This window comes from Carassius auratus, chromosome 25, assembly GCF_003368295.1.
Source record: "Carassius auratus strain Wakin chromosome 25, ASM336829v1, whole genome shotgun sequence".
In the NCBI taxonomy this organism is placed as follows: domain Eukaryota; kingdom Metazoa; phylum Chordata; class Actinopteri; order Cypriniformes; family Cyprinidae; genus Carassius; species Carassius auratus.
Genome location: NC_039267.1, coordinates 22,618,292 through 22,679,239, shown reverse-complemented (window position 1 = coordinate 22,679,239; position 60,948 = coordinate 22,618,292). Strand labels below are relative to the sequence as shown.

Sequence of the window (60,948 nt, the reverse complement as noted above, 5' to 3'; positions counted from 1 at the left end):
GAAACACAGAGCAGCAGAGTGAGAGAAATCCTTATTTGTCCGAGAGAGCAGAAGCAGTTCGTCTGTTTTGTTAGGTAGAGAGCGGAAATTTGCCAGATGGATGCTAGGCAACGGCGTTCGAAATCCGCGCTTCCTGAGTCTGACGAGCGCTCCCGCTCGCTTCCCCCGTCTGCGCGTCCTGAAGCGCTTGATCAGCGCCACCGCTCCTCCGATAACAATGTTCAGTAAAACGTCTGAATAATTTAAATCCGGTAAAAGATCTTGTGGTGTGTTCTGCCGAATGTTCAGCAGTTCTTCCCTGGTGAAACTGATAGTGTTTCTTTAACAAAAAACAGGAAAAACGAACAAAAACAGTACAAACACTGGAGAGCCAAGCACTGAAGCAGCCATGCGCGGCGCCATCAAGTAATCAGGAATTATCAGGTAAGTTAAAGTTGCAATCAGTGTATGGAGTCACTAAATTACAGCCGAGAGTTTAAAAGTTGTTGAGAGGCAAGACAAGACACAAGAATGATTCAAGAATGTTTATATATATATATATGTCATTTTGTGACAACATCACAACAGCACCAAAGTGAACCCCTTCTCCATCAGTTGCTGCATGGACAGAATGGCTGTAGGCTTCAACTCTAGACAGAGAGAGATAAATAAGAAACATTTGTCTAACATATTCAACTGATATACTGTATATATATATATATATATATATATATATATATATATATATATATATATATATATATATATATATTAGGGGTGTAACGATACGCGTATTCGTATTGAACCGTTCGGTACGACGCTTTCGGTTCGGTACGCGGTACGCATTATGTATACCGAACGGTTCGTTGGAGTAATTAATTATATTTGAAAAAAAAAAAAAAAAGAGAGAGAGAGAAATATAATGATATGCGTTCAACAAGGTAGCCCAATAACCCAAACAACTTAACAGGCAACGCCCCTGACACTCCCGAAGAAGAAAAAAACACCATCTTATATGTTTATGTTAGGCTACTCAGCAGGCGCTCGCTCACTCAGTACGCGCTGAAGGCTCGTTGCAAAATAGCCAATGCGTTTAACAGACTAGAAATGAGAAGATCCTCCAATAACCAACAGGTCTGGTGTTTGGGTGCACTTTGGATTCCCTTTAAGCTATAATGGTGATGGCAAGAGAGTGGTGGATAAAAAAACAACGGTATGTCGCATCTGCAACATGACAGGGTACACCAGCGGGAATAAAAAAAATAAAAAAAAAACACCAGCGGGAATATCTGGGATATATGCGTCAGTACTATCTGGGAAAAGACGAAAAAAAGGAGAAACATGCACGCAGCAAACTATCCCTGCAGCATTTAGACACTATAGCTTACAGGGAATCCAACCCAAACACCAGACCTGTTGGTTATTTTAGGATCTTATATTTCTGGTCTGTTAAAGGCATTCGACATTTTGCAACGAGCCTTCAGCGCGTGCCGAGTGAGCGAGCGCCTTAGGGGCCGTTCACATATCGTGCCTAAAAACGCATGGAAAACGCTAAGCGCGTCTTTCTCCTCCTTTCCAAAGCGCTTGGGCAGAAGCGCTCATGAGGCGTCTGTCTTTGCTAAGCAACAATGACGTGCTCTCTCCATGAGACGCGGAAATTTCAGCGAAGGATAAATGGATTTGCAGCTCTAAAAATCGCTTGCAGTAGCTCTGCTACTAAATTTATTTCAAAATTGCAATCCATATACAACTATGATCAGCTGATCCTTCATCTTGGCTGAGCTCTCAACGTTGTTACGGGAAAGGATGAAGCTGATTGGTTAGTTCTTGTCACATGACCCGCGGTGCGCTTGCGGCATTCTGAAAAGTTGAGATGTTTTTACATTTTGCTGTATCTAAAACGTATCGAACCGAACCGAACCGAACCGTGACATCAGTGTATCGTATCGAACCGAACCGTGAATTTTGTGAACCGTTACACCCCTAATATATATATATATATATATATATATATATATATATATATATATATATGTATGTATCGTGTAGTTCCAGGGGAAGGTCGTGGTGTTTCAGTGGAAGCAGAAGCGGCAGGTGCGGGGCGGCGCATGAAGGCAAAAGGAACAGCAGTAGTGGGTACGGCTCTGCTTGCAGGAAGCTGACTATGATCTGGATCCCCGTGGACCTCATGATGGCCACGATGCACAAGATTGAGGATGCAAAAATGTCCAGATGGCTCTGGAAATGTGGTGTTTGCATCATCTGTAATGTACAGACTGCTGCCATCAACCTGTTGAAGTGCATAGAAGGAAAATACCATAACTTTAATGAACATTTAAAATAAATGGCAAACAGTAAAAAGACAAATGCTAATCCATCAGATTCATTGTTAGTTTATTAACGAATATAAACAAAATGCTTAATTAAAATGTCAGAAAACCTAATAGGGGTGGAACGGCCTGCACATTAATTAAACTTATCAGATGACAAGAGCATGGTTGATGTAAGGTTTGTAAGATTTACCTGCAGCTTAATGTATTAGTGTGAATACTGGCTTAATAGTCGTTGTTTTACCATATTTGTGTATAAAATATCTTTCATAACTAAACTGCACTGACTGACTAGTTGCAGTATGTGTTAGCCTGTTATTATTTTGCAATGATAAATGAGGGATTTGGCATTTTAATCGTTTGTTAGAATTTGGCCTAATCTGCAGGTCTACTCCACATACAGTTATACATTGCTATCATGTGTTAGTTTCTGTCATGTTCTGCATGGCCAATATGAAGTGATTTTATGGATTCGATTAGGCTCATTGTAGGACAGATGATTAAAAAAGGCACTAGGGATATTTTCATGATCTCAAAATATTCTTTACAAGTACACTCTCTCTTTTTCAAGATGCATATAACAATCAAAAAAGGAAAATCCCTGCCCGAATTAAAGCGATGCACCACATGCTGCAAGGACTTTCACTTTTCATATTCATATATATATATATATATATATATATATATATATATATATATATATATATTCCAGTTGAATATGTTAGACAAATGTTTCTTATTTATCTCTCTCTGTCTAGAGTTGAAGCCTACAGCCATTCTGTCCATGCAGCAACTGATGGAGAAGGGGTTCACTTTGGTGCTGTTGTGATGTTGTCACAAAATGACATATATATATATATATAAACATTCTTGAATCATTCTTGTGTCTTGTCTTGCCTCTCAACAACTTTTAAACTCTCGGCTGTAATTTAGTGACTCCATACACTGATTGCAACTTTAACTTACCTGATAATGAGCTAATTCACCTTAAGGAGGTTAATAAATATACTGTATAATTCAAGAGACTAAGACTTTTAAGGTTCTTCCTTTTTTACAATTGTTTTAAAATTGATATACATCAATTTCACAAAATGTATATTTCATTTATATTTTGTGTAAATTCATGTTTAAATTTAAAATTGTGACTCAAAGCTCACTTAGTAATTAACCTCTGCTGCATTTTGAATCAAAAATCACATTTAAAAACAAATGCTACTGAGATTAATATATTGATGCTATATACAAAGTAACGTGACTGCAAACTAAACCAACAGGGTAATAGATCTGCGGTCCTGAAACTGCAGCCTCCGGTTGTGCAGGAACATACTGCGTTATGTCTTTGCGTGCAAAACTGTAAATTATAACAAACGTTACTTATGTTGTTATTGTTGTGTATTATTTCAGTACCTGAAATATCCTGCATATTTTGTCAACAGACATGTCATCATCTCTTACTGTGACACGTTTGCCTTCTCAAAAGAGAAAATAACTTGTTGTTTCCATTGTCGCAGCAGCTCGGACATAAATTACGTGTTTTACATTACCTTGGGTGAAGGGCGGGTCTTCTTGGCGTGGCGGGAGCTCTGGGCGGGAGTAACTTCCGGTTCACGAAAAAGTACTGCAGAATGCAGGATTAGTTCATACATACATATTTTGATTTCCGATTTCCATCTATAAACACAATCGGATAACGAGATTGTTTTCCGTTTTCCGTCTTTAATATCAAAAGAAAAAAAGAAAAATGGATTGATTTCCGTTTTTTGTTTTCCTATTTACTAATGGAAATTGGGAAACGAGCCGTTTTTCGTTTTCGTTTTTTTCCTTTTAAAACGAAAATCCGTTGGCCAACAAGTACACGGTCCGGGATTGTTTGCGCCATCACGTTTACTGTTTTTTTTTTCTGCCATCACTTTTACGTCACTAACGTAACATCACGTTAATGCCCCTCGTGGCGAGCGCACGTTTAAATACACTGTATTTCATTTCATTTAAATCTATGTATTAAATATTTATTATTTAATATGATATAATATAATTACAATCTAATTGTCTATTAAAATATATTAAACATTAATATTTTAATCTATTTAACTTTAGTTAACTATATTTAGATCTAGATGAAAACTGCTTTTCTGCCAATGCTCCAGTGAAAAATACCACTCAAATAAATAAATAAATACATGTAAGATTGTATATGGTCACATTATGGTACTTTAATTAGGCCTTTGTTTTTAAACATTTATATATTACATTCATTTAACACCTAGATGTTTCAGAAGAGTATAGGCTACATGTGATATTTAATTCAGAAATCAAAGGATTGATTTGTGTTTATATATAAATAAATAAAAACTTACCCTGTTCTGCAAGTTCTTCAGACGTCCAAGAAAATCCTTCGCCCGACGTTCAAATTTTGAACCTCATATCGACGTCCAAGGGACGTCGTAGTTCGACGTCCAGATATGAACCGGATTTGCAAGTCGAGGAGACGTCCAGATATGGTCCAGACCGACCGACTCAATTTAGACTTGATCTGCACGTCCTATAGACGTCTCATGTTTGTTGGGAAAGGACGCTAAGGCATTCCTATTGCCCAGGATCACCACAAACCTTAAAAAAGGGACACCTCTTTTCTGCAGCTATAAATTCCAGAGACTTTGTCTCCAAAACCAACAGACTGAAATTAACCCACTTGTGGTTTAATACAAGCAACGGCCTCAAAATTGCTTCCAATAAGCTGAATTGATTACCAGTATTTACCTCACATATATCTTCAGTATCATGTATGTTTTACAGGGCTCCAAACTGCGACTAAAACGGTTGCATTTGCGACCATAAATATTAAAATGCGAGTGAAGTTTTTGCTGAGGTCGCCACTGGCGACTAGGCATATGTATTTACATGTTATCTCTTAAAAAATTGCATGTAATGCCTTTTTTCCTGGTTGTTTTGCATTCACATCTTTTGTTATGTTCACGCATTGAGAGAATGCGCATCGAAGTTTTAGTGGGAAAAGAGTTTTAAACAGTCCTCATCTGCTGCAGCAGCGCTGACACACACCTGATAAACGCAATAGTATGTTCCTGCACAACCGGAGGCTGCAGTTTCAGGACCGCAGATCTAGGACCTCCGTTCTAGAACCCTAGTTTTTTGTGACAGCGCCACCTACCGTACTGGACTAAAGTGATGGCTGCAGTTTCAGGACCGCACTTCTAGGACCCTGTTGGTTTAGTTTGTAGTCATGTTTGTATATAGCATCAATATGTTAATCTCAGTAGCATTTGTTTTTAAATGTGATTTTTGATTCAAAATGCAGCAGAGGTTAATTACTAAGTGTGCTTTGAGTCACAATTTTAAATTTAAACATGAATCTACACAAAATATAAATGAAAAATGTATATACATTTTAAAACAATTGTAAAAAATGGAGAACCTTAAAAGTCTTAGTCTCTTGAATTATACAGTATATTTATTAACCTCCTTAAGGTGAATTAGCTCATTATCAGGTAAGTTAAAGTTGGAATCAGCATATGGAGTCACTAAATTACAGCAGATATTTTAAAGGTTGTTGTGAGACAAGACAAGACACAACAATGATTCAAGAATGTTTATATATATATATATATATATATATATATATATATATATTTTTTTTTTTTTTTTTTTACAGCACTAAAACGAACCCCTTTCCCATCTGGCTGTAGGCTTCAACTCTAGAGAAAGAGAGACCGAGAGATGGAGAGAGTGAGAGAGATAAATAAGAAACATTTGTTTAACATATTCAACTGGAGAATGAATATATAGATATATATATATATATATATATATATATATATATATATATATATATATATATATATGATTAAACACTTATGCACTGTTGGGAGTTTTAGAGAGAGAGTCAAACAGAATATTCATGTTACTGACATCTAATTACAGACTTCAAATGTGCAAGTACATAAGAACAATACCCACCAACTGAATGATCTCCCTTCTTTCCTCAATTGTTTGTCAATCTTTCTATTAAATTCTTCCACTTCACTGAAATAGTTATCAGAGAACAATCATTTTTGTGATAATAGAAATATCAGTAGCAAAATGGTGCACTGGGTATTGTGCAACAATTATTCATATTGTACTCTGACCTGAAATGATAATCTGGACCAGAAATGAAGACCTGCTCAGCCTCCTGCAAGGACAAATTCTGGAGGGCAGCCAGGGCATATATGATGGCCTATGAAAAACATTAATATAAATGTACTGTTATAGCACTACTGAACAGCAAGCTATTAAACATGGGCCATACACGAGTAGCACCAGTATGTAGTTTATACAGTAGCTTTGTAAGTCTAAGGACACAAACAAAATCATTACATGGACTGGCATACCTCCGGAAAAAGAACACCACAGATGAACTGCACTTCATCTGTGAAGCTCAGTTGTGTTGGTGTCCTACCCAGCACTCCTCTCAGATATGAAAACAGGATGTCCTGCTGTTCCTCACTGTCGAGGTAGACAGGCACCCGGGAAGAGGTTACCTTATGTAACCACTTAGAGGGCTTCCCGTTGAGTACACCCTTATGGACAAACCATGGTACAAAAACAGTTATTTATAAGAAATGTATACTTTTAAGATAAAGATACAATAATTTGCAGAATAGTCAAAAGATACAATAGTACCACCAAATGCTCCTCAGATCCCTGTAACTCTCCTATAAAGTCCACCAGTCTCTTTTCTTCTGTGGTGCGGTGATCCACAGACTCAATGTGGACTGGGACCTTCTCAGAGACAGCACTCAGTCTTGGCACTCGGGAGACAGGCTGAAGAGCTCCTTGGACCAAGCTTCTGGCCTCATCAGTCCAGAAGGCAAACCGCTGACCATGCCTTTCAGACATTAAGAAGATTCATCTAAAGTATTGCACAGGCAAAAACTAAGGCATTTGGTGCACAAGTGACACACACAAATGTCTAATTTACTGAAAGGTGTGGTTTAAAACTGTTTAAAGCATAGGTAGTTCCAGTCTGTTTGTACAGAAATTAATATACATATATTGTTTAGTGGTGTCATACCCTTCTATTTTGAAGCGCTCCATCAGAAGAAGACACCACCACTTTCGAATTAAAGGCATGTCCATCTGAAAGATGCGTGACAGTGATGAGGAGAATCTTTAGTAAATGATGTATCTATTTTCTTCATGACGAAGAGTGTACACACAGACAACATGTAAAAGTGAGATTTTCTTGTACATTTTTTTTTTAAATCAACTAACCTCCTGGAAGTCAAACCCCACACCTGTCACAATGCAGAGGGTGTACTGCAATAGAAAAGATGGAAGACGTTTTATTCACAATGTTGACAGAAACTTGTATATACTTGACAAAAAATTTAGACCTTACCATGAGAATGAAAATCCCGCAGTCATTCCCAAAGTTTTGGAGTGGCAATCCCTAAAAGCAGCAAAACAGGTAACACACAAGTCAAATAGCTGAAAGCCACTGCCACTCTTTTAAATGATCACATCTACATGATATGAATATGGGATATAATTATATTTGTTTGGAGTAGCTAAATGTCCATTTATTAATCACCGCAATATCATGCCCAGTCTTTTCAGTCCAGCTCCCAGGATCTATTGTTTGTGCAAGATTCCTACAAAAAAAAAAAAAAATTATAATGATGATAATGTAGCCAAAATATTATCAGTACAGGCTATAAGAACGTAGCCTGAAATATATTAGTACAGGCTATAAGAACATAGCCGAAAATATAAATTGTTATATGAACATGTCAAACAGTATGCCTCATTTGTGAACCTAAAAATGGTTCTGTACTCATCATCACCAAATCCAGACTCATGCATTGTGTACAGTGAGTCTAAAAAGACAATCTCTCTCATGAGTGGCTTCATGATCTATAATATGATATTTGGTAAAAGTTACACAACATTTTAAAAGTCATTAGGACAAAAAGTAGAGCTGGAACTGACAGTGTGAACTTTCATGATTTAACAATTACCACTACATGTACTATCTAGAATGGTGGAACAGTACCAATCCCTTACACAGAGAATGAAGTGTTCTGGCCCATTTGAGTTGGTCCACGCTGGAAACACCAACAAGTCTTTCATGTCAACATCCTCCTAATATTAATTAAATGTCTTGTCATAATGCAGATCCACATTTCTGTAATCACATAGATATTTTATTTTATGCATATTCACTGGAAAGTTAACAGCCATATTTTTTGGTGTACACTTCCATGTAGGAATTACGTACATGTCCTCTATATATATGTCTTTTCCCTATCGTAAAAAAAAATAATAATACTGAAAGCGTGTAACTACTTTGAAAGTAGACAATTATATCAAAGAATACAGTAACATACAGTAAATGTTAATTTATGCTTTAATCTCACATACATGTTGCTGAGCTGCTTCATGAATCAATTTGAAGCAGGCATTCCCAATCTACAAGAAAACAGCCAAAGCAAATATCATTAAAAAAAAAAATCAATAAAAAAATACAAAAATAACTAATCCCCTCCTATTTTTTACAAACTTCCCACTATGCACCTGGGAATCCATGTTTCTTTGTAACCCTAGGCTCCGAATCTCTTCACGGGTGAGACATGTGGACCCTTCTTTTATAATAATTTCTGCTCCAGGCCGTCTTGTGTCCAGAACATAGCTGAGCTGGAAATAACAATTATTATTACAGGAGCTAATATTCTTGCATTCGGATGGTTTACAATGACTTTAATATTTAAACCAGAAAGACTTGTAGATAATAAACTTTCACTATATCATGGTTACAGTGTGCAATTAAACAGTGGGTGACATGCACACTGTGGGGTGTGGCCTGTACAGATCATAGATCAAATATATTTTACACTCATAACTATCAATCAGATAATAGTGTGAGGCACAGAAAACAAATCACATTAATTAGCTCACCAGTTTGTCCTGGATAGGATTCAATTCTTAGACAGGTTTGAGAGGCCAAAGTGTGCTGGCTTGTGATGGCTTGGGCGCAGTCTTGGGAGCTGCCTTGGGAGTGTCAAGGGATGCGTTCTTGGGCACTGTCTCTGCTGAAACTACAGCAGAAAATTACTATAAGTGTTCCTAATCATACAGGTCAGTCCATGTTCAAAACAGCTAACCCATCAAATGAAAGAAGTTCTTAGCACTGATATTCCATAAGCCTTTTGTCATGCAGAAAACATAATTAAGAATTTGACAAGGGAAGAGCAGAATGAGTCCCTCATTACTTACCAGTTGGTACATCAATGCCGATTGAAACAGTGGAGACCTTCTCTGGGGATACCGGATTAACTAAAAATTAAATAATTATTTCAAAATTGAACAATAAATGTGCTGCATTTAAAACAGAATAGCTTAAAAAGAAAAATAAAGAATTACCTAACACTGCCTGGCTGTGCCTGTTCATTGTGACATCATTTCCAAAAGCCTTTTTTATGTTGCCTAGACGTTGTTCATTTCTGTACGTGTTATGATGGTGTATAATATTCCTCATAAGGAACAGATGTGTTGAAGGTAAAGCCATGTTTAAAAAGTAATTATTTTTCTTCATTCTGGAAAATAGCTGTTCTGCAACTTGACTGTTTACTTTTCCAGCCAGTTGTGGGACTGTGCGAAGCTTCCGCAGAACATCACGGGGATCTTTCGTATTGTCCTCGTGGAACCGATCATACAGAGCATAATGCTCTGCTGAACCAGTAACTCGATGGCCTTCAGGGTCTGGAATATTTTTTTTACAATTCAGCCAAGGTAGTGAGACCTTCAGTTTCCCATCTTTGGCTTTGGCTATGTTGTCTGGAGTTGGGGGGTTTAACCGTCCTTCAAAAGGTTTGAGAGGCAAACTTCCTGGTTCTCTAAGGTTCATGTGGGTTGCTAACCCACGTGCAAAGTCATATATGATAACATTTGGCATGTGCTTCCAAGAAAGCAACATGTCTGCAAAGTCACGTGGGCTTTCTGCTCGAATGTTACACTTTATGCTGTACACAATGCCACATGGGCACATAATTACAGCCCAACCACCTGAGATGGGGGGAAAAAAAGTAGTTTAACCAACTAAAAAGGGCTTCATCCGTACAGAGTACACTGAAAATAAAAGTCAGATAATTAAAGAGAAGCACCTTTGGAAGTTATTACACCCAGGGACAAACCCTTCAAAATAATGGTAGCACACAAAGTAAACTATGTAAAATGTAGCCTACCTGAAGCAGCCCAGATCTTTTGAAAAACCTTGTCGTATGTCTGCCTGGACTTCATTTCATTTGACAATCTCAGAAGGAGGTCAGCTCGTGATCCAGACGAATCTAACCCACACTCCTTACATAATTTCCTAACCACCTGAACCTATAAAATATAACAAATTAAATATATGAGGAGACACATGTTTTTGAAAATAATGCCAACTAAAAATAGAAAATATAATGAATTGTGTTTTTACCTTCTGCTTGTATAGTTCCTCTCTTAGGCGGTCCTCTGTTACTGTCATTTCAGAGACCTCGGTCGGTTTTGGAGGACGGACTTTTTGATATTCCGTATTAAGGACATGGTTTGATCTACATGTTTTTGGACCTATCCATGGTGCCCAAAAGTTGTAACTTGGTGGGACTGTAAAAGTATTTTTTTGTTGACCTTTGAAAATATCACATCAAACAACAAATAATTGTTAAAATAGCTTAATATCTACATAGTGATAAATGTAAACATGTTATGCATCTATGTCCATGTTTGTTTGCCACACAATTTACCAGTCATTAAAAAAAAAAGGCTAACATATTTAGAAATTGTTTGCTTGCTTGAATTACTTGTTACAAATCCTTGACCAATCCTCTCCAATGAAAGTGCCTCCCAAAAAGAATGCATATCAACCTCTCCGTTGAAGTCTTCTGGGGGTGGTGAAAGGTCACTTACTAAAGAAATAATGTAAAAACATTACACAGAAGTCAAATGTGTATAGAAATTAAAAGCTGTTTGAAACTCTGGGTGTATTTGGGCGAAAATTAATACTAGAAGATAACACTTTTCAATGAAAGCATGTTTACCTGACAAATGGAAGGCCCCCTTCTTATGGAGGTCCATGATGACAACTGGTGGATGGTCCCCACAGTTCACACAGGAATACTCGTAGTCATGTTCTGTAAGAGCTTCAAAGTGAAGATATCCTTGCATAATCGTATCAGCTGAGGGAAAGTGCACACCGGTAGTCCTTTCCAAATACTCCACCACTCTGCAGACAGCAGTATGGACCTAAGAAAGAAACATAATAATGAAAAAACAAATTATACCATACATTTTAACTGTACATTTCCCCCCACAAAAGGACAAAATTACAGACTATACTTCAATTAAGATAAAAAAAATACCTGTAGCATATTCCTAATAGTTATGCATAAAGGGAGGTCAAGGAGTATCCGATCATTAAAATTGTGTATGCCATCTTTCCACTCTTGGTAGCGAAAGAAGGCTCCACACTGATGACAAGACTTACAGCAGGTAGAAACATCTGGAAATCCAAAGATTCAACAAAAATCACAGTTTCCAAAACATTCAATGATTTTTTAAAAATATCCCACAACTCCCACAGCAGATTTACATTTTAATAATAATAATGAATATACATAATGGAATTACCTTGAACAATACGTGAGCTGGTGAGGATTTTGGCCTTTTGTGTAATAAGGACTGGGTCACTCAGGGGTACATTGCCAGGGCAGTGCTGGCACATCATCTCCTCTGGAATTAGATGCCTTGGGTATTCCTTTTCCACTGATGGAAGCCGAAAATGTTCAGGAAGTATAACAGGTAACGTTTTGTTCTTCAGAATATACTGGACCATGACTTTCAATTGGTCATCTTTTGGTGGATACGTTATGTCACCCAGATCAGCCTCATCATCTCTGTTTTCATCACCTGCTGATGTTAGGACTTCCACTTCCTCAGTGCTCCGCACTTTTCTGAAAAGTTCACGGTGTGTCTGAAATAAGTGCCATTTTCCTATATATTTATGTATGCATGATCTCTTTGTCCGATGACAAGGACAGTGCCATGAATTTTTTTTTGTGTCATATGACACAATGACCCTTCCCAATCGACTGTAATATGACACTGTAGGCTCATAAATGGAGATGTATTTCACTGACTGAGGCATTCCAATTTTGCAGTAAACAGACAAAGGTACATGGTTGCTGTTGGCAAGGTTTTGCAGATCAAGGCAAACCTTCTTTTTATCCTCACCAAACCACTTGCTCTTCACCATTTCAGTAAGTGTATCTTCACTCAGTACAGGAAAAGAAGCATAGGATGAACAGTATGATATTGATTGAAGGTGTATGCACTGATATGCTTTCAATCCACTCCTCCATGCCAACTCCATGTTCACCTGGCACTCAGTGGATTCACAGAAAACATGTTGATTTTCCCCCCATATCTTATTTTGAACATGCAGAGGTATACTGGTACCATGAAATGATTTGTGGACGGTATAAATTCCATTCTCATTCATTCTGAAGGTGGGAGGTTGCTGTGATGTCCTTTCGTTTTCTTGTGTGCTTCCTTTCTATGTGCCTCTTTAATTTTGTCTTGTGCATGAGATGGTGGCATATGGGACACTTTTTCTTTAGTTTTGTCTTCACACAGACCCTTTGCATCTGTTCACTTGGAGTTGATGGCAGAGTGGTGGTGGTTGTAATTGCTGGATCTAGCATGGTGGTGGTTTTTGTAGTTGGATCTGGGATGGTGTTGGATGCTGTTGTTGGAACTGCCAACTTGATCTTTTTTGGAGATGGGATGTTTGTCAATGTCGGAGCTGGGATTGTGCTGGTTATGTCAGGGTGCTTCTCCTTGCACGAAGACAAGTGTTTAATGAAATCAGATTTACGTAACAGCATCGACTGGCAGTGGATACAGTGGTAATGCAACTGTGGTCGGCAATGTAACCCACATCTGTGAATGGTATAGCCTATAATGGTGTAACAAGAACATAGAATAGATCATATATTTCAATTTGTAAATTATGTATACCCAAAATTTGAATTAGGTGTTTGGTTTTCAAAAACAAATAAGAGAGCTTTGATTCACTGCCCAAATGGAACTGATCATAAAATACATTTTACTTTTAATGCACATTTTAACTCCAACTGCATTTCCTGAGGGAATGTTTGACAACTTTACCTTCATGGATAACTGCACGATTGAAATGGCTCTCTAAATGGGTTCTGATCTTGATCAACTTTGATGGCTGGAACAAAGCTGAACTACAGAACGGGCAATGAAAGTCCTTGCAGCATGTGGTGCATCGCTTTAATTCGGGCAGGGATTTTCCTTTTTGGATTGTTATATGCATCTTGGAAAAGTGAGAGTGTACTTGTTAGAATATTTTGAGATCATGAAAATATCCCTAGTGCCTTTTTTAATCATCTGTCCTACAATGAGCCTAATCGAATCCATAAAATCACTTCATATTGGCCATGCAGAACATGACAGAAACTAACACATGATAGCAATGTATAACTGTATGTGGAGTAGACCTGCAGATTAGGCCAAATTCTAACAAACTATTAAAATTGCCAAATGCCTCATTTATCATTGCAAAACAATACCAAAACAACAGGCTAACACATACTGCAACTAGTCAGTCAGTGCAGTTTAGTTATGAAAGATATTTTATACACAAATATGGTAAAACAACGACTATTAAGCCAGTATTCACACTAATACATTAAGCTGCAGGTAAATCTAACGAACCTTACATCAACCATGCTCTTGTCATCTGATAAGTTTAATTAATGTGCAGGCTAGATTCACTTATAATACTTCGTCATTAAAACTCAACAAGGATTTATGAAATCATGGCCACGAATTAACGTCGTAGTAATTAATAAAACTAGCTCACAAATTCTTAATTTGGTGGGAATTAATTCATAATTAGCAGTTCTCACTATGTAAACTTCGCACCGTTTAAACGTTATAAAATAAAAATTAATTAAATATCGGTACTCACCGTCTGATTGCTGTCCACGTCGTCCATCTTTAATTAGTATTGATCCAGCACGTTAGGTGGCGCTGTCACAAAAAACCTAGGGTCCTAAAACTGCGGTCCCAGAACTGCGGTCCTGTAACTGCAGCCTCCGGTTGTGCAGGAATACCCTTCTCGATAAACGCGCGAGAGAGAGAAATGATGGAGGCTTGAAGAGAAATTGCAGAAAAACAGCGTCTATTTCGTTCATAACTTGAACAAACTACAACAGGTAAAGCTGTCATCTGTGTGGATACTGGCAATATCGTTAACAGTTCTCGTTTATAATCATAAGGCTTCTTCTTAACAAGATCTTCGTCCATGCTGTGTTCTGTTAATGCATGAACTTCATTATTTGAAGTGCACTTGCCGTCCAGTAATCGCAAAAAGATTTGTGCTTTGTTACTTTTTAATTTACAAAGTATCAGCTTTAAAATTATTCAAAATTCATAACAAAATTCAAACAATAAATGCAGTTTTGGTGCTCTTTAAGGGGCCGTTCACATATCGCGTCTAAAAACGCGTGGAAAACGCTAGGCGCGCCGCTTTCTAATTTTTTTCCAAAAGCCTTCAGACTCTTGCGCTCCTGAGGCATCTGCCGTTGCTAAGCAACCATGACCCGCTCTCTCCATGAAGATGCGTAAATTTCAGCAAAGGATAAATGGATTTGCAGAACTAAAAATCGCTTGCAGTAGCTCGGTTACTAAATTTATTTAAAAATGGCTATCCATATACAGCTATGATCAGCTGTTCCCTCATCTTGGCTGAGCTTTCAACGTTGGTACTGGAAAGGATGAAGCTGATTGGTTGGTTCTTGGAAATTTTGTGCAGCAGAGCCAGATAATGAACTTACTGTCGGGGCGTTTCTCGTTCTTGAGTCAAGAACTGGTTGCATCGGTTTTCAGATCACCAGTACACTGAACCAAGAACCGTTTCTGTCAGACGCGTCCGATTCGTGAACCGAGGAGCTGATGATACTGCGCATGTGTGATTCAGCGTGAAGCAGACCGACACACAGAGCGTCTGAACCGAACTGATTCTTTTGGTGATTGATTCTGAACTGATTCTGTGTTAATGTTATGATCTCTGTCCACTAGAACGCTATCGCTTTTAATTTAAAATGGGTTATTTAAAACAATTACTTATCAAACAGATGGAATTAGAAATAAAGGCCTGCCTCTAATCAAGTCAATTTATCGGTGGACGAATAGTTGATAAAGTGTTAAATATTCATTCTGAATAATTTGCATACTAATTTGGTTCTTATTCACTGTAATTCAATTCCTTTTGAGTTATATTGATCTTAATTCCCTTATTAATCTCACAAATATTTTAATAACTTATACATTTTAAGTCAAATTGTGCTTTGTTGGTATAAATGTCTGCTAGAAAGTGTTAAGTAAATATTAGGGCTGTCAAATGATTAAAATTTTTAATCAAATTAATCAGAATTTTCAGTGGATTAATCAGGATTAATCACTATTTGCAACTACACCTGAATCCTAACCATTTTTTTTCTGAAATGCATACCAAAAGATAAATAACAGGACACAGATACATAATTTTCATGTATTGACTCATCAATATGTGGTTCTTTTTTTCTGAATTTCAAAAGTTTAACATTTACTTAATCAAGTTTACCTGAGCACTATATCAAACCATGCCATTTAACTACAGATAGTGTAAGAGTTTTAGGTGAACCAGTGGAAATGTGTGAATGCGTTAAAAAATGTGACGTAATTAATGACAAACAACTAATTAACGCCGTTAACGCGCTATTTTCTGACAGCCCTAGTAAATATTTGTTGTTTTGTAATTGATTTTTTTATTTGATTTGAAAAGCAGTTTGGTTATTTTGGCTATTTAATTTATGCAATGGTGAAAAAATATTAAACTGTGTTTGGTATTCAGCCTTCAGTCCAGTGTTTCATTTTGTGCATCCCTAACATTTTCAAGTTTCCCAACATTCGTCTGGTGTGATAAATAAAAGAAACATGCTGTCATATTATGGGGTGATGGAAGATTATTTATAATAAACATACTGAAACAATAAAATCCTAACATTTACTGTAAAATACTGCACTATTACAATGAAAGAGCACACACAGGCTACCATGAGAATAAATATACGTACACTTATTGATGATCATTGTTGTAAGAATTACAGAACCTTTGATCTCCTGAGATACACATAAGACACACAGTACAGACATCTGTTCCCACATCTCACTGAGAGAAAGTGAGGGAAACGCCCCTCTCACATGCAACAGTTCCTTGATCTTGAGAAACGGACAATACATACATACACGGGCATCTTCGAGAAACCCCATAGAGTGCATGGAACGCCTCTCTCACATAATGCACTGGTTTCTCCTCATCCCCTCATTCATCCTTCCCTTCACTCAGCTCACCCAGAAAGGTCAATAGTAGAATATAATGGTCTACATTAATGCAAGTGATATTTGCAGTCATGTTTGGTGTCATTTGAATCGTCTCAGGGTGACTGGTACAATGGTCTTAATCTTACAAAAAGTAGACAAAAAGATAATTTGCTTAGTGTAATGGTAGTGCCCTTTCCCAGGGTCTTCCATGTAAATTATCTTCTGTTCCCATTGAAACACCTAGGTCTGGGATCTGGTTTAATGCAGATTCCAATTGTTTGTTCCTGTCTCCATCTTGAGTGATGTTTGTCTTGGTCTGAGGTACTTAAAGTCCACATGAAATCAAAATTGACTATATTTACTTTGTTCGCCTAAATTGATCGTTTTGTGCTGAACAATTCATCCATGCGAGTCAATCCACATAAAAAATTTTTTGGCTTCATAATCTTTAATCAAAATCTGAAAATGCCCCTCCCCTCTGCATTGGAGGACCTTCACTGATGACGTAGGCTTGAGGAATTGGGCGTCTGCTTAATCCGTAACCACGCCCCTCCAACCGACAGTAGACAGGCTGCCTGTGTGTTTGCTAGCATTGACAGCGCGTGAAAGGAGAGATGGCGAGGAGGTGCCTTTCTGGTTGTGGGACTCACAGAACACTTTTCCCTTTCCCTAAAATTCCCTCGTTACGGTTCAGATGGCTCGATTTTTTTCCATTTCGAGGAAGGAGGGATAACAGAGTGGTCACGGATGTGCTCCAAGCACTTCACGTGCGAATGCTTCAAAAATTGGACAGAACACGAAATGGGGTTTGTGAGATATCTGTCATGAACAGATAACGCTGTCCCTTCAGTGTACACCGTTGGTACCTCACAAAGTTTGACGGTTAGTTGAACTAGCTACAACCAAGCTCTTGAGACGTTGAACATCATACAGGGCTGCCAACATAACTTTGTCATATTATGCTTAATAAACTAAATACATGTTTAGTGCGCGTGAATTGGCGCGTGCGCAAAGGGTAACTTATTTTGAAAGATATAGAACAACCATGCCATTGAAATGAACCATGTCTCATGCAATTTGTCAATTATTAAAAAAATCGACATATATACAAGTTGTCAATTTTGATACCAACTGACAGGTTTCCCTGTATAGTTTACATTATTTCAGATAATATTCTTTCCTTGCAAAAAAAAAAAAAAATTGTATATAATCCAATCGAATCAATATTGAATCAAGATCATAATCTCAAACTTATGAATTGAATCGTAATTCTCACTCCAATTTGAACTCAAAAGTTGGCAGTCCTGCACAATCTTTTTTGCCCTTGTACCCATATCATAACATGCATTTCCTGTTATACAGCCTGTATCAAGTGATGTGGCCTGTCAATGTCATGCACCATCTTTGAAAAATGTGTCAGTTCAAACGGAAACCCACAAGCAGAAAAGACGGAGTAAAGGTAAAGTTATAGGCTACTAGCTATGTTTATCTTCATTGTATTAACTGGTAATAGTCTTCTTGTGCTGTTTCATGTGTTTGATTGTCATATGTGTGTGTTGACATTTTCAGCTGTTCAGGTGAAGCCTTTAGGTCACTCTGTTGGTGTGAGTGTTGGTACAGGTATTGGAGCGCCGTGTCTCACTTCAACACCAATTAAAAGGCCACGCATGGAAGACACTGTGTTCGATGAGAGCTCAACATACACGTCAAACCAGTGTTCAGATGTCACCTATGAGCCTGATGTCACTCAAGAGAGCATTGAAAAGTAAGTCTAAATGTGGTTATCACTAAAACTTCAGACATGTTAAAAAATGTCATGGTATATAGGTTAGGTTTGAGATGATCAATCAAGATGCCTTGTTAGAAAGTATGATTTGATTTGCTGAGTTATGATTGTCCAGGGTTTGCCAACCACTATACAAAGCCAGGAAATACATGGTGTATGAAGAGAATTTGCTACAGCTGTTTCAGAAGTGTCAAGCATGCTGCCATACCTGCACAGTTGAGAAATGTGTAAATGGGACATTTGTATCCATCCCACAGGTGATCATAAATGTAGCACTGACAAATTGTTAATATAATTTTATAATTATAACAAAATTATAACAAATATAATTTTATTTATTGTATTATTGGCATTTTGTATATTGTTCATATACATTTTATGCTTCAAAATCGCATAGATCTGTTCACACTGCCTCCAAAAAACAAAGTGGAACAGCCAGCCACACATCCAGAGTACACCGGCTGGGAATTTGCATTTGTCGGCAGCAGTAGCCTTCAGTGGGGCTTCATACATACAGATCCACAAGGTTTGACATTTGTGTAAACAAAATAAATTGTAGAAATTGGTCATTGTTAAACATTTTTTATACTTATGTAATGTGATATCTTCCAGGTACTGACGGCACTCTGTCTGGAATGTATATGTCCCAGGACGTTTTTTAATCATCAGAAGACCTTTCTCCAGCCAACAATTTTATCGCACTGGAGGACTGAGCAAAACACAATGCTGGAGATGGCAAGGCATTCTGGAAAGGCCGTTGTCTTGGGTGGTGACATGAGAGCTGATTCCCCAGGTTTGTTAATTTTGAGAGAAAAATAACAAAATTCAGTTTCCTCTTGTCATTCCAACCACAGTATAAGCATTATGAAATGTCTGAAGCATTGAAGAATTTTGCATTTTGGAATACACTGTAGATAAATTGGATTAAAATGTTGTTCAATGTGACAATTTTGGTCAATAAACCAGTAATGTCCTAAACTATTTTCTGTTCTACTCTGATTCCCCCTGAAGGACATTGTGCCAAGTATGGAAGCTACACGATGATGAACCTGGAAGACAACAAGGAGGTGGACATTCAGTTAATCCAGGTAAAAATGCAATTTACTATCTGTAATGGGATTGTTGTGTATGGCTTTCTCGCAATGAGTGTGTATAAAAACACAACACTTTGATAATTATCAAAATGTAAAATTATTGTGCATGTAAACATACTCATTGTCTTGGATTATGGTATCTATTTACTTGTCAGCTAAATTGATATTTATTTCATCTCTCAGAGTAATGAAGTGGGTGCAAGTCCACGAATGGAACGCGAAGGTTTTTTGAGAAGCCTCCAGTTCCTGGAATCAGCAGGGTTAAAGGAACAGTCCACCGTTTTTTGAAATTGGGCTTATTCACATTATTTCCTACATTTAGATAGGTGGGCAAATGCATTTTTGTGTCAGTGCATGCATTGTTTTAGTTTGACTGGGTCGGCGTTAGCTTAGCTTAGCACAATGAATGGAATCCTTTGTTGCCAGCTAGCACGGCCTGAGTAAAAGTGATCAAAAAAATATAAAAAACCCCACCTAATTACTTCTTGTGGCCTGCGTATTCACAACGAGTACAAATAGCGATCCAGATTAACACTAGGCGATTTCCTAGTGTGACGAGTCAGCTGCCTCCTCCCTGTTTGTCACCGGCACCCTGTCCTAAATCGCCGCCCTTCACCAGGCTCCCGACTGGAGTAGGTGTGTGTGAGGAGGGGCGCTGGACGAGTCAGGGCTGGCGGCGTGTGATGGGGCACACCTGAAGGAAGTGGAGCCTCATCACCGCCGCTGTTTAAAAGCCCAACGCGCCTCTCCTCAGGGAGACCGGTCTCTTCCCCGTGCATGCACGCTGGTGTCCTCGTGGGTCCAGGAAGGGTGCGTTGAGGGACTCCCGCGCCACAAGAGACGTGAGCTGCCGGACCCGCGATCCGGATGGGAACCGCACCCGTATACACGGCCGCCGGGCCAGGATGCCGGGCCGCCAATCCCCTACCAGCGCCGCGGCCGACGACAGAGATGCTGCCGCTAGGAGAAGCCGCCGCCCCTCGCGCCCCGGACCAAGGAGGGGAGCTCGTGCGGCCGCCGGACTCCGCCCCTTGCCTGGACCCTTCCTCGATGAACACTGCCCGACCCACACGAAACCCCTAGCACAACGAGGACACCAGATTCCCTGTTATTTTGGACACTTTCCCCCTTTGGCCACTTTTATTCCCTGTGTTATTTTATGATTTCTGTTAATAAAAGCCTCTCCGAGGCCAGACTGTGTCTGTCTTGTGCTCCTCCCGTGACACTAGGCAGATATTGACTTGGGACTTGGTGTAACCCAATTTTTGACTTCTGTCATGTGTGCATTTGCTACGTGCTTAAAAGTACAGGACAGCCTGTGCTGAAGGCCTCAGCTGAACTTTAGACTTAGAAGACTTCTATACCAATATGGAAATAAGAAAAGTTAAAGATAAAAGATTTCCACGAAATGTTTATACTTCTAAAAACCGCATGATTCAGAGACGTTTATATTCCATCACACGTCTGTTATTTGGAGTCATTTCAACCCCCCCTGTGGGTTCTTAATAAGAGAGAACAAGACGATTAATCTTCTGAGGTAGGACAGTTGGACTTTGAACAAACAATCTGCTGACCTTAAGAAATAGGGAACTGAAATTAGGCTGCAAGGGCTAGTATGTATTTTCGGAGAAAGATGACAAATGTTTTGATATCTGTCTGAGACGTGGCTGCAGAGACGTGGCATGGGTTTGATACAGATTTGCAGGACTATAAGAGGAGGCAAATTCACCCCTCCTTACTCTCGCTCAGACTGAGTTCAGCCTAGACCCTTCTAGCTGGACTTAGTCTTTTCTCACCTTCTTTATCTTTGATTCCGGGCTCACTTGAATACTTTGAACTTCTCTCAGGTTTTATTCATCTCAGATATGATTATTATTATATTATTTGTTATTATATGAATACTATTATAACTTTTGACTTTTGATATACAGGGTATTGTTGTATACTTTGTATTATTATTTTTAACATCTTGATTACTTTTGAATATTATAATGCATTTTGTATTACTTTTAATTGGGCAACATCCATCATACATGGATTGCTTTTAAAACTATATTAATTTTGGGATTTGTATTTTCTATATTTGAAGCTGATTTTAATACTTACTAATCTGTTTGCAAGTTATGAGTTGTATTCTCATTTCCTATATTCTTTGAATAAATTTGCATACTAAAATACCACCCCACCGTCTGACCAGGATTGAAGTCTCATTTTTTGCATCAGGACTATATTATGGGGAAGCACTGCTACTTCGGCGCAGAGATATCACGCAACACATGAAATCCCACGACTTCCGTCAACATACCGGCGTGAATAGTAGCTGCCTGGCTATTTTCCTTACAGTACACGAATGGCGATGAACATGGCTGGTTTTGAGAGAGACGAAGAGGGTAACTTCTCAGACAGTCAAGAACCAGAACCATACCTATTTGAACCAGAGTTTACAGAAGACGAGCTGCGTGCTTTGGAAAGAAAACGACAGGAGGAGGAGGTTGAGATCGCTCAACAGCCTGAGGACGTGAGGATGAGAGCCAACATGAACTGGTGGTGTGAATGTGGGGGAATATGCCAATCTATGCCGACGGAAATAGAGTGTCTGTGCTGTAGAGAGTGGGACATGTTTTTGCCATTGATGACCAGGCTCAACACGTCAGATCAAGATGAGCGTGCCCGAAGTTGTGTCACATCTACAGAGGATTTCACGGCGCTGATCCATTCTGCAGTACTCGATTTATTTATATATATATATGTGTGTGTGTGTTCTGGTATTCATCACGTTGTGGGGACATGAGTCTGTTTACCAGGCACGTGCACAGGTAGGGCTCAACCTGTGCAGAGCACATGCCCTTTTTGCCCTTACACTCCGAAGTGCCCTTTTTTTGGTGGTTGTTTTTTTTTTTTTTTTTTTTTTTATCAATGCTTTTGGTCACCCTTTACGTCTGTCTGTCTGTTTTACAAATATTTAGCAAATGAAAGTTCTTAAAACGAGCTTGTGTAAATCTTATTCGATCCTCAAGCTGTCAGTAAGCTGATAACTCCGCCCCCTCTATATTCATTGAATCAACTGAAGTTCCACAGCAGCCGCACAGTAAACACCACCTGAGCTGAACAAAGTTTTGCGAAGGGTAAATAAACATCTTGTTGTTTGAATAAGTACTACTAAACACTATATCTATAAAGGCTCATATTTTATTTATTTGATGTCTGACTGACTCACTGACTGAGACATGTGGGACGTCGCCTGAGAGACAGGGCTAGCATTTGCCATAGTCATAGCCAACACTTAAATAGCCTGTGCATACAGTTGCATTTCATCTTTAATAAAATGCTATTTTGGCCAAATGCATTTTACCACAGGAAAAACTGAGCGCTCCGTCTATATAGCTACAAAAACTAATTTGTAACCTAGAAGAAAATGTAATGTGATCCCGGCAGCGTCAGGCGCCGTCGCCGTTTTAATGACGGACAGAAAAACAATAACATTTGCACACATTCGCTGGTCAAAAACGATAAATTGATAAGTAATACAACAACATATAATTTGTTTTTACCATCGGAAAATCATAACAGGTGCGCCCCCGTGCTGTTTCGTACTGGAACTTACACAAAGCGACGAGTGATCCTCGTCACCTGATAATAAATTTCTTTTTTGATTTATGATTGCTGATACACTTAATTTATTAACATTTAGGCTAATCATGTTATGGTATACTCTCCGCTCGTCCTCACATGTATAAAATGTTGTAAAACATTGTTTTACTACAGTAATGTAGTAGTAACTAAAAAAAAAAAAATTACAGAAGATCACTGAAATCTTTATATTTTATCATGCAGAATGTAATTCATGATTCATTCCAAGGCTTCATTTATTTGATCCAAAATACAGCAAAATCAGTAATATTGTGTAATATTTTTACAATTTTAAATAACTGTTTTCTATTTGAATATTTTAAAATGTAATTTTTTTTTGTGATCAAAGCTGAATTTTCAGCATCATTACTCCAGTTCAGTACTCTTCAGTGTCACATGATCCTTCAGAAATGCTTTTCACTGCAACTGTACTTTTCACTATTTTTATTTATTTTTTCATTGCTGGCTTATTTTAGGGAAAGTGTAGTGAATAAGAGACCTTCAAGAGACCAACATCCCTGGTCCACCACAGTATAAGATTTTTGCCAGATACATGGCTCACAGAAGGTTGCTGTTGTATTAGGTTTAAAGAAGCCCTTAAAACCCTGTTTATCTATATTATCTAATTATCTAATATTATTATTATGGTCGTTATTAATCGTGAATAAATCTAAAGCTTTTGAGACTATTATTTTGTGTTACTGAATTTGTCATGAAGATGTGACCATTTCTTCCTTTTATGCAGGCTTACTAAATAATCTTGATATAAAAGGAGGGGGGGGGGGTGCCCTTTTTCAGTTTCAGCACATGCCCCTCAAAAGGTCTGTGCACGGCCCTGCTGTTTACACAGTCACGTCATGGGGACCTCTTGCGTTGTGGGGACCAAAAGTCAGGTCCCCATAAGGGAAAGCCATATAAATGATTAGAGGAGCTGTTTTGAAGGTGATGGGCGGAGTTTCAGCGATGGCCCATAACATACGTTTATCCGTGAATGTGAAGGGAGTGCTCAGCTGCGCCCCCAAACATTTCTCAGCGGTACTGCGCGCGCTTCTTCACACACACGTTATCTATATATGGTAGGCCCCGCCCACTTCCTCGTCCTCATTAGGAACGATATCGGCAGCAATATGAAAATATGCGTATTAAGTGGACACTTCACACGGACAGACGATAAGAAGACTTTACAGGAGATACCGACTCGAGGAGATTGTTTGCAGGAGATTCTGAAGTTGTGCAGAGCAAAAAGTTAAATAAAAGGTAAGCACATTTAAAACCAATTAGGTTAATTAGATCTAAAGTCGCTAGCTTGCTAGTTAACAGTGGTGCTAATTAACTGTTGAGGCCTATGTATGGCCTGTGATATTTCTCTGTTTTTCAATTAGCATAATCATACAATTTAAGAATCATTTTTGAGTGAAAATCTTTATCAAATCTTCAGCCTGCCTGATTGCTAATGTAGCGATTCTTTGCATATTAAGTTGCTTTCTGTCTATTTTGCTTTAGTTCTGGAAGGGGAATTATTACTTTTTTTATATTAAAGAAATGTTACATTTCTTGTTTGGTCACGGGCTAAAATCGCGTTCTGGAGGGGTTATTGCATTACAAAAATTAACTATGGTTTTTTACAAAAAAAATAAATAAAATTAAACTGTTTAGATGTTACTCCAAAAAAAAAAAAAAGTTTTTAGTATAACAAAAACCTATTTTTTTATGTCATATTATTAATATATAATTATAATTATATATTAATCATATAATTAACTGGGCTCGTGAGAGAAATGAAGCAAAATAAAAAAGGTATGTAAAGTTAGCTTTAAATGAACAAATGATTAAGGTTAATCTTCGATGTAGTAATGACAGTAGTTAAACTAAACCAGGGTTTGTATGGAGAGGTCGTCCATAAGTATAGTCCAAATCAGCAGTTCTCAAGGCCTGGGATTATATAGGAACAGATTGTCATTTTGTGAGAGATTAGGGCCTAAATTAATGTAGTGAGTTGAGGCCCTAAACGCTAACATTGTCCTAGATTTATGTAACCTTCAGTTTTGATTTGTCACATTGATAAATGTAACATTGTAATGAACTGTTGCATTACGTAAGTACAATAGTGTCGCATGACAATAAAGATCAAATCTGCTTAATAAACACCTTAGTTTAATTCTGCATATCTCTCCATAATCAGTGTAATTTTTTTAAATACTTTTTTATACTTATTTTATATATATATATATATATATATATATATATATATATATTTCCAGATTGAAATGCCACCACGAATCAGCCCTCTTAAGGATGCCATGCATCATGTTGTCATGAAGTCTGAGAAAACTAAATTAGAGGTGAACTACATTAATGCGGTGAAAGGTAAGGTGGTGTCTGGTATGACTGATTTATCACTTGATAATTACGAAATATGGAACCATAACCTTGTGAGTATGGAATAGAAAAACTCTATGTTAATTGGGAACCAGGTTGCAGAATATTTTAAATAAGCTACTATTAATGTGTTCTGTGTGCACAATTATCACCCTTTATCTCTGCAAGATTTATTAATTAATTTTTTTGGTGAAAATGTTTTTGCTGTATCTGCAGGACGTGGATTATTTGCAAAAGGTTCCTTTTGCAAAGGAGATTTTATTGTGGAGTACAGGGGTGAGTTGATCAATTATGGAGAGGAGAAGAAAACTCTACCACCCATCCTGTGCTGTTTTTATGTTCGAGTTTAAGTGGAGAGGGAAAACGTGGTAAGAAGTCACATTGCACCAAAGCTATATTCCTTTTGCTATAGCATAGTAAATAAGGCCACATTTACACTACAGGTCTTCATGACCAATTCTGATTTTGGGAATGTATCCTTTTTTTGACAACGTGCTTAAATTTTTTTTTAAGAGTGACACTTATCCAGTGTGTGCATTTTAAACGGCATTGGTGAATCAATTTCAATAGTACATTCATTGTCTTATGAAAATAGTTTGACCAGTTAACAGTTAGCTAAGGGGTAATTAGTCCTGAATTAGGCCTGAAACTGATCTGATTATATCGGAATCCATGCTCTTCATTTTCCTTCTTAAACGCTGGTGACTCTTATCTGATCTGTGCCACATGGGATGAAGAAAACTGGAATTGGGTCAATTGAACCATGCAGTGTAAATGCAGCCTAAGACACTGATTTGTGTTGATGCATTATAACACTTGTATTTATCCTTTTCCTTTTTTTTCTCTCAAATTTAAGCATTGATGCATCTAGGGAAGATGGATCGTTTGGGCGGTTAGTTAACGATGACCACCAACATCCAAATTGTAAGATGAAGAAAATCGATGTGAATGGAAAGGCACACCTGTGTTTATTTGCGCTGAAAGACATTAAAGAAGGAGAAGAAATCACATATGATTATGGGGGAGACGACTGCCCATGGAGAACCCAAGTAAGTTGCAGAAATAACTAATTTTTGGTTGTTGAAGAAATTAGAATTTGAATCTATTAGAAATATGAAAATAATCTGTAACCATTATGACTTGAGGGTCGGTGTTTTTTTATTTTATTTTTTTAAGTACATTGAATAATTAGGTCTTATGTTCTTAGACCAATTTAAGGGTTAAATGTGGGGGTTGTATGCCTGGCCTAATGGGTAAAATGTTACCCCCCCCCCCATGTTTCCATGTTGTGAAATCTTCTCATTATTGGTGTTGTCTCTTGCAGGAGAGCAGCATTGCTGCTAATAGCAGAGCAGCAGGTGACTCTGATGCTTCTCTCCAGTCACAGACTCCAGTGGATGATGCTTCTCTCAGTCACAGACTCCAGTGGATGATGCTTCTCTCCAGTCACAGACTCCAGTGGATGATGCTTCTCTCCAGTCACAGACTCCAGTGGATGATGCTTCTCTCAGTCACAGACTCCAGTGGATGATGCTTCTCTCCAGTCACAGACTCCAGTGGATGATGCTTCTCTCAGTCACAGACTCCAGTGGATGATGCTTCTCTCCAGTCACAGACTCCAGTGGATGATGCTTCTCTCCAGTCACAGACTCCAGTGGATGATGCTTCTCTCCAGTCACAGACTCCAGTGGATGATGCTTCTCTCAGTCACAGACTCCAGTGGATGATGCTTCTCTCCAGTCACAGACTCCAGTGGATGATGCTTCTCTCAGTCACAGACTCCAGTGGATGATGCTTCTCTCCAGTCACAGACTCCAGTGGATGATGCTTCTCTCCAGTCACAGACTCCAATGGATGATGCTTCTCTCCAGTCACAGACTCCAGTGGATGATGCTTCTCTCCAGTCACAGACTCCAGTGGATGATGCTTCTCTCCAGTCACAGACTCCAGTGGATGATGCTTCTCTCCAGTCACAGACTCCAATGGATGATGCTTCTCTCCAGTCACAGACTCCACTCCAGTGGATGATGCTTCTCTCCAGTCACAGACTCCAGTGGATGATGCTTCTCTCCAGTCACAGACTCCAATGGATGATGCTTCTCTCCAGTCACAGACTCCACTCCAGTGGATGATGCTTCTCTCCAGTCACAGACTCCACTCCAGTGGATGATGCTTCTCTCCAGTCACAGACTCCAGTGGATGATGCTTCTCTCCAGTCACAGACTCCAGTGGATGATGCTTCTCTCCAGTCACAGACTCCAGTGGATGATGCTTCTCTCCAGTCACAGACTCCAGTGGATGATGCTTCTCTCCAGTCACAGACTCCAGTGGATGATGCTTCTCTCCAGTCACAGACTCCAGTGGATGATGCTTCTCTCCAGTCACAGACTCCAATGGATGATGCTTCTCTCCAGTCACAGACTCCAATGGATGATGCTTCTCTCCAGTCACAGACTCCAATGGATGATGCTTCTCTCCAGTCACAGACTCCAGTGGATGATGCTTCTCTCCAGTCACAGACTCCAGTGGATGATGCTTCTCTCCAGTCACAGACTCCAGTGGATGATGCTTCTCTCCAGTCACAGACTCCAATGGATGATGCTTCTCTCCAGTCACAGACTCCAATGGATGATGCTTCTCTCCAGTCACAGACTCCAGTGGATGATGCTTCTCTCAGTCACAGACTCCAGTGGATGATGCTTCTCTCCAGTCACAGACTCCAGTGGATGATGCTTCTCTCCAGTCACAGACTCCAGTGGATGATGCTTCTCTCCAGTCACAGACTCCAGTGGATGATGCTTCTCTCCAGTCACAGACTCCAGTGGATGATGCTTCTCTCCAGTGACAGACTCCAGTGGATGATGCTTCTCTCAGTCACAGACTCCAGTGGATGATGCTTCTCTCCAGTCACAGACTCCAATGGATGATGCTTCTCTCCAGTCACAGACTCCAGTGGATGATGCTTCTCTCCAGTCACAGACTCCAGTGGATGATGCTTCTCTCCAGTCACAGACTCCAGTGGATGATGCTTCTCTCCAGTCACAGACTCCAATGGATGATGCTTCTCTCCAGTCACAGACTCCAGTGGATGATGCTTCTCTCAGTCACAGACTCCAGTGGATGATGCTTCTCTCCAGTCACAGACTCCAGTGGATGATGCTTCTCTCCAGTCACAGACTCCAGTGGATGATGCTTCTCTCCAGTCACAGACTCCAGTGGATGATGCTTCTCTCCAGTCACAGACTCCAGTGGATGATGCTTCTCTCCAGTGACAGACTCCAGTGGATGATGCTTCTCTCAGTCACAGACTCCAGTGGATGATGCTTCTCTCCAGTCACAGACTCCAATGGATGATGCTTCTCTCCAGTCACAGACTCCAATGGATGATGCTTCTCTCCAGTCACAGACTCCAATGGATGATGCTTCTCTCCAGTCACAGACTCCAGTGGATGATGCTTCTCTCCAGTCACAGACTCCAGTGGATGATGCTTCTCTCCAGTCACAGACTCCAATGGATGATGCTTCTCTCCAGTCACAGACTCCAGTGGATGATGCTTCTCTCAGTCACAGACTCCAGTGGATGATGCTTCTCTCCAGTCACAGACTCCAGTGGATGATGCTTCTCTCCAGTCACAGACTCCAGTGGATGATGCTTCTCTCCAGTCACAGACTCCAGTGGATGATGCTTCTCTCCAGTCACAGACTCCAGTGGATGATGCTTCTCTCCAGTCACAGACTCCAGTGGATGATGCTTCTCTCCAGTGACAGACTCCAGTGGATGATGCTTCTCTCAGTCACAGACTCCAGTGGATGATGCTTCTCTCCAGTCACAGACTCCAATGGATGATGCTTCTCTCCAGTCACAGACTCCAGTGGATGATGCTTCTCTCCAGTCACAGACTCCAGTGGATGATGCTTCTCTCCAGTCACAGACTCCAGTGGATGACGCTTCTCTCCAGTCACAGACTCCAATGGATGACGCTTCTCTCCAGTCACAGACTCCAGTGGATGACGCTTCTCTCAGTCACAGACTCCAGTGGATGACGCTTCTCTCCAGTCACAGACTCCAGTGGATGACGCTTCTCTCCAGTCACAGACTCCAGTGGATGATGCTTCTCTCCAGTCACAGACTCCAGTGGATGACGCTTCTCTCCAGTCACAGACTCCAGTGGATGATGCTTCTCTCCAGTGACAGACTCCAGTGGATGATGCTTCTCTCAGTCACAGACTCCAGTGGATGATGCTTCTCTCCAGTCACAGACTCCAATGGATGATGCTTCTCTCCAGTCACAGACTCCAATGGATGATGCTTCTCTCCAGTCACAGACTCCAATGGATGATGCTTCTCTCCAGTCACAGACTCCAGTGGATGATGCTTCTCTCCAGTCACAGACTCCAATGGATGATGCTTCTCTCCAGTCACAGACTCCAGTGGATGATGCTTCTCTCAGTCACAGACTCCAGTGGATGATGCTTCTCTCCAGTCACAGACTCCAGTGGATGATGCTTCTCTCCAGTCACAGACTCCAGTGGATGATGCTTCTCTCCAGTCACAGACTCCAGTGGATGATGCTTCTCTCCAGTCACAGACTCCAGTGGATGATGCTTCTCTCCAGTGACAGACTCCAGTGGATGATGCTTCTCTCAGTCACAGACTCCAGTGGATGATGCTTCTCTCCAGTCACAGACTCCAGTGGATGATGCTTCTCTCAGTCACAGACTCCAGTGGATGATGCTTCTCTCCAGTCACAGACTCCAGTGGATGATGCTTCTCTCCAGTCACAGACTCCAATGGATGATGCTTCTCTCCAGTCACAGACTCCAGTGGATGATGCTTCTCTCCAGTCACAGACTCCAGTGGATGATGCTTCTCTCCAGTCACAGACTCCAGTGGATGATGCTTCTCTCCAGTCACAGACTCCAGTGGATGATGCTTCTCTCCAGTCACAGACTCCAGTGGATGATGCTTCTCTCCAGTCACAGACTCCAGTGGATGATGCTTCTCTCCAGTCACAGACTCCAATGGATGATGCTTCTCTCCAGTCACAGACTCCAGTGGATGATGCTTCTCTCCAGTCACAGACTCCAGTGGATGATGCTTCTCTCCAGTCACAGACTCCAGTGGATGATGCTTCTCTCCAGTCACAGACTCCAATGGATGATGCTTTTGGTCAAACCAGGTCTCCTCAACAGGTACGGTCACATTTATCAATGGAAAGTTATGTCTACTGTCAGTTTTTTCCATGTTTTTGGTGCATATTTTGATGCGTATCTGCTGTAAACTAGTTCCCTCAACAGTTTATCAACATGTGTCCAGTAGGTTAGAGGTAGTGGAATATTTGGGGCCAGTTTTGTCCTTCACAAGTAAGTTTTTCTTGGTTAATTGGTGCTTTTAAAATTTTCACTCACGACGTCCCCACAACACACTTTTGGTCGCTCAGTGTTGGGAGTTGAGATGTTGTGTGAGATTAGATGAATCTGGTCCCCATGAGGAACAATAAACGTTGTGTGTCTTTGATTCTACACCAGAGAGTTCCGATGATTATGTTCCAGATACCACTTCTGAAAGTGACGGTGATGTTAGCCTTACACTAAACCAGGCAAAACGTTGGCTTCTTGATGAACTGGATATTGATCAGTCTGGCTCAGTGAGTTGCCCTGATTGTGACACCACAACGTCAGACAAAATGCACAATGTTGCGTCTGAAGCATCTGGAACAGGAGAAGAACCCAGTTCAAGTCAGAACACAACAGACGGAATAGTTGTTAGTGCATACCAAAAAAGAGATGGTGCTAGAGTGTACAACAAGAGACATTACTGCTTGTACTGCAGTAAACCCTATGCTAAGATGGCAAGGCATCTAGAAAGTTCACATGAAAATAAGTCTGATGTGGCTAGAGCTCTAAGCTTTCCAAAGGGTTCAAAGGAGAGGAAAAACCAGCTTGATTATATTCGCAACAGAGGAAACTATGCTCACAATGCAGCTGTTATGGAGTCAGGAAAGGGGGAACTAGTGCCATTTAAACGACCACGTAAAGAAGTGCAGGGAGAAGATTTCATGCATTGTGCATACTGTCAAGGACTTTTTACAAGAAAGGTCCTGTGGAGACACATGCGTACTTGTAGACTTCAACCACAATCAGACCCTCCCAAACCAGGAAAAAACCGTGTTCAGTCCATGTGTACCTACACAGGGCCTGTGCCTTCAAACATGACCAAACAACTGTGGGGAGTAATCAGTGCCATGAATCCTGACCCAATCACAGATATAATAAAAAATGACAGAGTAATTACTGATATTGGGCAGCACTTGTTGAACAAAGGTGGGCTATCAGATAAGAATAAACAATGTGTGTGGGAGAAGATGCGAGAACTGGGAAGATTGATTCACAATGCCAGGAAAGTCACCTCCTTAAAAACAAGCTTGGGAACTTGAGTACTTTAAAATAATTTAAAGAAAGAATAGTTCGAAGTGGAAAGGTTTAAATGTTTGACTTGTGGGTATGATATGAGTTGGAACATATACAGGCAATCATTCACTATGTTAAATCCTTTGTATTCACATGTGCAAAATGCAACTTAGAGTCATCCTAACTGAAGATAACTTGCACTGAAGGATTTGTAAAACATGTCAGTGCCATTGTTTTGTCTCAAAATGCAAACCAGTAATGTTTTTTTCTAAGGCATTTTAATAGAAGCTGTTTCTATACCCAGAGGTGGGTAGTAACGAGTTACATTTACTTCGTTACATTTACTTGAGTAATTTTTGGGGGTAACTAATACTTTTCGGAGTATATTTAAAGACTTTATACTCTTGCTTGAGTAAATTTTTTTGGGAAAAATCTGTGCTTTTACTTCGTTACTGTGGGTTACGCTCCTCTCGTTACTTTATCTTAATGCAATAAATGTTGTAAATGCTTCAGTTTATTCCAAACGCGCCGTCTACTTTTCTCTGGGAAATGAGCGATGGCCATTCGCGAATGATTCATTCTTTTGAGTCAATTCTGTTCAAAGGCTTGCTCAAACCAGTTGGCAAACGAGTGAATTGGTTCATGAATCAGTTTGAATGATTCGTTCAGTTCCCTGCCGCACGCGCTGAGCGTCTGAAGCGGTTCACTCAGAGTTGTAACGTTTCAGATTAGCAGCGTTGAAAACGTGGCGATGGAACTGCACTGAATTGAAAGCAAATCTGCAAAGGTTATTATTTGCTTGCGATGGAGATCCTTATTAGATGAACGCGTGTGTTGTCTACTGTTTAACAGGTAATAACTTGGGCTACATTCGATTACAGTACAAGATACCACTGTGACATTAGTTTGTTGTTGTACGTGTGTGGCTTATAACAGAGGAGAGTCAAGTTGAATGCAGCTTCCAAAAGACAAAAAATAGCTGATTAAGATTTTATTAATTTTAATACAATCACACCGGTGCGAGTACGTTCAGCAAGTCATATCATCAGCTGCTAAATTCAGATCTGTGATCGCTTGCTGGTGCTGAGCCAGAGACAGACGCGTTTTTACAGCGCTGCACATTAACCAATCACAGACGATTCTGTTGAGCTTATGAATGCAATGGCCAATCAGAGGTGTTCAGATGAGTCATCGCTGAAATGCCGGTGCTTCCTTCACTCGCTCACTGATTGTAGACCGTAGATTGTAGACTTTTAATATAAAGTCAGGCGTATTAAAAATATGTTATGCCATGACACACATATCTGTTACTTAAGTAAACAGACAGGGTTTTATAATAAATTACATAAATTGGAGTAAAGGCTGATGAAATATATACATTTATACACACACATATACATTACATACATTTTATCTATATATCTTAATAAAAATAGGCTCAGTATATATGACCCAAAGTAACTAGTAACTAACCACTTGAGTAGATTTTTTATCCGATACTCTTACTCAAGTAACTATTCAAGACTAGTACTTTGACTTAGAGCTGAAACAACGAATCGATTTAATCGATTAAAATCGATTATTAAAATAGTTGTCAACTAATTTAGTAATCGATTCGTCGCTAAATAAATTTTATTTGCCATAAGCGGCTCATTTCGTGCATATTTCAAATCTGCAGTGACCAAAGTGTGGCAGTAATGAGCCACCGGAGGTTTTACTCAGCCAGTACAGCAGGTGAAGTAGCGAATAGCCAATAGCTGGCCTCGTTTTATGTCACGTGCTTCCCGAACAGCGTCTCTGCAGCATTCAGCGGGAAGTGGGAGAACTTTACTTTGAGCCTTCAAAATGAAGAGTAACCTGTAAACTCTGCACTACTGAACTGTTTAAGGGGCCGTTCACATATCGTGTCTTTTGCGTGCTCAAGTTCGTTATTTCCTATGTAGGCGCGCAGTATGCACTCTCATAATGGAAGCGACGCGGTCGCGACACGCACGCGGTGCGATGCGCCCGTTTTTCCAGGCGCGTCCACACCGCATCCATTTATCCTTTGCTGAAATTTCCGGGTCTTCATGGAGAGGGCACGTCATGGAGAGAGCACGTCATGGTTGCTTAGCAAAGGCAGACGCCCCAGGGGCGCTTCTGCCCGAGCGCTTTGGAAAGAAGGAGAAAGCGGCGCGACTAGCGTTTTCCACGCGTTTTTAGGTGCGATATGTGAACGTCCCCTAAGAATTTTATTTGTGCAGATTCTCCAGTACAAGGTTGTTTGCAAAAGTTTAGTCGTAAAAGCTGATAACATTGCTTTTTAACAGTTAACATTTAAAGCTTTACAAACATGTTATGTGATCAGTTTGTCGTTTACCAGTTCATAATTCAGGCTTGCAGCCTAATTATGACTGAATGAGAGAGAAAAGAAGTGCATTTTAAATATACTCAAACATTTACCTAAGTATTCACTGCTCTTTTTCACACAGCAGGTTTTTTGTGTGTGTCCCAATTTTTTTTTTTTTTCTGGACAAACTTCTGATGGATTTTACTTTAAATTGTGAGTTCCATTCAGGTTTCATGCCATTGGCACTTTTTTTCGAAGGATTGTTTACAATTTCACAGCATAAGCTATAAAGCTTTTTCCCAGTAAATAATAAAATGCAATGCACTGCAATTTTATTCTGTTTCATCCTTATACTTCATGAAAATATGTTCTCAAAGATTCCTTAAGCTTTGTTTGGGATGTTAAACTACTTTAGGAGCTCTAAGGACTGCCATGGTGAAAACAATATTTGAAATCTCCTTGTGAATTTTGCTAGAGTATGGGTCAGTGTTTTGATTGCAGAAGAGTTCGACAAAGGATTACTAACATAATAAAACAACTCCAGGTATATTTTTGATGAGGATATGACAATGCAAAATGGTTAAAATCTCTTAAAAATCTATGCTGAATGATAAAGACCCTTTATTAATAATTTACTTGGGGAAAAAATGGAAAAAACTAAAATATAAGTACATAATCCGATTAATCGATTAATCGTAAAAATAATCGACAGATTCATCGATTATCAAAATAATCGTTAGTTGCAGCCCTACTTTGACTTTTACTTGAGTACAGTTTTTGGGTACTCTACCCACCTCTGTCTATACCCTAATTTAAGTAAGGCCTATTCCTGGTAATCTGTCTGTGAAACTGGGCTTTTGTGCGAGAATGAAGCTTTGCATCACTAGAACCGTTTGCAGGACTCACTACAGTATAGATCCACATAAAATAAAGTGAAATTTCAAAGTTTTAACTTTTGTACTACTAATAAACATTTAAATTTTACTTTGTGGATTAAACCCATTTTAAGAGCAAAATATCAAATGCAGTAAAATGCCTTTTATTTGTCATTTGTAATATTTGTTGTTGCAAGGTCCCCTCAAATCATGGGAACGTGCGTATTAGTGTGTGCGCAAGGTCCCCTCAAATCATGGGAGCGTGCGTATTAGTGTGTGCGCAAGGTCCCCTCAAATCATGGGAACGTGCGTATTAGTGTGTGCGCAAGGTCCCCTCAAATCATGGGAACGTGCGTATTAGTGTGTGCGCAAGGTCCCCTCAAATCATGGGAACGTGCGTATTAGTGTGTGTGCAAGGGTCCCTCAAATCATGGGAACGTGCGTATTAGTGTGTGCGCAAGGGTCCCTCAAATCATGGGAACGTGCGTATTAGTGTGTGCGCAAGGTCCCCTCAAATCATGGGAACGTGCGTATTAGTGTGTGTGCAAGGGTCCCTCAAATCATGGGAACGTGCGTATTAGTGTGTGTGCAAGGGTCCCTCAAATCATGGGAACGTGCGTATTAGTGTGTGCGCAAGGTCCCCTCAAATCATGGGAACGTGCGTATTAGTGTGTGTGCAAGGGTCCCTCAAATCATGGGAACGTGCGTATTAGTGTGTGTGCAAGGGTCCCTCAAATCATGGGAACGTGCGTATTAGTGTGTGCGCAAGGTACCCTCAAATCATGGGAACGTGCGTATTAGTGTGTGCGCAAGGTCCCCTCAAATCATGGGAACGTGCGTATTAGTGTGTGCGCAAGGGTCCCTCAAACCATGGGAACGTGCGTATTAGTGTGTGTGCAAGGGTCCCTCAAATCATGGGAACGTGCGTATTAGTGTGTGCGCAAGGTCCCCTCAAATCATGGGAACGTGCGTATTAGTGTGTGTGCAAGGGTCCCTCAAATCATGGGAACGTGCGTATTAGTGTGTGTGCAAGGGTCCCTCAAATCATGGGAACGTGCGTATTAGTGTGTGTGCAAGGGTCCCTCAAATCATGGGAACGTGCGTATTAGTGTGTGTGCAAGGTCCCCTCAAACCATGGGAACGTGCGTATTAGTGTGTGCGCAAGGTCCCCTCAAACCATGGGAACGTGCGTATTAGTGTGTGTGCAAGGTCCCCTCAAACCATGGGAACGTGCCTATTAGTGTGTGTGCAAGGGTCCCTCAAATCATGGGAACGTGCGTATTAGTGTGTGTGCAAGGTCCCCTCAAACCATGGGAACGTGCGTATTAGTGTGTGCGCAAGGTCCCCTCAAACCATGGGAACGTGCGTATTAGTGTGTGTGCAAGGGTCCCCTCAAATCATGGGAATGTGTGTGTATTATGCAAATGATATGCATAAAATATGCTAATTTGGTCCCTGTAAGTCATGTTCACCCGATATTTCAGAAGTCCCCATTAAGCATGGTCAAGACATTACTTCATTAATTCAGTTGTCTGAAGTCGTGTATAGGCTAAGAGAGCTATGGTTAGTGTCCCTAATTTTTTTCAAACCTCAAAACCCTTTAGAAAGGGTAGTCCCCACATGTGATGATTAAAAAGTTGGTCCCCATCAAACATGGAAACCAGTATGTGTGTGTGTGTTACATAAACAATGAAGAACATTCTGCTACCTCCTTTGGTCAAAATGCTAATAGCCTTCTCCTCTCTAGTAGTTATACTAAAACTCCCGAGTCTAACTTGGTGAGAGAAATATAGCTAGCTAACTTACCTCTCAGTCATTTCATTTTACAGGTTCGTAGTCTAGTCTATCCGTAGTCTAGTGCAGCATCTATTTTACATCTGAATAAAAACACAGATTAACATAAGGAAGAGAAATAAAAGACAACTTACATGTGCACTTTGTTCTTCCTGTGCTTTGAAAATAGATGGGACTGCCGTATCTTTCAGACGTAGTACCGTCTTTCTGGACCCATATTCCATTTTTTCAAAGTAGTCCTCTGGTGCAAAATGTTCTTCGCAAACACGATACTGCTTTATTTTGTTGAGAGGCATTGAACTACAGATCTCCAGAGCTGCTAGCCATTTATTTCTCAGTTCCACATTAGATGGAATTCTGTGAAACATTACATTCGTGTATGTCCTTTGCTTGTTCTCACAACCTTTTGCTATGCAGGTAATAACCATGTTTGCTGTAACTTCTCAAAATAAATCATCCAAAAGCGAAGACACTCGGTGCAGGTCACGCCGGTATGTTCTTCTTCTTCTGTTTTTTTGACGCGTTGCACGCCGGTATGTTGACGGAAGTCGTGGGATTTCATGTGTTGCGTGATATCTCTGCGCCGAAGTAGCAGTGCTTCGCCTGTGCTTCCCCATAATATAGTCCCAAGTCGATATCTGCCTAGGAAATCGCCTAGTGTTAATCTGGAAAGCTATTTGTACTCATTGTGAATACGCAGGCCACAAGAAGTAATTAGGTGGGGTTTTTTATATTTTTTTGATCACTTTTACTCAGGCCATGCTAGCTGGCAACAAAGGATTCCATTCATTGTGCTAAGCTAAGCTAACGCCGACCCAGTCAAACTAAAACAATGCATGCACTGACACAAAAATGCATTTGCCCACCTATCTAAATGTAGGAAATAATGTGAATAAGCCCAATTTCAAAAAACGGTGGAGTGTTCCTTTAAGGGTTGGTGCTATCGTCACAGATCGGCATCCTTCGATACAAAAGTATCTGAGGGAGCAGCGACCTGATATCAAGCATTTCTTCGATACTTGGCATGTCTCAAAGGGTAACTGTTTGGCAGCATTTAAGATTAATCAGATATATACACAACAGAAACATAGTATCAAAACTTGTGACTCAAATGACACAAGCACAAATGAACTTGAACTATGGTTTAAGAACTGATAAAAGTTTAATATTTTAATTCATTTTATTTTCTGGAATTGCTACTTAAGGTCTCGCCAAGAAGATCGATGCACTAGGGAAAGAGCGTAGTTGTGGAGAGGTTCTGGCCTGGAGGAGAAGGATCATCAACCACCTTTACTGGTGTGCATGCTCTTCCAAGACAGGAGAAGAAGCCGTGGAAAAATGGAAGTCTGTCACCAACCACGTCCAAAATGTGCACCACCATAACAGCGACTTGTTCCCAGTCTGCGCCCACCCACCTCTTGAGATGCGAGCTTGGCTGACACCAAGTAAGGATTTTGTTGATTCCTAATGCTACATGATTAGTCTAATTTGGTAATAAACATGAAGATAACTATAAACTAAAAACTATAATACTGAAATCTAAAACTAGAAAACTAGAATACTGATTCTGCTAAGAGTGAAACGATTGATTTTTTTTTTATAAGCCATGACTATAATATTAAAGGTTAAAATTGACAACAGTCTGTTGAATTCAAGTGCCATAGTGATATACAGATGCAATGGGATTTAATAATCTATATTGATATTTCCAGCCATAACAATTACATTACAGTTATATGTTGATAAGGACTCACTGCAGTGCCGGCCCTAGCCTCTTGGGGGCACTAAGCAGAATTTGATTTGGGGACCCCCCTCCCACCATGTGGAGTCACCTGTGCTTCAAGATTATTGACACAAATGTCACACTATAATGTTACATTATAAATGAATACAGTGAGGTTATGTATAAATACAAAATAAATAAATAAAAATCCATACGTAAATAATATAATTTACTCTTAAACTTCTGAATACAAACTGTCACAAAACATGAAATAAATAATTTGCAAATGTCCAAATGCAAATGTGCATTAAATGTGCAAATCTTTTAAATGAAACCAAAATAGACAAATATTAATATAATAAAAAATATAATGCTACAAATAGTTAAAAACTTAAATAATGAAAGCAAACATAAGAACAGCTAGGATTCAACAATGACAATTGTACAACAATGACCTCAAAATTGTTCCTTGCTAGCTTTTCAGGAGTCACTGATGACATCAGGACAGCAGGATTGTATTGTTGTGCCCCCCTTCCTCAAATATGATGATGGAAAATAAACAACTACAATAGAGGTGAAAATAGAACTTCAATCAAATAAAAAAAGTAAAAGAATAAATTGTATTATTTACTAATTACAATTGTACCATTCAACATTTACCTCTGGCTATAACTTTATTATGACTAATTTATTTAATCAAACAAACCAATATCCCGGAGTAATTCATGTACTCAAACAGTACATTGACTGAACTGCTGTGAAGATGAACACTGAGCCGAGACAGATAACGAACAAAAGACTGACTCATTCACGAGTGAAGAATCGTTTCTGTCAGATGCGTCCGATTCGTGAAACTGATGATACTGCGCATGTGTGATTCAGCGTGAAGCAGACCGACACACAGAGCGTCTGAACTGAACTGATTCTGTGCTAGTATTATGAGCACGAGTAAACCGAAGGCTTGAATCAAGGGCAATCATCGCAAATGACGCCATTACGTCGAGCGCAAAAGAACCGGTGAACCGTTCTCTTCAACCGGTTCATTGAATCGAACTGTCCGAAAGAACTACTGATGATCCGAACACCGATGCAACCTGTTCTTCACTCGTGAACGAGTCAGTCTATTGTTCGTTATCTGTCTCGGCTCGGTGTTCATCTTCAGTTCTCTCTTCACAGCAGTTCAGTCAGTGTACTGTTTGAGTAAATGAATTACTCCGGGATATTGGTTTGTTTGAACTCCGAGGGAGTGTCAGCCAAATGAAACAAATTAACATCTTAAGTAATTTGTGGATTAATGCGTATTAGAGATGCGAACCGTTTAAAACGATTCAGTTCGATTTGGTGAACTGAATGATTCGTCCGCGAACCGGATATCCAGCTGCTTTGTTTTGAACTCTCTCTCACAACATACACGTAAGAGAAGACAATTCTGATTAAAGTCGTAGTTTTTGCTATTTTTGGACCAAAATGTATTTTCGATGCTTCAAAATATTCTAACGGACCCTCTGATGTCACATGGACTACTTTGATGATGCTTTTCTTACCTTTCTGGACATGGACAGTATACCGTACACACAGCTTCAATGGAGGGACTGAGAGCTCTCGGACTAAATCTAAAATATCTTAAACTGTGTTCTGAAGATAAAAGGAGGCCTTACATGTTTGGAACAGCATAAGGGTGAGTTATTAATGACGTAATTTTCATTTTTGGGCGAACTAACCCTTTAAGCAGTTTTACTATGATAAAACCATGGTTTATTTTTGTAAGGGTTGTGATATGCCCGTTTTTTGTTGAAGAAATTATAAAGGCTGTGTCATCTATAGCAAAAATGTAACAGCAGCAATTACATGGCATTTGGCTCCCTGTGCAGGCATTTGTAATAACATGTACATAAATTGTTTATTTTTTATGTGCCTACAATATGTATTTTAACAATGTTATTATTAACCAATCATTATTGCCTAATATTTTTTTTATATAATGCAATAATTTATATGAAGTCAATTTAAAGACTATTGATGGCTTAGGTCTGTTTTTATAACAACAACACCAAAAAAAAATATTACAGTATATTAATACTTGGCAAATTATTATTTTAAGTAACAAAACCATGGTTAATTTGCAGTTGCCATGGCTACAAGAACGATGATTTGTGGTGTTATTGTTAAAACCATGGGTCATTTTCGTAAGGGAACCTGAAAAAAAAAAAAAACTTTAACAGGAATGTGCCTGAAAGGGATAAACGGGCCTCGTTTTTACCTAAATTATTTATAATTTATTTTAATATATATTAAAAATGTATACAGTGACTGCAAGTCTTTCTCCTCATATGCTACTTAGATCAAATTTGCCTTTGAGCCCATGTGAAAAAGTGGCATAATTTACATATACTTTACAGTTTATTTTAATAAATATTCAACATTATATTCAATTGTGCATTATAGCTGACACCTAGATGAACAATTACAGTTGTTTTTATGACTGTAAGTCATTGTCCTCAAATTCTCCTGACGTTAGAAAAGTGTATCCCAATATCGCATGTAACTTTAGAGACGGTCCCTAAATTTGAGACTCTCGAACATCCAGCGACAAGCCAACGTTATGTCATTTTCTTCTTTCTCTTTTCGGCACCAGACGGATACATCCTTTTTGTGACATGGCTTATCATTTATAACAGTGACGCCCACTTGCGCGCCAGCGCGAATTGTCAATGCAAGCGAGGTGTCTGTGTGCAATTGCACATGACTCAACCGCTAGCAGACACAGCAGCAGTTGTTGGTAAATAAGTTTTTTTTTTGTCTTGAATTATTCATTTATTCGTTCATTATTCATTCATATCACTTGTTTAAGTTATTTAATTGTAACAAAAAATAATTATTATTATTGGGGGGGCTCCCTGGTGGCGAGGGGGCCCCAAGCAGCCGCTTAGTTCGCTTATGCCTCGGGCCGGCCCTGACTCACTGTCTTTATTAGGCACTAAAGCTTTTGAACGGTTTTGCGACCTGATGATAAACCAGCGCCTCCTGAAAGATGTGGCAAAACTGAGCCCTCACCATCAGACCTCCTCAGTTGAAGGCTTCCATCGTGTGTGAGAGAGAGAGTGTGTAATTTTTAGTGTTAAAATTAATCTTTAAAATGTAATAAATGAAACATCAAGTGTAATTAAAGTCCTTTGTCATTATTTATTACATACAGTTGTACATGCATATCACTTGCTATTGTGGATGTAGTGAAGGTTGTCATGATTCTGCCCTCGTGTCCTTGATTTTTCCTAGTCTTGAGGCAGGATCATGGCAGACCCGTGTTTTGTGTTCAAGCACATGGCCTTGTCTTTGGGCCATGTGCTTGTGTTGTCTCGTTCCCTTGCCCTGCCCCCCTTGTTATCCTAGTCTTGTGTCGTGATTGCCGTATCTGTGCCACCTGTCGTGTCTTAATTGTTCCCCTATTTAGATCTCCTAGTGTGCTCTGTCTTGCGTCGGTTCATTGTGATTGCTTCCTCTAACTGTTCAACTTATGTGTTCCTACCTGTCAGCCTCCTGAGATATCTTGTCCTTGAAACCCCTCTAAGAAGTCTTTTGTCTAGCAGTGAGTGTTTATTTGTAGTTCGTGTTCTCCTGTTTAGAGTCCTTGTTTACCTTGTCTACTCAGTTTTTGTTAAATTATTTAGTGTCTACCCTAGCCCTTGTTTTCCCCCTCGTGGGTTTTGTTTTTCCCCTTTTTGTATATAATAAATCCTCTGTGTAACCCGACTCCTGTCTGCACTTGAGTTCCTCCCTTGCCAACCTTGACAGAATGAACCGACCAAAAGGGAACTCAGCAGGTAGGAGGACCGCCGAGCTTCGACACTTGTTGGAGTTCCGCCGGCAATGCTGGACGCCATCCCCCACCGACAGGAAGGGGGTCACCCTCCCATACTCGCCCGAGGGGGTGTGGATCCTTCAAAACTATGCCCGGCTATGGGAGGGTATATCCCAGGGAGAGCCGCAGGTTTTCCCCTCGAGGTCCCCACCGTCAGCCCAGCTGCCAGAAATCCCAGAGGGTCGTGTCCTGGCCGTGGCAACCCTGGGGGATCAGGCAAGTCCCCCCCAGAGTCCTGAGGCGCCTTCCACAGCCAGCAGTCTCCCCATGAAGCGAGGGAGACGATTGTCGTGGGAGTCAGCCTCGGAGGCGTCGGCGTCGGCATCAGAGTCTGCCCTGCCTAAGACCGAACTCCCCCAACCCGTCTCTGATCCAGCTGTGGCCTCTGCACCGCGGCCAAGGAGGAAGAGGAAGAAGAAGGGGTCTTCCGGTCCTGCGACTTTGTCTCCTCCTGCAGCGGTGAGCGTGCCCGTGCCAGCAGCGGTGAGCGTGCCCGTGCCAGCAGCGGTGAGCGTGCCCGAGCCAGCAGCGGTGAGCGTGCCCGAACCAGCAGCGGTGAGCGCTGGCGTGCCCGAGCCGGCAAAGAAGAGAGCTGTATGCAAGTCTGCAGTCGTGAGAGCGGAGGAGAGAGCCGCGGCCGACTCTGCAGCAAAGACTCTAGTACAGTCTGTCTCATCTCGTAAGGAGATGCCAGTTATCCTAGCTGCTAAAGCCTTCTCAGATTATTTTTCTCGTCTTGTCCAGATCCTAGAAGTCCCCGTCAGTCCTGTCTTGTCCCCTGACCCAGTCCCCAGAAATCCCGAGTGTCCCGTAGATGTCGTCTCCCCGTGTCCCGTAGATGTCGTCTCCCCGTGTCCCGTAGATGTCGTCTCCCCGTGTCCCGTGAGTGTTGCCCCGTGTCCTGTTGATGTAGCCCCGTGTCCCGTAGATGTCCCGTGTCCTGTTGTCTCCCCGTGTCCAGTAGATGTTGTTCCCCCGTGTCCAGCTGTCGTCTCCCCGCATCCCGTAAGTGATGCCCCGCGTCCCGTGTCTGCTCCTGTCATGTCCTCTGTCAGTTGTCCCGAGACCCCTCCCCACCCCTCACCACCCAGACCTGCCCGTACCCCCCGTCGTCAGCCTTCGTCCTGTCCTCCTAAGATCCCTACCCCTCCCACCCACCCTGGTCTGTCCCCCATGAACTTTGTGCTCCCGCCTCCTCCCCTTCCCTGTTTGTTTTTTTTTTTATTTGCCACCCTAACCCTGCCATTGTGTATTCATGTTTGCCGTTGTTATTATTTGTCATGTCTTGTTGGTTTGTGTCTGTGTCCCAGTCTGTCATGTCAGTCATGTCCCGTGTTTGATGTTCCCTTGAGGAGCGTCTGGAAGCCGCTCCTTAAGGGAGGGGTTCTGTCATGATTCTGCCCTCGTGTCCTTGATTTTTCCTAGTCTTGAGGCAGGATCATGGCCGACCCGTGTTTTGTGTTCAAGCACATGGCCTTGTCTTTGGGCCATGTGCTTGTGTTGTCTCGTTCCCTTGCCCCGCCCCCCTTGTTATCCTAGTCTTGTGTCGTGATTGTCGTATCTGTGCCACCTGTCGTGTCTTAATTGTTCCCCTATTTAGATCTCCTAGTGTGCTCTGTCTTGCGTCGTTCATTGTGATTGTTTCCTCTAACTGTTCAACTTATGTGTTCCTACCTGTCAGCCTCCTGAGATATCTTGTCCTTGAAACCCCTCTAAGAAGTCTTTTGTCTAGCAGTGAGTGTTTATTTGTAGTTCGTGTTCTCCTGTTTAGAGTCCTTGTTTACCTTGTCTACTCAGTTTTTGTTAAATTATTTAGTGTCTACCCTAGTCCTTGTTTTCCCCCTCGTGGGTTTTGTTTTTCCCCTTTTTGTATATAATAAATCCTCTGTGTAACCCGACTCCTGTCTGCACTTGAGTTCCTCCCTTGCCAACCCTGACAAAGGTAGCTTGAAGCCTGTGTATCTCTCTGATGTGAATTTTAACAACAACACATGATGGGAGGACAACACGTATTTTTCTTCCCAAGTAGCCCCAACACCATCTGACAAAGGTCCTGTAGGCGGTGTGACGATATCGCTTAAAGACAAAAAAAGGAAACAAGATAATAATGCATTGTTTGCAGAACAGAAACTGACTGTTGCAGATATGATTATTGTCTTACTCTTCTATAGTAAAAACATCTTGGTCATAGTCGTCATAATACTGGACCAAGGATGCGTATTCAACTTGAAGAACCCATGGGTTCAAGCAGACCACTTCAAAACCTGGGTGTTGAGTCATGCATCCAGGTTGCAGTTCTGCTTCTGCACATTTATCAACAACCTATATAAAAAAAATAATGTAACAATTTTGTAGTTTTACTATTTTACTCTAGTATTAGTAATTTATTCTAGACTGTAGTATATTTTATGTAATGTATTAACACATAGGCACTGTATTACAAATGTTAAGGTTTTTTGAAGTCAGAGTTTGTTCTTCAGTTCTACTCTGCTGCTGTGTCATTTATAGGCTGATTAATAACATGATACCCATTCTCTGCACTTCTTTTACAAACCTGCCTAACCTCCTTACAACATAGTCTTTCAGGACCAGTGTCCATGTGCTCGCAGTAGCCACATGAGCACCTTAATGAAAAGCATAGTACAGTTTAAGTTGTGGTTTAATCGTGGTAAGCTTAATTATCTGTCAATTATAGATGTAGGCAACTATTCTAGACAAGGTACAACATTCAGAAACATAAAATGCACATTAGTATCATTGGTTGCAGCAGTAATAGCAAATAAAAATAGTTTTATAATTACATTTAGTGTTACCATTGGGACACATCGAGATGCTCGCGAGTGTGAACTTGCTCCTGAGCCGCCACGTCCAGGTGACCATTTGAACTCTCTGCATGTAACGGCTCAAACATGTAAGGTCTGATTCCCATGACGAAATGATCCTCTGTGTGTTCCTGTTCTTCATTTTCCTCCTCCTCCTGCTGCAAACTAAATTGTGTGATTCAGGTGGCGAGCAATCCTCAACAACCGAATGTAAACTTGCTTTTAGATCTGCCTCCATTTTTTTAATTAAACACCTACTTATCTAGATCCAATCAGGTGCTAGTTGGAAAATAAGCCACGCCCACTATTTTCCTAATTTATTATTCCGTTTCTCTCGGAAATACGTCACAACACTGGAGAAAAGTCGTTTGCAACTTCCATTTCACGGGGACTTCAAGAAATGTTTCAAAAGAATCAGGGCAATTCTGTAGAACTAAAACGAACTATGATATGGGTAATAAGGAACTGTTCCCAATTAAAGCAGCACTGGCAGACTGGAGACACTGGTTGGAGGGAGCTCGCCATCCTTTTCAGGTTATTACTGACCACAGGAATCTGGAATACATCAAGTGTGCTAAACATCTCAACCCTAGACAAGCCCGTTGGTCATTAATTTTCACTAGGTATCAGATCACAGTCACTTAACGTCCAGGAAGCAAGAACGGCAAGGCTGACGCTCTTTCACATCAATTTGATTCGAATGAAACTTCCTGCTACCAAGGGCCTATTCTACCTCCTTTGGTGATTGTGGCACCCATTCGCTGGGATATAATGGAAGAACTGCAATGTGAAAGGCAAACAGAAGCCACGCCACCAGATTGTCATCACAAGAACTACCAGCTGGTCTTCTTAAACCCCTACCAATTCCTCAACGCCCCTGGTCACACCTGGCCGTGGACTTCGTTACAGATCTGCCCATCTCCAATGGCTACACCACAATCATGGTAATTATTGATTGTTTCTCTAAGTCATGCCATCTTATCCCACTAAGGGGCCTACCCACAGCTATGGAAACTACAAAAGCATTGTTTCACCATGTTTTCCGTATTTATGGGATATCAGAGGATATAGTTTCTGATAGGGGTTCACAATTTACATTTCGTGTGTGGCAAGCTTTCTGCAAGCAACTGGACATTAATGTGAGCTTAACATCTGGCTATCACCCCCAGGCTAATGGACAGGTTGAGAGATTAAATCAGAAATTGGGACGTTATCTCAGATCTGATTGTAGTCGGGAACAACAACGTAAAAGTGACGTCGGAATATGCACCGAACTCACTCACTCATTCATCTACAGGGCTCACCCTGTTTCTAGGTTATCAACCTCCATGTTCCCTTGGTCTGGGGAACCTTCTGAAGTACCTGCGGTGGACGATTGGGTCAGAAGAAGTGAACGTGTGTGGGACAGTACCCATGTTAGGCTGCAAAGGGCGATCAGAGCCCAGAGGATCAAGGCAGACCACAGGAGGCCTCCCCATCCCAACTATCAGCAGGGCCAGAAGATCTGGTTCCGACTCGGGATCTACAGTTGCGGCTCCCCAGCAGGAAGCTCAGCCCGCGGTATGTAGGCCCATTTCGTATCTTATGACAGATTAATCCAGTAATTTAGAGGCAAGAGCTTCCTGCTCATTACCGTGTCTCTCCTTCTTTTCATGTATCGCTGTTGAAACCAGTCCACCCTGCTTCCGGCCCCACTACTGAGGATAGAGAACCTCCTCCGCCATTGGACATTGATGGAGCTCCAGCGTACTTGGTAAAGGAGAATCTGGATTCCAGGTGTCATGGGGGCCAGTTGCAATACCTGGTGGACTGGGAAGGCTATGGTCCAGAGGAGAGATCATGGGTGGCTGCCAAGGACATTCTAGACACAACCTAATTGTCCTGCACGCTCTTTAAATAACAAAGGAAAAACATTGCACCAGACTTTAGACCAGGTTTGAGTTGGTCTATGACGCAGTCTATTTTCAGCTCCTTAAAATAGCAGTGCACCAGCAATGCGCCTGAACACCAGCACACCCATTTGGCCCCCAAATGGGTACAAATGCATTTGCTAATTAAACGTTGCGTCGCATTGTGCCGGGTGTATTAAAGTGCCCTTGATGTTTGAAATGGATATGTAATTGGCAGAATACATATTTACCTGACTGATAATAAAGTTGTTACATTGGATTTTATTCTGTTTTACTCTGTAATTATTGACTAGTAGATTACGTTGTATCCTTGTTAGTGGACTGTCCACTCTGACGACCCTGAGTCTTCAGATCCTATTGGGTGGAGTGAGACAGTTCCTGATTGGTCTTCTGTTAATTGCTAAAAATAATAATAATGCACAAAATACCTTTGTGCAATCATGAAAAATAAGTCAACTGTATCAGTTTGAAATTATATTTTTAACATCACAGATTAACCATTACACCAACACAAATGCAGGTACAATAAATTCACCTGACCCAAAAAATCATCAGACCCATATAAACACTGCAAATCAAAAGGCCTGTAGAACTTCAAGCTATTGACTTTTACAAGTTCACCCAACTCATAGTATCTCTGTACTTTAAACACATGATGATGTTCTGAAAAATGTTTCTATGAAAATTTTGGAGATCTTTTGAATCTGACTGAAACCAGGAATTGAATCTTCTATTTCATTGCATACAATGAGGTCTTGTCTATATTCTGTCCCATCTATTTTGACCCAGGTCATGGAATGCATGTTTGTCTGTATGGGATTATGTAGCATTCCTGCCAACATTCACCATTGTCAACATCATTACAACTGAATGTTTTCATTGGTCCACACTTAACTTGAGTTAACAAATGAAAATTATATTGTTAAAAGTATTTCTGAAGGATTGCGTGACTGTAATCACACATGATGCAAGTAATGATGCAAAAAATTCAGTTTGAAAGTCAGCTTTGATTGTTCCTAATAAACTGTTTATCTGCACTTGCAAGTGAATATTAAATTATGTTCTGGGATAATTAAATATATTCTAAATAAACTACAACTATAAAATTATATACATTTATTTTATTCTCGCATTCTTTCTTGTAACTCCTCACTCAGTGACACAGTTGAATGAGAGGCTCATTATGCAGAGAGGCTCATTTGTCTTCTCAGGTGTAAATCACAATGATATTCATGATAGTTGACGCCTACTCGCATATGACTTTCACCAACAAAAAGTGTCTTAGATAATTTAAATCAATATATTGTTTTCTGTGAATGAGTGAACAAGATGATTTTCACATAATTTAGAAAGAAAAATTTTAGGCTACAAGCTCCAGTTCTCAAAAATCCCGGGAACCAATGTTCTGTATGCGTTTTAATGCCTTATTCAAGTGATTTAACATTTTTAGTTTTTCACCAACAATGCATTATTTTTCTCAAAAACACAATAATGTACATACATGCTACTCACATATTATTATAGCCCAGTTTGTGCTGATTACAGTGAGATTAGACTTTACCCATTTAGATATTTATAAGAAACTGAAAAAAGCAAAAATGTCAGGGCATGACAAAACCTCTCCAGGCACCAAAAAATACCCTTAGACTCCAGAGGGTTAAGGCAGTACTTGAAATAAAGTTCTTTACATTGAAGGTAAATCGGTGGTTTAAAATAAACCAGAACTGCACTCATATTTAAACAGGAAAAAATCATTTTTGAATGTATAAGTGTAATGTAGTGTAAAGGTTTTTTTTTTCCTATTTTTTTCTCCTAATATGTATAATTCAGAGAGATATTTGAATGTCAGTAATGGACACAGGGGCGGACTGGCCATCTGTGTGATCTGGAGAATCACTGAACGGCCAGTACTCCAGGATGGCCGGCGGGCCGGTGTCCTGACATTTTATCCTACCCCGTCAGATTTTCCTACGCGGGTTTACTGCGCACGCGCACATCAATATCGCGTCCTTTGTCTCATGCTAAACAACGATATTTAATGTATCTGCATTACTGTAAGGGTAGGTTTAGGGCTGGGGTAGGTGTAGACTTTAATAAAAACGAAATCTAATTGGTAGAAAATAATATTTATTGTTGGTTTCCTGTAACTGTATCCCTTTTAGCTACAGCCGCGAATATAACACATAATTACTGTATTTGCAGTACTGTAAGGGTATGATTAGGGTTCCACCGGCCCACCTCCCGCCACGCACGCAGTCATCACCTGTTTTTTTCCCCCCGCTAAATCTGTTTTACACTCCAGTACTGTAGGTGGCAGTAATACACCTTTAAGTTGTAGGCCAGCTGCACTGGCCGTGGCCGCCATGTAAGAATAAGAAGTGGAAGAGTAGGAAGAAATTACGTTAACGTTAGATAGAAGAAGCATAGAAACAAACAAACAATATGCATAACGCGGCCGGGGATAAAAAAAAAAAAAACGGAAAGAAAAGGGTGGGGCTGAGAAGGTGAGAGAAAAAAAAAGTGGAATTTAGATACTGAAGCCACTAAATTTCCCAAACTAACTGAAATATATAGCAATATTTTCCAGCATCAGCACCTCGCAGTTAAATATTAGCAGCAGTGAAGAAGTAAATCAGACAACAACATACCATGAGCTGCTTCCACAGGCAGATCCAGATCCAAGTATGGAACATGAGAGGAGAAAGAGAGGTACTTGCTAGAAATGATGTTAAGAAGTGATATTCAGGTTGCTACATTTTTAATGATTACAGTAGTTAAAACAGCTAAACTTCAACATTTTAGTTGTAAAATGTCACATGCAGTAGCTAATATTAAGAAATATGTTGTGCTTTTACTTTTAAAAATGTTGGTAACATTACAATTAATGCTTACAAACTTTAAAAAAGTTAAAAGTTAAATTTGTAATGGTGTATTTTCATTTAGATGTGGTATTATAATCTGTGCTGTAAGATTAATTAATTAATAACTGCATAAATTAAGATTATTAAGTAATAAATTCATTTTAAGACAGCATGGAATAGATTGTATAATATGCTGTTATAACAACATATTATATAAACTATTCCTTGCCATCTTGGAATAAAACCTGTTTAAAAAAAAAATAATCCATTCCATTGTTGTTTACTCAGGTTGAGCTGAGACCAAGAGCAGAGAAAGACTCCCACTCCAGCTCAACATCAGTGCTATTGCTATAATTTGGATGGTATAGTATCATGAGCCACAATTAAAGTCTTGTGACACTCATGCCAGGAGTTATTGTTGTTGTTGTCAAGTTTACGCGTGCCGATTGCTTTGGGCCAGGCCTAGTCAAAGTCCAGGGCCGTTTTTTAGTCCCAGTCCGTCCCTGAACGGACATATTGTGATAGTTTTATTCTATGAGTAGTAGTTTTATTCTTTGTTTTTATTTAACTTTTTTAGAAAAGCCTTTCTGGGGACCTGAGATGCAAATTAGCTTATGCTATACTCTCTATGTGCAATACATATTTTCCAGTTTTTGACTGGCATAATGTTTATTCTGTACTGTCCCTATATAAATAAACTTAGAATTAAATAAATAAATAACTTTACTCAATGGTGTTGTTTCCCAAAGATAGCCTATTGACATCTGATTACTTTTTTGCCAGTGATTTTGTGATGTATGAAAGAATTCTTTAGTGTATTCTTAAAAACATTATGCTTGGCCTCGAACTTCATGCTCCACATGTGCACCAATTCTGAGAATACAGGACGGATAATGTACCATGTAATGGTCTTTGTGCAGCACTTTTTTGTGTGGATACAACTCTTTAAATAAGTCATGGTGTTCAATTATTAAATATTTCATGAATACTTTATGAACTACTTTACTTCGATACTAAATCGATATTAAATCGATCCTATTACAGGGTTTTTCCTACATTGACATTTTTTTGGCGGCCACCAAAACGATTTTTTGTCCCGCCAAAGCCTTATTTGATCTGTAATTGTGTTTTGTGAGTGAAGCAGACTACTGAAGGAGTGACGGAGAGAAAGAGCAAAGCGCCCCAACCCCGTGCAGGCACTCTCCGTCTTCAGTTCTGTCTTTGCTCTCTCCCTCACATCACAATCAGCTGATCCCAGGGTCGTCGCTAGTGGGGTGAAAGGTGGTGACGATTATAGGGGCACACGGCTGAGGGGGTGCTCCTGACGATCTCAACCGTCTGGCTGAGGCCAGCCTAAAAAGAAGCTCAGGACAGATGACAGGCCACTGCTGCTTGTGGTCACAAAAGCTTACCATTTTCAGGTGTTTTTAAGCCTTGCCACTTGTCGATTTAAACATTAAAAAGAGTTTAAAGCATTCAAACACAAGACGCGGAAAAGCTCAACTGAGAAACTGCTACTCGTGCGCTATGTTCGGTGAGCACGCGGAGAGAGAGTCGCATATCACGGACAGCGACACTGAACTGAGCTCTACTTCGTTAAGTTCTCCTCGAACTTCCACCTGAACGAACCACTACAAATCGCAGTTTAAACAAACAGAAAAGGATGTGAAAGAGCCCAATTCAGCACCGTGGTGTTCTAGTGTTCAGAGCTCATGCAGAGATACACGTCTCAAAACGCCTGAACACTGAATTTGCCTTATTTTGCTCTTGTACCGTCAAATACAAATACCATCAAATTCATACCGTCTTGGAAAGTATGTTAGAAAAAAACTGTTGGTTATGTCTTAAGTGAAAGTAAAAAGTTTAGAGTTTATTGGATGGATTCATTGTCTCTTAAAGTGACCGCGCCTAATTTAGCTATAGCTGCTGTAATGTTAAAGGGACAGTAAGTAGGAATTACTCCCATCTAGTGGTGAAATTGTATTTTGCATTCAAACTAATTTTGCTCTCCAGCGCCTCGCTTTTTCAAATGCGCGTTGCATCTACGGTAGGCGATATGTACCAAAAAGCTTTGACAGGATGTCTTCTAATAGCACTTCGTCGAGTTTTCCTTCAGGTGAACAGGTGTGTTATTTCAAACAAACTGCAACATGACAACTAACGAACGAATGTTACAGTATGAATTACTGACTGTGGAAAACATGAAATATTGTAATGAGTAGTTATGTCTTCTTTATTCGTTATATTTTCTGAATAATGTGCATTGTTAGATATAAAAAAAATATTATAATATAGATTGTAACACTGACTTACCTGTCGAGAAGAAAACTGGCCACTTCAGCGTCTCTTTTGAAATCTTTATCCAGCATTAGCTCTTTCCACCTAGAAAAAGCTTCCCCGACATTAACTCTTGTTTTCTGTAATCTACGGTCACGTTTCCTTTTACGTTCTATTTTTGACTGTTTTGGCGACTATGTTTTCTTCTCCTGTGGCGCGGCATATGTATGGTCCATAATAAGAATGCAATCCAGACTTTTAAACTTGCCGGTGCAGTTTCAAGCGCCTCTCACTGCTCTGCACCTGCGTTTCTGGCTCTGACCGAAAACGCGCTGTGGAAACGCGTTGGCTAAGTACTTTTTGTCCCTCTCTGCTATTATAGTTTTGCAAGATGGCGGAACTACATGGAAGCCTCCGTCGACCTACCCCTCCCATGTATATAAAGATAATAAATTCTTCATTTACGAGGATTAGTTTAAACATAGGTATTTGTACACCATTGAGGGCATATTTATGAATAAAAATATTGATTTTAGATAATAAAATACCTAAAAAGTTACTTATTGTCCCTTTAATCCAAGAAAATGAAAGAAAGAAAATCACACACTGCTCTTGACCGAATTACTTTGTAGTTTTAACAAGAATTAATTCACAGTCAAACCAGCAATTATTCTGACACCAGATATATATATTTTTTACTAGTAGGTGCAGGACACTATAATACATTTATGCAGGTGAGTATAGCAAAATAAAGTGAACTGTGACATATTATACCCAAAAATTCTTCATACAGTGAACCACTAGTGAAATTGATTAATAATAATAATAATAATAATAATAATGATAATAATAATAATGGTAATGATAATAATAATAATAAAATTGGGACCAAAAAATTATTCAGCACCATATAATTATTTAATATATATATTCTATACAGTTATGAGGTGTTTTTTTTGTTTTTTGTTTTTTCTGGCTTGTCATGGCCCCCTAGTTTAAGCTTTAGATAACTTCTTTGGGGACCAGTTCACATGCATGATCATCTTAAATGCATATGAATATATGTATGTGTATATGTGAATAAACTTCTTCTTCTTTTGTGTCTGTGTGTGTTGACAAATCTTTCGCGATGTCCTATCAGCCAGGATTCCCACACAACACGTTCGCTAAAGTCTGATTTGTGACCTAATGACTGCTTTGAGCCGATTCATTATAGTGAATGGTTAAAGCAATTGGTCTGCCCATCAGTGTCTGAATCGGTGTATAACAAATCATTACTTCTTAGAAGAACATACACATCTGAAATGAGAAAGTAGGTGTGCTTACCCCATTTAGCAAGAGTGTTTAGTAAAATTTAGTGTTAATAATTATGTATAGGCCTATGACAATGTGTAGTAAATTACCTATAAAATCATTTAGTTTAAAGTTAGACTGGAGTGAGATCAAACTAGATCTGTTGCTAGCTAGCTGCTAATTTTATTAAATTTTATATGGTAAAAAAAATACACTATTACACCTTTACACCTTAATTGATATGATTATACTAAAATAATTATCAGGCCTATCAAAAAAGAATTTTATCTTTCTTAACTATGAAAGCCAGCCATGGAGAAATCACAGCTTTTTTTGCAAAGAGGGCAAGAAAAGATGACCGTGATCGTTTTCCATGAATGGGATAAAAAAAAACTGTTTCTTTGTATTTATTTTAAATTTAACATTTATTGTCAATATTTGACTTGCGGATCATGTGGGTACTAGGGTAGTCTTCACCGAGACCAATTTTGACCCAGGAAAAACCCTGTATTAGAGATAAAATTGCAACCATTCAGCCGTCAGCTACAGTATCACATCAGACAGTGCACTATAGACCCCCTGAGGAACAGTTCCACTCATTCTCTACTATAGGAGAGGAAGAATTGTATAAACTTGTTATATCATCTAAACCAACAACATGTACAATATGGCGGCAGTCAACGGGACAGGTGCGTCAGGAGCTCTCCTGGCACTTTTAGTTTTTGGAATTATTTTAAACCTCACAGATTCGGGACAGTGTGTAAACACACAGCAAGTTTCCCATAATATATCAGTGTATCGAGAAACAAGATCAGTAAAGCATTTCGGATATGGAAAGCACATTTTAATGCAGACGTTTGTAAACACTGCGGTCGGCCGGGTTCAACACAAGCGAAATAATGCAGTCCGGGGCACACACCAAAGTGACAGTGGGATTATCATCATACTCTACCTGTTGCTGTCCGGAGATGTGCACCCGTGCCCAGGTCCGATTTTCCGGGACGCCAGCTGTAAGGCACCAGCGAGCGCACTAGTCGCCCCTGAGGGGCTGGGGCTCATTCTGCATCGACCGGCAGGTGGATTTATCAATGACGGGGAGCGAAGATCTCGGACGAAGCGGGCTGAGACGCCGGGCTTGGTGAGTGCTGAGGGCCTTGACTGGCCATCTTTCAGCGCGTGGACCGACGGCGGCGGGGCTGTCGCCGTTGAGGAGCAAACAACTACAAATTCCTTGCCCTGCGTTTCTGACCCTAATCGATCATATCGTGCGGATGTCAAGGTAACTGGTCATTGCGCTCAAGGTAAGCGTGAAAATCTGCACGATACAACCCACAGTCGTTTCAAAAACATTACAAACCCTGCTTTGAAAAAACACCGCAAACTGAACTTTTTTAAAACTGTCAATCACTCTCGACTGATCTGGGATCAACAACTCAAACCAAAGGGTCTATTTGGAGGGCATATGAACATCCGTAGCCTCAGCCCAAAGTCTGAAGAAGTACATCATCTTCTTGTTCTCCAACTTAGATTTTGTAGGTCTGACAGAATCTTGGTTACATAAAAACTCTCCATCTGCTGCATTACATGTACCAGGGTATAATATTTTTAGACGGGATAGATGTGAGGGAAGAGGGGGAGGGGTAATGATTTACATAAAAGATCACATTAACTGTCAGCAGATATGTTGGCCTTTTGACCATGATTTGGAGTGTATTGTGGTGAATATACTGCTCTCACCTGAAATGTCTTTTGTGTTAATTGTTGTATATCGTCCACCCTCCTCTAATAATAATTTCTATATCACTTTTAAAAAGCTACTTCAAGCATGTGATTTTAAAACTGAGGTAATACTGCTTGGTGATCTTAACTGTAACTGGCTTAATAAGACTAATAGGAAATCCCTTAAACAGATTACAGATAGTCTGGATTTTACTCAATTGTTGGAAGGTCCTACTAGAATAACCACATCGTCTCAGACACAGATAGATTTAATATTCAGTAACAAGCCTGAAAGAATTGTAAAAACATTTAATTTTATTACTGGACTGTCTGATCATAATCTGACTCTACTGTCGAGAAAACTTACAAAAAAGCGATTTCATCATTCTAATAAACCCGTGGAGCAACTTAGGATTCCTAAGAATGAAATGGATAATTTTCAAAAGGCAGTACAGCAGACTAATTGGATAGATATATTTACTGGGATTAACATAGAAGAAGTTAGCAAAATGTTTTCTACCAAGCTACAAAACCTAGTTAAGGAGTTTACTAGAGAGGTAAAAGGAAAGAAAAAAGCAAATGCACTCCCCTGGCTCAATACTGAAATATTTAATTTGATGAAAGAAAGAGACTCCGCTTTAAAAAGATCATTAAAAACAAAATTAAATAGTGATAGGTATAGGTTCACTTCATTACGTAATCAAGTGATTAAAGTGATAAGAAAGGCTAAAGCCAATTTTTTTATGACAATTATTAATGAGGGAAAAGGTAACACAAAACTGATCTGGGAACAGATTAAGAATGTGATGGGAATTAGCCATAAGATTAGAAACCAGTTAGAATTGAACCTGAATGGTAAACTAATTCAAGACCCAGCTCAAATAGCTGTAGCTTTTAATGAATATTTTATTAATTCTGTGAATGAAATCGCACAGAATTTTTCCCTAATAACTGGAAATGTTGTCACAATAGATGAAAGCATGCCTTCTTTTAGTATTCAACCTATCTGTGAAGTAAAAACTCAGGCAATTATTAATTCTCTTAAAATCTCATCAACAAAAGATATTTATGGAATGGACTCGAAAATGCTTAAATGCCTGAAAGAACATCTATCTTATCCTATCACACAAATTTTTAATCAGTCAGTACTAGAGGGGATATTTCCAACCACCTGGAAGACTGCAATTGTAACTCCCATATTTAAGTCAAATGACCCACGGAACATATCTAACTACCGCCCAATTAGTATTCTTCCAGTAGTCTCTAAGGTTGCTGAAAAATGTGTGTCAGAACAGCTTGTCTCTTTTCTTAATAATAGTCCCTTCACACTTCATCCGATGCAGTTTGGCTTCCGGGCCCATCACTCCGCAGAAACGGCTAACTGTTACTTTTTAGAGACTGTTAGAGAAATGGTGGACAAGGGAGGTGTTGTTGGCGCTGTGTTTTTAGACCTCCGTAAAGCATTTGACACAGTCAACCATCAGGTCCTTATTGCCAAACTCTCTACTTTTAATTTTTCCCCCTCTGCAATTAAATGGTTTGAGTCATATTTAACTGGTAGAACTCAATTTGTTTCTGTGAACACCCATCGTTCACTAGCTCTTAATTTATGCACAGGGGTGCCACAAGGATCAATACTTGGCCCGCTTTTGTTTAGTCTATATATTAATGATTTGCCATCAGTTTGCCCTGACATCAATACAATAATGTACGCGGATGATACTGTAATTTATGTGCATGCCAAGACAAAAAATCTGGCTGCCACAAAATTGACTAAAGCCATGGACCAGATCACCAATTGGCTAAATCGCTCATGTCTTCAATTAAATGTAGATAAAACTGTGGGAATGTTTTTTACAAAAAGACAATGTAATAGTATGTCAATCATATCAATTTCGGGTCAAAACATTACTATTGTGCCACAATTTAAATATCTGGGCGTTATTATTGATTCTAATCTCTCTTTTAAAACACATATTAAGAAAGTCTGCAATAGGGTCAAGTTTAGTTTAGCTAATTTTAGATATATTAGAAGTGCCCTTACTTTTAATGCTGCTAAATTATTTATGGATGCAATGATTATGTCACATCTAACATATTGTCTGACAAGCTGGGGACAAACTAACAGCTCATCACTTAAGCCACTAGCAACTATTTATAAAAAAACTCTTAAAATCTTGGACCAGAAGCCTAACAGTTTACACCATTGTATAATCCTTAAAAACTATAAACTGCTGAGCTGGGAAAATGTAATCAAATACAAAAATATTTGTCTGGTTCACAAAATTTTACATAATACCGCTCCGCCTCCTTTCAATTCATTCATAATCCAACGTAATAACAGCAGTCATAATACCAGAAGCACCACACGTGGCGACCTAGTAATCCCACTAAGAAAAAGTGCATTTGGTCAATTATCATTTTCTTTTACTGCAATACATAACTGGAACTCATTGCCCATTACAATTAAAAACATACATATGTATTCGACTTTTACTGCACATCTTAAAAATTGGCTAACCGACAATTACACCTGCACACATTAATATGCTAGATGTGATGTGCGCACTAGATGTGACATGATCATGCTTCTGCCACTTGATCTCTGCTGACTGTCTCAATGCTATGTCTTATATGTGCTTCAATGTGGCCTTTGCATGATTATCTTTGGTGTCAATTTTCTCTAGTTTATTGCTTGACCTGCTTTTATGTCTTTGTAATTTGTGCCTGCTTGTCTGTTTCAATTTTGTACCACCTTGTTTGTTTGTCTAAGCTCTTGCTTAAGCCTTGTATTAATTGCAATGTATTTATTGATGTATGCCAATTAATAACTGGCTGGGGACTACAGCTGGAAATTAGCCGTAGAGGCTAAAGCTGCTCTTTTGATTAAAAGAGGTTGTCCACATTACTATAAACCAATAAAGTAAAGTAAAGTAAAGTAAAGTATGTTAGACCCTATACCATCTAAGCTCCTAAAAGAGGTGCTTCCAGAAGTCATAGGTCCTCTTCTGACTATTATTAATTCCTCATTGTCATTAGGATATGTCCCCAAAACCTTCACACTGGCTGTTATTAAGCCTCTCATCAAAAAACCACAACTTGACCCCAAAGAACTTGTTAATTATAGACCAATCTCGAATCTCCCTTTTCTGTCCAAGATACTAGAAAAGGTGGTATCCTCACAATTATATTCCTTCTTAGAGAAAAATGGTATATGTGAGGATTTCCAGTCAGGATTTAGACCGTATCATAGTACTGAGACTGCTCTCCTTAGAGTTACAAATGATCTGCTCTTATCATCTGATCGTGGGTGTATCTCTCTATTAGTTTTATTGGATCTTAGTGCTGCGTTTGACACAATTGACCACAGCATTCTTTTGCATAGACTTGAACACTTTGTTGGCATCAGTGGAAGTGCATTAGCATGGTTTAAATCGTACTTATATGACCGCCATCAGTTCGTAGCAGTGAATGAAGATGTATCATATCGATCACAAGTGCAGTATGGAGTACCTCAAGGCTCAGTACTAGGGCCGCTACTCTTCACGCTTTATATGTTACCCTTGGGAGATATCATCAGGAAACATGGTATTAGCTTTCACTGTTATGCTGATGATACTCAGCTCTATATTTCTTCGCGGCCCGGTGAAACACACCAATTTGAAAAACGAATGGAATGCATAGTCGATATAAAAAACTGGATGAAGAGTAATTTCTTACTGCTAAATTCTGAAAAAAACAGAGGTGTTAATTATAGGACCTAAAAACTCTGCATGTAATAACCTAGAACACTGTCTAAGACTTGATGGTTGCTCTGTCAATTCTTCGTCATCAGTTAGGAACCTAGGTGTGCTATTTGATCGCAATCTTTCCATAGAAAGCCACATTTCTAGCATTTGTAAAACAGCATTTTTCCATCTCAAAAATATATCTAAATTACGGCCTATGCTCTCAATGTCAAATGCAGAAATGTTAATCCATGCATTTATGACTTCAAGGTTAGACTATTGTAATGCTTTATTGGGTGGTTGTTCTGCACGCTTAGTAAACAAACTACAGCTAGTCCAAAATGCAGCAGCAAGAGTTCTTACTAGAACCAGGAAGTATGACCATATTAGCCCGGTCCTGTCAACACTGCACTGGCTCCCTATCAAACATCGTATAGATTTTAAAATATTGCTTATTACTTATAAAGCCCTGAATGGTTTAGCACCTCAGTATTTGAATGAGCTCATTTTACATTATAATCCTCTACGTCCGCTATGTTCTCAAAACTCAGGCAATTTGATAATACCTACACTGTTAAATGTCGCTGTAGATTTAGCAGCACATTACTGTAAAAACCTACAGTACAATACTCCATTTTTATATTACAGTAAAATACTGTAATTATCATTGCATTCTGAGTAATATTGTTTGAGTGGGAACATTTTACAGAATATTTTAGTGTTGCTGTAACCTAGCTGTAACTTGGCTGTAATATGCCAGGCAATAATACAGAATTGCTGTAAACAGCGCGTCACCTGACAGATGACGTCACAACACAACTGCTGCAGCTCACTCACAGATGTCTGAACATCTCTCCCTGTGGAAATCTGGAAGTTTGGTAAGTTAATTTTAAATTTTATAATTAGGTTTAAGGAGTACATAGCTTTTAGTGTGAAATGACAGTGGAAGTTTAGCCAGCGAACGTTGCAAAAACACCGTTAGGCCGGGTTCACACCGCAAGCTGCAGCAGAGCAGAAGCAGCGCGTATTTTTTTCGGTGCCTATGTTAACAGATGAGAGCGTTCACACCGCACGCAGAAGCTGCGCGGCAGAGCATTGCAGAAGCAGAGCAGAAGCAGCAGTGCCGCGATCGTTTCGGCGCTGGGTCTATTTTTGCAGCGCTGCTGACGCTCAGTTAAAGTGAAAGTACACCTTTGATGGACAAAATAAATATGATTTCACACAAAAAGTGCTCTAACTGCACAAAAAAAAGCACATCTAGGGTGTTTTAACAAGAACTAGAGTATGTTACGAAAAAGAAATTAATATAAAAAAATATGTATAGAAGATAAAGTGACCATGGCCAAAATGATCATGATCATGGCCAAAATACACATGTACTTAAACGAAAATTTGCCCAAAATTTGCATTAATGATATCTACTGTGTTCTTAGCAAATTACATAAAAAATGTATGATATTTAAAACCACATATTTTTCTATTTTTTATTATAATTTTATTTTTAATATATATATTTTTTTTTACAAAATCTGTTAAAGTACTTACAGTTCTATCCAAAAATAGACTTTTTTTGCCAAAATACAAAAACAACTTTAAATAATTTATATTGCTAGCTTAGCCTTGGAGATTTATTTATTATTAGTAGCTGTCCTATTCTTTTAACTAGGCCTATGTATTGGCAGAAGAACGGATGTCGTGCTAACAATCATAAACAACAGC

The 60,948-nt window shown here is 39.7% G+C and overlaps 2 protein-coding genes across 2 annotated transcripts; one reads left to right on the top strand and one right to left on the bottom strand.

Moving 5' to 3' along the window:
• Window positions 1-6,637: 6,637 nt before the first annotated feature.
• On the bottom strand, window positions 6,638-13,520 carry LOC113043684 (uncharacterized). Its single transcript, XM_026203197.1, has 19 exons — window positions 13,515-13,520; window positions 12,983-13,183; window positions 11,976-12,318; window positions 11,708-11,847; window positions 11,387-11,591; window positions 11,150-11,254; window positions 10,786-10,976; window positions 10,550-10,691; window positions 9,729-10,370; window positions 9,582-9,641; window positions 9,264-9,289; window positions 8,883-9,002; window positions 8,730-8,777; window positions 8,532-8,612; window positions 8,373-8,450; window positions 7,708-7,758; window positions 7,581-7,625; window positions 6,990-7,184; window positions 6,638-6,658 (listed from the first exon to the last, which is right to left on the bottom strand). Exons 1-19 carry the CDS (start codon window positions 13,518-13,520, stop codon window positions 6,638-6,640), a joined length of 2,700 nt encoding a protein of 899 aa, XP_026058982.1.
• A 4,436-nt stretch (window positions 13,521-17,956) lies between these two features.
• Window positions 17,957-41,853, top strand: LOC113043683 (uncharacterized). Its single transcript, XM_026203196.1, has 9 exons — window positions 17,957-18,198; window positions 18,309-18,504; window positions 18,641-19,051; window positions 19,138-19,318; window positions 19,537-19,613; window positions 19,803-19,880; window positions 37,965-38,073; window positions 38,243-38,482; window positions 41,735-41,853. Exons 4-9 carry the CDS (start codon window positions 19,249-19,251, stop codon window positions 41,851-41,853), a joined length of 693 nt encoding a protein of 230 aa, XP_026058981.1. The 5' UTR covers window positions 17,957-18,198; window positions 18,309-18,504; window positions 18,641-19,051; window positions 19,138-19,248.
• The last annotated feature ends 19,095 nt before the right edge of the window (window positions 41,854-60,948 follow it).

Coding starts and splice junctions, on each gene's coding strand:
- LOC113043683 (XM_026203196.1), top strand. CDS start 19,249: ATGCTGGAGATGGCAAGGCATTCTGGAAAGGCCGTTGTCTTGGGTGGT. Junction 19,881..37,964: donor AGTTCCTGGAATCAGCAGGG/TTAAAGGAACAG, acceptor TGGAGTGTTCCT/TTAAGGGTTGGTGCTATCGT. Junction 38,074..38,242: donor TACTTGGCATGTCTCAAAGG/GTAACTGTTTGG, acceptor TTGCTACTTAAG/GTCTCGCCAAGAAGATCGAT.
- LOC113043684 (XM_026203197.1), bottom strand. Junction 7,759..8,372: donor CAGAACACTTCATTCTCTGT/GTAAGGGATTGG, acceptor TGCTGCTTTTAG/GGATTGCCACTCCAAAACTT. Junction 7,626..7,707: donor GCGGGATTTTCATTCTCATG/GTAAGGTCTAAA, acceptor TTTCTATTGCAG/TACACCCTCTGCATTGTGAC.